Genomic DNA, 70,545 nt, shown 5'->3' with positions numbered 1-70,545 from the left:
GATATTACTAAGGTAGAGTTGGATTTCAAATGCTAAGTCTTCCTAATAGGATAAAACATTTTAAAATAATTACTTTTCAAAGTCATCTGGGAAAGGTATAGTTTCCAAAACAATTTGAAAAGGTAAACAAAAATCCAAAGCAATTTTGATTCTATAAAATGTTAATGAGCAGTGGCTGAACAAGGCTCTGGAGAGTTTGTGACCAGTGCCCGTCAATCGTTGTCCAGTGTGGTAGGGACTTATAGGGACATTTAGTCATGAGTAGCTGCTCAAGAAAAACTGGAATATATATACCAATCAGGTTTCATTTTTCTCTCATAGGCTTTGAGTTATACTCCTGTTGAAGTTAAAGAATCAGATGAAAAAACAAAGAGAGACATTAACAGGTAAAGAACACAGTTTTTTCAAAGAGAAAAGATTTTCCACAGCAAGATTGACATCTATGTTTGTAAACTGCTCCTCCCATCCCTTCCCCACCAGCCTAGTGCAAAATAAATTTGTTTTCACCCTTCCGTCCTGCAATATTGTTTGTGGAAATGGACTTGTGTGTGTGGCAGGTTTCTGAGTGTGGCCAGTCTTCAAGGACTTATTCATGAAGGCACCATGACTTCTTTGTGCATGGCCATGACAGAGGAGCAACATAAGTCTGTGGTCATCGATTGCAGCAGCTCCCAGCCTCAGTTCTGCAATGCAGGTGAGCTACAACCTCTGAAGCAGCCTTCCTACATCTCTTGCGAGTCCCCATCTTTGCACTGAGAGCATATGATACAACCTTATTCTTCCTGCCTTGCGCAGTTTTACATGGTTATCTCAAACAATGAGAAACCACTTGCTGAAAACAATATAATTCTAGAAACATGGAAATCATGCTATGCCTAGCAATTCCACGCCTAGTACATAAAGAAATTCAAGTATGTGTACACAAGGAGACGAATTTTAAAATGTCCATAAAGGCATTATTTGAAAAAAGGAAGGAATTGGAAGCAATTTAAGTGTTTATCAACAGGAAAACTGATAAACTGCTATATTCATGCAATGGAATATAACAGAGCAGTGAAAATGAATGAACTAGAGCTACTTGTGTCAATATAGCTTTCAAACATACTATTTAGTGAAATAACCATAAAAGAAAAAATACATAAAAGTTTTAACATATGCAGAATAATGTAGATAAGGCTGGCACACACAAAGGTATATGGGAAAAGTTTAAAGACGTCTGTGGGAATGATCATGCTTTCTGATGGGAAAGGAAGGGGGATGTGATTGGGAAGGGGCATACAGGGGGCTTCAGCCATTTTGGTATTCCTTAGCCATGTGGTGAGCACACCATTTTTTTTAGGCCATTATACAAGTCTTAAATAATTAATTATAGATGTTTTATATATAAATAAATGGGTCGGGCGTGGTGGCTCACAGCTGTAATCCCAGCACTTTGGGAGGCTGAGGCAGGTGGATCGGAGGTCAGGAGTTCGAGACCAGCCTGGCCAATATTGTGAAACCCTGTCTCTACTAAAAATACAAAAAAATTAGCCAGGCATGGTGGCAGGCACCTGTAATCCCAGCTACTCAGGAGGCTAAGGCAGGAGAATCACTTAAATCCAGGAGGTGGAGGTTGCAGTGAGCCAAGATCATGCCATTGCACTCCAGCCTGGGCAACAAGAGCGAAACTCTGTCTGAAATAAATAAATAAAGCTTTGTAAAATTTCATTTTATTTAGTCTCTCTGAAATGTTTTATAGGAAGTAACCGGTTTTGTGAGGATTGGATGCAAGCTTTTTTAAATGGTGCTGAAGGAGGTAACCCTTTTCTTTTCCGACAAGTACTGGAGAACTTTAAACTAAAGGTAATTAGTTGGCTGTGTGCCAAGTCGCACATGAAATTTTTGTCTGAATTTTAATTAGTACCAGTGACAGAGTAACAAACTTGCTTTATAGCTGTGATGCTTGTTAATTAGGATGTTCTCAAAACTGGAATTATCAGAAGACACTTACTTTAGTTTTTGGTAGCTTCTGTATACATATCATTTCTAATAAATTGGGTTGAATGCTTGCTTATATTTAAGGAACATCAGTCTTGGTCACAATTTGCGACTTATCTTAGTTGCAAAGCACAAAAAAAGTGGTTCAGTGCCTAAGTTTTCAAAATTCTGTTGGGGGCTGGGCGCGGTAGCTGACGCCTGTAATCCCAGCACTTTGGGAGACCACGGCAGGTGGACTGCTTGAGGCCAGGAGTTCAAGACCAGCCTGGTCAACATGGCAAAACCCTGTCTCTACTAAAATTACAAAAATTAGCTGGGCATTGTGGCACCTGCCTGTTATCCCAGCTATGTCAGGAGGCTGAGGCATGAAAATTGCTTGAACCCAGGAGGCAGAGGTTGCAATGAGCCCAGATTATGCCACTGCACTCTGGCCTGGGTGACAGAGTAAGACTTTGTCTAAAAAAAAAAAAAAAAAAAAAAAAAAAAAGAATTCTGATGGAGACTTGTTGTCACCTTATTTAGGAGTTTTGTTTGTTTTAAAGAGACAGAATATTACTTTCTCACTCAGGCTGGAGTGCAGTGGTGCAATAATGGCTCACTGCAGCCTTAACCTCCTGGGTTCAAGCAATCTTCCTGTCTCAGCCTCCTGAGTAGCTGAAACTACAGGTGTGCACCACCACACTCGGCTAATTATTTTTTTTTTTGTAGAGATGGGATCTCGCTGTGTTGCCCAGGCTAGTCTCAAACTACCGGCCCTTAAGCAATCCTTTTGCCTGGGGCTCCCAGAGTGTTGGGATTACAGCCATGAGCCACCATGCTAGGCAGGAGATTATTTTAAAGTATTTTTACTTCGTATAAGAGATTTTCGGCTGGGCGCGGTGGCTCAAGCCTGTAATCCCAGCACTTTGGGAGGCCGAGACGGGTGGATCACAAGGTCATGAGATCGAGACCATCCTGGCTAACTCGGTGAAACCCCGTCTCTACTATAAAATACAAAAAACTAGCCGGGCGAGGTGGCGGGCGCCTGTAGTCCCAGCTACTCGGGAGGCTGAGGCAGGAGAATGGCGTAAACCCGGGAGGCGGAGCTTGCAGTGAGCTGAGATCCGGCCACTGCACTCCAGCCTGGGTGACAGAGCGAGACTCCGTCTCAAAAAAAAAAAAAAAAAAAAGAGATTTTCAGCTGGGCGTAGTGGCTCACGCCTGTAATTCCAACACTTTGGGAGGCTGAGGCGGGTGGATCACTTGAGGTCAGAAGTTTGAGACCAGCCTGGCCAACATGGTGAAACCCTGTCTCTACTAAAAATACAAAATTAGCCGGGTGTGGTGGTGCACACCTGTAGTCCCAGCTACTTCAGAGGCTGAGGCAGGAAAATCACTTGAATCCAGGAGGCGGAGTACAAACTCCGAGATCGAGCCATTGTACTCCAGCCTGGGCAACAAGAGTGAAACAGGAAAAAAACAGAGAGATTTTCTTCTACCAAGGGCAAAGCATACTGCACTGTAAATTTTGGAAATATGTAATATGAAAAGCAAACAATTCAGGAAGATATGTTGAGTTCTCAGCTGGATAGGAGTTATTTTTTTTAGCTTCATTATTATTTCACTTAACACATTTTTAACTGGGTAATCTTTTTCTAGGCCATACAAGACACAAACAATTTGAAGAGATTTATCCAACAGGCAGAAATGAATCATTATGCTTTGTTTAAATGTTACATGTTCCTAAAGAACTGTGGTAGCGGAGATATACTTTTGAAGATTGTTAAAGTGGAACATGAAGAAATGCCTGAAGCCAAAAATGTGGTAGCTGTCCTTGAAGAATTCATGAAAGAAACTCTTGACCAAAGTTTTTGATCATATGTTTTCAGATAATTGTATGATCAAGTGATATATTTAAGTCTTAGTGTTTGAAATTGCAGTTATAATTGTTCATAGGATTGCTATTTAAGATGATTTGAAACTCAATCCAGATTTTCTTTTCGTATTTTACCAATTTAACTTAAACAAAAATCTGAGGAACATCTTCAAATGAGTCCTGGACAGATGCGTATGTGAGAGTTGTGGAATTTTCTTCACTGAGTCCTGGACAGACGCGTATGTGACAGTTGTGGAATTTTCTTCACTGAGTCCTGGATAGATACATATGTGAGAGTTGTGGAATTTTCTTCACTGAGTCCTAGATAGACGTGTATGTGAGAGTTGTGGAATTTTCTTCACTGAGTCCTAGATAGACGTGTATGTGAGAGTTGTGGAATTTTCTTCACTGAGTCCTGGACAGATGCGTATGTGAGAGTTGTGGAATTTTCTTCACTGAGTCCTAGATAGACGTGTATGTGAGAGTTGTGGAATTTTCTTCACTGAGCCGTAGGTAGATACATATGTGAGAGTTGTGGAATTTTAGTGTCTCACTGGCCCCATAAATTCCAGGCTTCAGGAAGCTGTTGCTTAAAAAATTTCAGAGATGATTTTGTTTGTGGCTTTTCTCAGGAAAAGCCTGAGTCTGCTGCAGTATTTAGCAACTTTTCTTAGAAAAACCATAATACTTCCTTTTCAATGGATTGTAGCTTTTTAAAAAAAAAATGTAATCCTAGTCTTAGAACAGATTAATACCACTACACCATTTCAGAGATAGATCTGTGCATCCTGTGGGTGCTTGATACATTTTTTTGTCTAGTTGATAATGGCATGGATGATAGTCAAGATTTTAAGTCAATATGCAAATCCTGAGTATGTAGAAAATTAAATGAGCTTTAAAAATCGATGCACTAGCTTCAAGATAAAACATTATCTTTGAGAGAAAGCTACTGCAGAAATCGCCCCCAGTCACCATTTCATTTATTTGTTCACAGGTATTTATGAAGAGCCTGTGTTTTCTTTTAGGTGAAAATGCTGGAGTTTTAAAACAGTGTTGAGAAAAGAAACAAAATACATACAGTTTACAAGCAAACTGTAACATAAGGAATGCAAACAGGTTCTTCATATTAGAGTGACTCATTGATTTTAGTTTTTTGTACATTTGTTACCAGCCTCAGATTGTTTTACTCTGAATCAATTGAAAGTGCCCTCAGCTAGCCATTTACAATTCCCATGGAAGCCTATGTAGCTACACACATACAATTGCAATTTGCTTGGCATAGCTCTTTAATAAATTCATTTGATAATGATTTTTGCTTAGAAGAACAGAAGAAGTCTTGTGTTCTCACTTCCCTGAGGATGCTCAGAGGAGCACAAACCCATAAAACTGAGGAATCCTTTCTTAAATGGATCTAAATTCACATTAAGTGCTGAGTTTTAACTTTCAAAATGACTGACAATGGCCTTCTGGTTTTTCCTCTACGTAAGCCTCGGGACATGACTCACCAAGCATTTCTTTTCCTTTAATGAGAAATACAATTCAGGATCTTCATAAATGCTTTCATATGGTTTTAAACTTTAATAACTTGGATTGTAGGTAGTATAGAAAGAAATCGAAGTAGCATTTTTCATAGTATTAAAATGAGAGTGGCTGGGCACGGTGGCTCACGCCTGTAATCCCAGCACTTTGAGAGGCCGAGGTGGGTGGATCACCTGAGGTCAGGAATTTGAGACCAGCCTGACCAATATGGTGAAACCCTGTCTCGACTAAAATTACAAAAACTAGCTGGGAATGGTGGCGTGTGCCTGTAGTCCCAGCTACTTGGGAGGCTGAGGCAGGAGAATCGCTTGAACCCAGGAGGCGGAGGTTGCAGTGAGCCAAGATCGCGCCACTACATTCCAACCTGGGCAACAGAGTGAGACTCTGTCTCAAAACAAAGTCAGGGTGATTAAGGAAAACCAGTAATTTTATGACACTATCGTTGAATCTGTCTGTCTTTTCCCAATGCAGTTGGTTCCCCATTTAGAAATCATTTTTTTAAGTAAGCCATATTAGCACATCAGTGTTTTAAGTCTGAAAAACATACTTCATTTTCAAATTCATGTCATTGAAGAGTCTGTTGTAAATGGCGTTTAAAAGCAAATGTGTTACCCGCTTCACATCATTTATGGATATAGGCAAGGTGTAATTATATATTCTCTCTGTGGTTGTATATATTTTTGTAATGTAGGCTCACTACATTACACAGCTCTATATGACAGTCTTATCTTTTTTTTCTTTTTTAAATGAAATGTGGTCTCACTATGTTGCTCAAGACTGGTCTTAAACTCTTGAACTCAAGCTTGGCCTCCCACCTTGGCCTCCCAAAGTGAGCCACCACACCCAGCCTCTGGTAGTCTTATTTTTAAAAAATAAGTCTGGGCCAGGCACGGTGGCTCATGCCTGTAATCCCAGCACTTTGGGAGGCCGAGGCGGGCGGATCATGAGGTCAGGAGATCGAGACCATCCTGGTGAACACAGTGAAACCCCGTCTTTACTAAAAATACAAAAAATTAGCCGGGCATGGTGGCGGGCACCTGTAGTCCCAGCTACTCAGGATGCTGAGGCAGGAGAATGGCGTGAACCCAGGAGGTGGAGCTTGCAGTGAGCTGAGATCGTACCACTGCACTCCAGCCTGGGCGACCGAGCAAGACTCCGTCTCAAAAAAAAAGTCTGACAAACTGTATATCACTACTCTAGACAAGGAAAATGGTGTCATGGAACTGAATATCTTGGTCATGAGAAGAAACCACAGAGCTCATGACTAGAAACATGTACTGTATTCAAATTTTAATAAGCTACTATCTTGGCTTTTAAAGTTTTTTTGTCTTTGTTTTTGTTTTATTTTTTGAGATGGAGTCTCACTCTGTCGCCCAGGCTGGAGTGCAGTGGCTCGATCTTGGCTCCCTGCAACCTCCGCCTCCCAGGATCAAGCGATTCTCCCGCCTCAGCCTCCCCAGTAGCTGGAACTACAGGCACCCACCACCACGCCCGGCTAATTTTTTGTATTTTTAGTAGAGACGGGGTTTCACCGTGTTAGCCAGGATGGTCTCAATCTCCCGACCTCGTGACATGCCTGCCTCAGCCTCCCAAAGTGGTGGGATTACAGGCGTGAGCCACTGTGCCCAGCCAGCTTTTAAAGTTTTAAAAAGGATTTGTTTAGACATGGAATATAGTTATGTATATTACTTGTGTGCTGTACACACAGAGGAAATGTATGTTTGTCATGTATGAAGACTGGCTTCAGTTTATCTGTAATTTGTAATTATAATAATAAAACTTAGCTTCTTATCAAGATAGTCGTTTTTGTTTAATGAGCTCAATCCTCAAGCCTAACATTTGTATTCCCAACAAGTTTGTGAGGAAATTATACTTGTTATACTAAGGAATTTGTTGAAGAAAATCAAATCACTTGCTGGGATACACACCTTTCTGCTGCTTGCAGGAGGCATCATGCACAGTCTAAGAGCAATTTCCCTCACAATGTTTTATTCATCGTCCAGTAGAGTTATACCCGTAGAACTCAATAAACCAAGTTACTTCCTTTCACTCTCATTCATTATTCACCATGACAGAATGCCTGTCCTCTACCAGAGGATCCCTTAGACCAGGTGCCAGGAAAGCCTGTGGGCTTCTTGGAAATCAGATGCAGTTACCAGGACCATACTTTCCTAACAGTGTGTCTTCTCAGTTAATGGAAACCCTGCTGGCTTCAATGAAGTCTTTCCACTTGGAGGTCTGAGAGGGCAGCCCAGTTCTCTTAATTGCTAAAGTTCCTAAATGTGGCTGGGTGTGGTGGCTCAGGCCTGTAATCCCAGCACTTTGAGAGGCCAAGGCAGGAGGACTGCATGAGCCTAGGAGTTCGAGACCAGCCTGGCAACAGAGTGAAACCCCATCTCTACAAAAAATAAAATTAGCAGGACCTGGTGGTATGTGCCTATAGTCCCAGCTACTCAGGTGGCTGAGGCTAGAAGATTGCTTGATCCCAGGAGCTCAAAGTAAGTGAGCTATGACTGTACCACTGCACTCCAACCTGGGCAACAGAGTAAAACCCTGTCTCAAATATAAAGAAATAGGCCAGGCATGGTGGCTCACGCCTGTAATCCCAGCACTTTGGGAGGCCGAGGCGAGCAGCTTACCTGTCAGGAGTTCCAGACCAGCCAGGGCAACATGAAGAAACCCCATCTCTACTAAAAATACAAAATTAGCCAGGTGTGGTGGCGCATGCCTGTAATCCCAGCTACTCAGGAGGCTGAGGCAGGAGAATCGCTTGAACCTGGGAGTTGGAGGTTGCGGTGAGCCAAGATCATGTCATTGCACTCCAGCCTGGGCAACAAGAGCAAAAATACATATATATGGAAGCAGTAATGAATCGAAAGCTGGGGTTTTTCTTGTAAACTACTATGAGGGCTGATAAAGTGAAGGTCCTATTACACGAACTCTGAGTGAATGTCCCGAGGTTCATTCCTGTTACCGGATGGCCCTAGGCCTAATGCAATGAGATGGATCTTTAAACAAAGACCCTGAGGCCTGCACATGCTTAGTGCCCTTACAGTCCTGTGCACATACTGAGGGCTGACAGCATGAACTTTGGTACCAGCAATCTTGGGTGTGAAGCCAGCTTGTGCCACATACTACCAGCAAGTAACTAAATTTCTCTAACCTTTTCCCTTGTGTATAAATAGGGGGATATTTATACCTAGTTCACATAAAGTAGCTGTGGAAATGCCTACCTCAGTGCCTAGCACATAGTAGGTACACAGTAAATTGTCTTCATTTTCTTTTTTTTTGAGATGGAGTTTCACTCTTGTTGCCCAGGCTGGAGTGCAATGGCACGAACCCGGCTCACCGCAACCTCGGCCTCCCAGGTTCAAGCGATTCTCCTGCCTCAGCCTCCCAAGTAGCTGGAATTACAGGCATGCTCCACCACGCCTGGCTAATTTTATATTTCTAGTAGAGACAGGATTTCTCCATGTTGGTCAGGCTAGTCTCGAACACCCAACCTCAGGTGATCCGCCTGCCTCAACCTCCCAAAGTGCTGGGATTACAGGCATGAGCGACTGCACCTGTCTTTTTTTTTTTTTTTTTTTTTTGAGATGGAGTTTCGCTCTTGTTGCCCAGGCTGGAGTGCAATGGTGCAATCTCGACTCACTGCAACCTCTGCCTCCTGGGTTCAAGTGATTCTCCTGCCTCAGCCTCCCGAGTAGCTAGGACTACAGGCATGCACCACCATGCTTGGCTAATTTTGTATTTTTAGTATAGGTGGGGTTTTGCCATGTTGGCCAGGCTGGTCTCAAACTCCTGACCTCAGGTGATCCACCTGCCTCGGCCCTCCAAAGTGCTGGGATTACAGGTGTGAGCCACTGTGCCTGGCCCTTCATTTCTTAATTACCTTATTATTGGGAAGTGCCTTATTAATGTATTGAAGAATGAGAATCTAGTATTAATAGAAGGGAAGAACCAGGAAAGTAAAAAAAGGAAAGGCGGCAAAGGCAGAGAATTCAACAGCTTCTGGCTCTCCGAAGAGCTTGCCTTTATTATTATTATTTATTTATTGAGACAGGGTCCACTCTGTCACCCAGACTGGAGTGCTGTGGCAGGATCTCGGCTCACTGCAACCTCTGCCTCCCAGGCTCAAGCAATTCTGCCTCAGCCTCCCGAGTAGCTGGGACTACAGGTGCGTATCACTACCACCCAGCTAATTTTTGTATTTTTAGTGGAGACAGGGTTTCACCATGTTGGCCAGGCTGGTCTGGAACTCCTCACCTCGTGATCTGACTGCCTCAGCCTCCCAAAGTGTTGGGATTACAGGCATGAGCCACTGCGTCTGGCAGTTTTTTTATATTATTAGTAGAGATGTGGTTTTGTCATGTTAGTCAGGCTGGTCTCGAACTTTTGGCTTCAAGTGATCTGCCTGCCTCGACCTCCCAAACTGCTGGGATTACAGGCATGAACTACCGTGCCTGGTGGGAGCTTGCCTTTAAATGGCTCAGGTACTTGTGCCTGAAGTTGACCTATAAGAGCATTGATGCTCAGAGAGGGTCCTGATTTCTCCTTCTAGGGAAGTTGGATCTCCACACTCTAAACAGAAGTGGGTTCTTTGGCCTTTAGCCTTAACGGCACTCTAATGTTTGTTCTTGGATAGATTCTGCAGTATTTAGATTTTCTTTTCTTTCTCTTTTTTCTTTTTCTTTTTTTTGAGACGGAGTCTAGTTCCGTCGCCCAGGCTGGAGTTTAGTGGCATGATCTCAGCTCACTGCAACCTCTGCCTCCAGGGTTCAAGCGATTCTCCTGCCTCAGTCTCCCGAGTAGCTGGGATTACAGGTGCCCGCCACAACATCCAGTTAATTTTTGCATTTTTGGTAGAGACGGGGTTTCACTGTGTTGGCCAGGCTGGTCTCGAACTCCTGACCTTCTGATCTGCCCACCTCAGCCTCCCAAAGTGCTGGGATTGCTGGGATTACAGGCATGAGCCACTGCGCCCAGCTGGTTTTTTTGTTTGTTTGTTTGTTTGTTTTTTTTTGAGACGGAGTCTCACTCTGTCACCAGGCTGGAGTGCAGTGGTGCGATCTTGGCTCACTGCAACCTCCGCCTCCCTGGTTCAAGCGATTCTCCTGCCTCAGCCTCCTGAGTAGCTGGGATTACAGGCTCGCGCCACCATGCCCAGCTAATTTTTTGTATTTTTTGTAGAGATGGGGTTTCATCATGTTGGCCAGGCTGGTCTTGAACTCCTGACCTCAGGTGATCCACATGCGTCAGCCTCCCAAAGTGCTGGGATTACAGGCGTGAGCCACCATGTCCGTCCTACATACACATTTTTATGGGAAGAGAAATCACAGCTTTCATCAACCACTCAAAAGAGTTCAGTGATTTGAGAAAAGTAAGAAGCACAGAGCTACAGACTGGTGCTAAGCACTGATGCCCCGATCTGTATGTTATAGAAATCCTAGATCCACCACCACTGCTGTTCACCCTCTCCCACCCATCCTGACCTAGACCCAGATGAAACAGGCCCTAATGCCAGCCCTTCAGGTCACTTCCTGAATAACCAATGGCTTGGAAAAAAAAAAATCTTTAATGGAATCTGTGCTCAAATAATATGTTACAACAAAAATATACAGAATGTACACAATACAAAAATACTTAGAAACAAACATTGCAGTTTGTGTTTTGTTTTTTCCACTTACTCAAGTCCTCGGAGGGGCAGTTCACTGTTGGGCACTGTTTTTAAGGCAGAGGAGAACCGTGCTTTCCAGCCAGCACGGGAAGCAATATGAATGATGCCAGGAAGGGCTTTCACGGCACCCAGGGAATCTGCATTACGTATTTGCAAATTAAATTGGACGCTGGGGGAAGATCCCGGCTTGGTGAGCAATGGCTCCTCCAATCCTCTGGGCAAGAATGGTGCTCATGGAAATCGAGAGTCCTATTAGCTGGCAAAACAGCCTCATTAGGGAGCTTTTCCTAATTAAAAAACGAATGATGAATGTGTCATTAAAGTGAAATTTCTCATTTGAAGGTCTGCTTTCCCTTCCCCAGTTTCTGTGATTCCTCTCCCGTTTAATGAAGGCCAGTGAGTCTACGGCTGCTGTTTGGGGATTCCCCAGATTTCAGTTTCCGTATCCTGTGGATAAAAGGCCAATCTACCTCCACTGGCCTGAAGATTTATACACCCTCTCTGGGCCAGCAGCCACCTTGGACAAGGAAGGAGGCAGGGAGGACACGGCCAGCCTTGGCCATGGCGAAGTGCTGCCGAGAGGGTGGTGGGACCTGCTGAGGAGAAAGTCAGATGCCACAAAGGGAATCCCTCTGACCAGACAGCTGCCTCCTGACCTGGGGAGAGGCCTGGGTCAGGTGAAGTGACCCTGTGACCCCACCCTGTGGCCCTGCTTGGAAGTCATGGTTGGGAGAGGTGGTGGAGGTGGGTGTGCTGACAGGGAACGGCTGGGGCTGGTGGTCTAAGGTGTAGACGAGGGTCCTTGGCAGCAGAGGACACACTTAACATGGTGGGAGACACGATTCTGCCTCCACTGTCCTTCTCAGTAACAAGCTTCCCTTGGAGTCCCCGAGGGAGCTGAGTGCTTCTATGAGGGATTTCTAGAGTCTTCTAGTTCAATGCCTTCTCACCCCTGAGAGAGGAAGCCTCCTCTCCAGGTCATACCAGACAGAGGTGGCACTCTGCTCATTCCACCCACACCACAGAAGCCCCAGGGGCCAGGACAGGGATCTGGATGGGATTCTCCATCCCTCCAGGAAAGGACCTCATCGCTCAGCTTAGTGTGGCTGCAGCCCAGGCAGAGGCAGCAATGTCCTGGCTCCTTTTGCATCCTCCCCGTCTTCCCTGAGCCCAGCTCCACAGCCTCAGAGCCTCCTCCTCTGATGCGCTGACTCTTCCATCTACATCTTTCTATCACTAGGGCAGAGAACGGCGGGCAGGGCACACACAAGACGCCCCAGGCTGACACAACACCGCCAAAGACGTGGGCCCACAGTGGCACAGGCTGCAGCCCTCAGCACGGCACTGATGCGGGGGAGCAGGACCTACGTAGCTACATATAAGGCCAGGGCAATCTATTTAGCATTGGGCCAAGATGGGGTAGGGCTGGACCTCGCCTGCCAGTGAGTGAGTGAGCCCATTTACATGTAGTTACCGGGCTGGGAAGCCACTGTGGCCCAAGACCCCAAATGCCTGGCTTGACTGACCCTGGAGCCCGCTACACTCAAGGGCCAGGATGGGCATGAGGCTGGAGAAAGACCATTCCCACACTCCTGCCCGTGTTTCTGGACACGCCCAGCCCCCTGCCTCCTCCCAGGCCTGGCATTCTTTGTTCTTTTGGGCTGTCAGTGGTTGCGAATTCCAAGAGCACGATAAAGGCAGTGTCATCTTTTGTCAAAGGTCAACGTCATACCCTCCATTTGGGGCCTGCACCAGCTCCTATTAGGAGAGTCATTCCCTCCATCTTGTTTTCTCACCTGTGAAATGGGGTGGGGTGGATTTGATAACCACCATATTCTCTCCCGCATCCAAGCCTCCGAGGTTACCGGCTGCCCTCCCTCTCAGGCTCATCCATGCACCCAAAAATTCTCCTGAGGTAAAGTTTTCCAACTAAATTGGAATTCCTCTTCCTGTAGCCTCCTGTCCCCCTAATTCAAATGGACACATGGTCTCAACATTCCCACCCCAGCCTCTCTTGCATCCCCAAAGCTCTTTCTCTCCTAAGGGAGACAGGATGGAACATTTTTGGATATGAGGGCCATCTCAGAGGAAAACAAGAGCTGAACCTGGCAAACCTCAGCATCCAGGGATCCCTGGAGGGCCTGAGCTCTCCCTCCAGCAGGGCCATTCTGCCACCAGTCAGTGATGCTCAGGAGCAGGTGTGGAAGGGACAGGAGATGGGAAGGAAGGTGGTAGGCTTTGTCAAAGCAAGGATACTCAGCAACCACAGCACACCATGGTCTCCCACCTCTCACGGACACTCACATGGGTCCCCTGCATCCACCGTGCCTTCTCTGCAGGCGCTGACTTGCCTCAATTACCTTTCCCATCACACACACACACACACACACACACACACACACCACACACATACACACACGCAAGAATGTATCAAAACACTGTCTCCATAACCAGAGAGGCACAAAGTAGTGTCAGGGCAGCAAAAGGAAAGAAAACGACCCTAAAAGACGGCTGGACATGGAGGCTGGGGCACTGGTGTGAGATGCCAACATCCTGGAAGAAAGGGAGGGAGAAGTCTGAAGTTGGTCCTGGGTCTGTCTTCTCCAGGGTGGAACTTGGAATGAAGTTTATTCCCCCTACTTGGGTCCCTCTCACTGGGTACCCCCAGCGCAAAAGGGGGCCTAGAGCCTACAGCGTCCCTGGCTCTACCCAACCCAGGCACAACAGATCATGCCCCAGTGCCCACCAACCAGCCCAAGAAGGCACCCTGGTTTCAGCCAGGTCACAGCTGACATGTCCAGTAGGCCCTCTTTTTACTGGAGCTCCAGACCCAGCAGGTGTCGAGGAGACACCACACGGCCTGCAGTTATCTCTGAGCTAGAGAGGGGCCATGCCTAGCTGCAACAACCCTCAGGCCTTCCCATGTCTCTTAGGGTCTCTGAGGGTAGAGGATGAGGAAGAAGCTGCTGCTCAATCCACAGCAGCGAGGGGGCACCCCTGGCCCCATGGAACAAGCCCAGCCCAGGTGAGGGAGGGCCACTCACACAGCCCACCCCAGACCTTCACCCTGGCCCGATGTCATCAGAGCAGCCTAGAAAAATGACAGCAGCCACATTAACTCCTCCGCCAGGTGCCTTTCAGAAAAGGGTCTCCACTGTCTGTCCAAGTCTAAACACAAACATTACAGCAGCCCGGAGTCTTCTGTCCTCGCCTGCCTGGCCTAGCTGAGCTGGTGATGAGAAAAAACCTCACAGGCGCTCCCTGTGGGTGCTGCTTTTCCCTCCCCTCCCCCACCTCGGGCCTCCAGCCCTCAGGGAGGAGGCGGCAGCTTCAAGTCCAGCAGGGTGTAGGCAAAGATGTTCCAGAAGACGGCAAACAGCACGAAGACGGTGTACATGGCCACAAAAATCCACCACAGCGACTGGTCCTGGAGCCTCTGCTCGTAGTTCCTCAGGACCACCACGCCCAGGGTGATGCCCACGGCCACGCCACCCAAGTGCGCCATGAAGCTTGGGTGAGGGCACGGGGGATAGGCCGACGGGTGGAAGCGGAGCCACACAGCCCGCCCAAACTCCATGCTCACTGCAAGGGGAGGAAGCAGAGAGACGCCACAGGAGGGCCCTGAGCAGGGGCTGAGGGCCTTCACTTCATCACCCACCCATGCATTCATTCCCTATTAGGCCAAGCACTGTTCTCTGCACTGGGGACACAGTAGTGAAGGAGGCAGGCAAATCTGTTCTCCCAGAGCTTATAGGGTCTAGTGATAAACCAGTAAGCAATTACATACATAAGATAATTTCAAGAAGAGAGACACCTATGGAGGGAAACAGGTGATGTAAAAGCAATGCCTGGTTTTAGGAGGGAAATTCTTTAGCTTGGGGAGTCATGCAAGACCTCTCTAAAGAGGTGACATTTGGCCGGGCGTGGTGGCTCACACCTGTAATCCCAGCACTTTGGGAGACCAAGGCAGGTGGATCACCTGAGGTCAGGAGTTCAAGACCAGCCTTGCCAACATGGTGAAACCCCGTCTCTACTAAAAATACAAAAATTAGCTGGGCGTGGTGGTGGGCTCCCGTAACCCCAGCTACTCGGGAGGCTGAGGCAGAACTGCTTGAACCCAGGAGGTGGAGGTTGCAGTGAGCTGAGATTGCACCACTGCACTCCAGCCTGGGCGACAGAGTAAGACTCTTGTCTCAAAAAACAAACGAGAAAAGAAAACCCAGACCCCAACAAATTGATGAATTGATCCCTTAACAGATTCTTTTTGTTGTTCTTGTTGACACAGGTCTCACTCTAGGCTGGAGTACAGCGGCACCATCACAGCTCACTGCAGCCTCAACCTCCTGGGCGCAGGTGATCCTCCCATCTCAGCCTCCCAAGTAGCTGGGACTACAGGCACCCACCACCACATCTGGGTAATTTAAAAAACCCTTTTTTTTGGCCGGGCGCAGTGGCTCACGCCTGTAATCCCAGCACTTTGGGAGGCCGAGTCGGGCGGATCACGAGGTCAGGAGATCGAGACCATCCTGGCTAACACGGTGAAACCCCGTCTCTACAAAAAATACAAAAAACTAGCCGGGCGTGTGGTGGGCACCTGTAATCCCAGCTGCTCGGGAGGCTGAGGCAGGAGAATGGCATGAATTCAGGAGGCGGAGCTTGCAGTGAGCTGAGATCGCGCCACTGCACTCCAGCCTGGGCGACAGAGCAAGACTCCGTCTCAAAAAACAAAAACAAAAACAAAAAAAACCTTTTCTTTGTAGAGATGATGTCTTACTATGTTGCCCAGGCCTGAACTCCTGGGCTCAAGTGAGTCTCCTGCCTCAGCCTCCCACAGTGCCAGGATTACAGGCATGAGCCACCACACCCAGACCCTTAACAGATTCTAAGATGCCTTCATCCTGATCTCCAATCCACGCTTCTCGTGTGAACTTTCTGGGTTAGCCAGTCAAGTGGGGATGAGCCTCTTGAAAGGACGGGTGCTAGGAAACTGCCATCCCATTATCCACTACCAAAGAACATTGAGGGTAGGTATTCTTATTCCCATTTTACAGATGAGAAAACCAAGGCAAATTTGACATTGAAATAAAGCCCTTTGAGGGGGAATTTTGTACCTGTTTAGCTACCAGTTAATCAGCCAGGGCACTTCTCTCCACCCTAACCACTGCAGGAGTACCAGAATCTCCAGGGACCTTCATTTCCCTTGGGGTTGCCCAGCCTTCTGGGCTGAGCCCTGCAACTCCAAGGATGGCCGATAGATGGCAGAAAAGGCGCATCCAGGGATGGACCCTCGGCCCTCCCCTCCCCAACTCCTGTCCTGGGACAGCCTTCCAGCCTTGGCTCCCCAGGTCCAGGGTTTGATAAAGGAGGTTTGAAAGATGATGGTCTCCAACTCCGAAATAGCATTTTAGTTTTTATGATGCTTACAGTTGGATTTTTTTTTTTTTAAAAAAAACAAGACTCATGCTTCTCTTTCCTTCCTCAAAAACAAACTCAGAGCCCAAGCTGACGCAGAAGCTATCCCACACCCACTGCCACCCCACTGCACCCTATGCCCTGACTCAAGGAGTCCTCAGGTTTTAAGGCTGGAAGGTCCTTCCTGGGATGAGAGATCCTCCAGCCCCATCCAGGAAACTGAGATCCAGAGAGACCAACAGAGGCTCAGGGGCAGACCCAATTTCCTGAAAGCCATGGGGTAAGAAGCAAGGAAGGTGGACATGAATTGAAGTGGAGCCCTCCCAGGCCTGACCCTCCGTCCCAGGTTTGCTCGGACTCAGTCTCCCTCTTACCTACACAGCAAGTGGCTGACCCAGAGAAAGCCCAGGTGCTCACTGTTTAGCTTGGCTAACATGTGGGGCATTTGAAATGGCACAGGCTGGCCTTGAATTCTGGCTCTATCATTTCTTAGCTGGGTGATCTTGGCCAAGGAACCTAACTCTCTGATCCTGGAGTTTCTACCTATAAATTAAGCTAATAATAATGCCCTTTTTAGGCGGGTTTGGAGGACTGGATGAGAAAATGCGTTCACTCCCTCTTCTGCCCTCATTGCTTTGCTCTTTTTTTTTTTTTTTTTTTTTTTTTGAGACAAAGTCTCGGTCTGTCGCCAAGGCTGGAGTACAGTAGTACGATCTCGGTTCACTGCAACCTCCGCCTCCCAGGTTCAAGGGATTCTCCTGCCTCAGCCTCCTGAGCAGCTGGGATTACAGGCGCACGCCACCACACCCGGCTAATTTTTGTATTTTTAGTAGAGACAGGGTTTCATCATGTTGGTCAGGCTGGTCTCGAACTCCTGACCTCAGGTGATCTACTCGCTTCGGCCTCCCAAAGTGCTGGGATTACAAGTGTGAGCCACTGTGCCCGGCCTTTTCTTTTCTTTTTTTTTTTTTTAAGGCAGGGTCTCACTCTGTCACACAGGCTGAAGTGCAGTGGCATGATCATAGCTCACTGCTACCTCAGGCTCCTGGGCTAGGACTATAGGCACAAGCCACCATGCCTGGCTAATTTTTAATTTTTTTTTTTTTGTAGAGACAGGGTCTTGCTCTGTTGCCCAGGCTGGTCTTAAACTCCTAGGCTCAAGAGATTTTCCTGCCTCAATCTAAGTAACTAGGACTACAGGTGCAAGCCACCATGCCAGGCTAATTTTTTTGTATTGTTTTTGTAGAGACAGGGTCTTGCTATATTGCCAAGGCTGGTCTTGAACTCCTGGGCTCAAGCGATCCTCCCACCTTGACCTCCCAAAGTGCTGGGATTTCAGGTGTCAGCCACACTGCCCAGTCCCTTCTTCCATTGCTTCTGTTCAGACTCATTTCTTTCGATCTCAGAAAGAGTCCTTTGGCTTCTGGTCTTATCCCGCTTGTCCCCACAATCTGTTCTCCACACTGCAGCCTGACTGGTTTTCTAAAACTCTGATTATCCATCAATAACTCTCTTGTTGAAAGCCCTCCAGTGGGATCCCAGGGAATGCAAGGTGAAGTACATTTTCTTTTCTTAGCATTTAAAGCCCTTAATGGTCTGACTCCTACTATTTCACTAACTTTATCGCTGATCAAAATCACACACAGTCCCAAAACTAATTCTTTGGTTTTGCTAACCAACTCGCTGGCCATGACCCTTCGCCCATCTATGTGTTAGTTCAGGCTGCAGCTTTGCCTGAAATGTCCTCTTGCACCGTGTTTACTTGGTGGACACCTGCTTGCCGTTAACACTCAGGATGACTTCTGCAGGTAGAACTGAGCTCTCCCAACTAGGGCCCTGAAGATATCTTGTTCCTAGGGGGTTCTTGGACTAGTCACAGTTTGTGAACCTGCTAAAACTGCAGCTTTTGATATACGTGTGTATGCACATGAGTGCACATGTATGTATTTTTCTGGTGACAGGGCCTAGGGCTTTCAACAAGGGATCTCAAAGGATCAGTTTCATGACCAAAATGTTAGGAAGTTATTTGTCTTGATCTGGGTGCTGGTCCTTAAGCACTTTTCTGTTTGCATATTATATGTCAATAAAAAGATGAAAAAATAGGCTGGGGCCAGGTGTGGTGGCTCACGCCTATAATCCCAGCACTTTGGGAGGCCAAGGCAGGCAGATCACCTGAGGTCAGGAGTTTGAGACCAGCCTGGCCAACATGGTGAAACCCCTTTTTTACAAAAAATACAAAAAAGTAGCTGGGCATAGTGGCACATGCCTGCAATCCCAGCTACTTGGGGGGCTGAGACAAGAGAATCGCTTGAACCTGGGAGGTGGAGGTTGCAGTGAGCTGAGATCATGTCACTGCACTCTAGCCTGGGCGACAGAGGGAGGCTCTGTCTCCAAAAAAATAAAGGCCGGGCATGGTGACTCACACTTGTAATCCCAGCAACCTGAGAGGCCAAGGCGGGAGGATTGCTTGAGTCCAAGAGTTCAACACCAGCCTGGGCAACATGGCAAGACCCCCATCTCTGCAAAAATTTTCACACATGTGTAGTCCCAGCTATTTGGGAGGCTGAAGAGGGAGGATCATTGGAGCCCAGGCAGGAGTCTAATGCTGCAGTGAGATATGACTGTGCCGCTGCACTACTGCCTGGATGACAGAGGGAGACATCCTGTCTCAAAGAACAGACGAAAATTTAATTTTTAAAAATAGGTAAATAAATAAAAGATGAATGGTTACGAAGCAGCACAGCAGGACAGACAGCTCTCACAATAGCCCTACTCTTTCACACATCATTGACATGTCCCACTTTTTTTTTCTTGACCACAAGCCCGTGAAGGGCAGGGACTGTGCCATCTTTGAACCCCAGGGCCTGGAGCCAGGCTTTCATCCCCTAGCTGTCCCATCGGTACTTACTACAGATAAGGGCCACAGCCATCCGCAGCAGCTTGAACTGGCACTTCATTCCTGACCAGTTCTAGGGAAAAAGGAGAGAGTTCAGTCAGTTCCAGATTAGACCACTCTTCTGCCAGTGTGTCTTGCTTAAGAAAACCTGACATTAAAATAAGGATCTCCATGAAGTACTGAAAGAGAGAGAGGGCTGTGGCTTAGTAGCAGAACACACCACATGGCTTTGAGATTTAGGCAACAGCAAGTTTACTCCTGTCATAAAAGCTCTTGAGCTGGACTAACAGAGGAAGGGACTCCAGATCTAGGAAGAGGAGAGGCCCTGTCTCCTCAACATGGACAGGGAACATCTCAGAGCTGCATTCATTGCTGGGCTCCATGGTTGCAAAAGATGCAGGACAGCCAACCAAGCAAAGTCAAAGCAGAAACACCAGGATGATAAAAGAGCTCAACATCCTGCAGATGAGGAATGAATGGGGAAGCCAGGATCTTTTAGCTCAAACAAGAGGAGACTCAGGGGTCAAGTTCATTGTTGTCAAATATCGAATGAGTCAACACAAGGAAAGGGCACATTCGATTCAGTGTAACCTGCAAGCAGAAGATGCAATGGATGAAAACTTCAGAGAGAGACTTTTTAGCTCAGAGTAAGTTTCCATTTCTAGTAAGCAGAGCTCTCCAGAGATAGAATGGTCCATCTTGCAGGGGTCATGAGTTTCCCACCATCGGGGATTTCATGTCACTCGGAAAGGATGCTCCAGAGGCGAATCAGGTGCTGGAGAGGGGGTGGCCTAGGTGGCCTTCAAACAACTCCCTCTCTCCCCTGAGAATCTCGGAAAACTTGGAACCTCCAAAGCAGATAAACAGTACAATTATTCACTTTACAAAAGGACTTTTCACTTTACAAAAGACTTCACCACAGGGTTCCTTTGAGAACCCTGCTGTGCATTCAAAGCACTATTCCATTTATACAGAGGTGCACGTGCACAGAAATAAGCCCGGAATCTTCCTGGAACACATAAGCCCCAGGGAAGGAGGGCACAACCAGGGGACTTTGGTTCCCTCCCACCACCCAATCTGCCTTTGCTGCCTGGCCCAGGCCCAGCTCGGGGACATGTCTGGCGCTTCTGTGAGGTTGCAGGAACATCCGTGTAACTTTACAGAGGCCCTGAACACTGGCACGGACAACAACATCTATGAAAGCTTCAGTCAAGCAAGCAGGACACACAGCAGATGCCAAAGAGGGGGAAATCCTCATAGCCTTCAGTTCTCGCTCACCTCCTCCCTTCTCCCCATCCTTCCTCACTGACCGGCAACCCCTTCTTCACAGAAAGTGAAGTGTGGGCCACCCGCGGTCCCGCTTTAGGTGGAAAGCCTATCTTCGCTTGCCGACATATTCTGTGCTAGGAAGCAGATGGCAGGATATCGTTGTCATCTGCTGGTGTCTGCCCACAGAGGAGCCTTGCCAGGAGACAAGGAACAAAACAGGAGTCGGTGCCCTCCCCTGGATCTAGCGACCCAATCTGAGCTGGCTCAGTTAGTGGATGGTGGGCACCGCAGCCTCCCTCCAAGCTGAAACCCTAGGATGGGAGGAAACTTGGGACTCATCTAATGGGACATCTCTTCCCAAAGGTGGACACCCACTGCCAAGCAGCCAACAAGATGGCCCTCCAGCCCACGTGAGGGGGCGCTCCCTGCCTCCTTGGGAGCCCTGGGAAGGGCTCTCACCCCTAACAGTTCTGCCTGCTATTGTTTGCCAGGCTTTCCTTCCCTATAATGTCCCCTCCATGGGTTTCAATTCTCCCTTAAAAGTGATACCCGGCTGGGCGCGGTGGCTCATGCCTGTAATCCCAGCACTTTGGGAGGCCGAGGCAGGTGGATCACTTGAGCCAGACTCTGTCTCAAAAAAAGTAATAATAATAATAATAAGTGATACCCATGTACATAGCAGCATTATTCACCATAGGCAAGACGTGGAAGCCACCCCAGTGTCCATGGATGGATGGATGGATAAATGAAATATACATACATATGTCTATATATTTGGTTTCTTTCCACCTCCTCCCTTCCCCCACTCTTCCTCACTGACCAGCAACCCCATCTTCACAGAGGGTGAGGTGAGCCACCTGCCTTCCCTTTTTACGTGGAAAGTCTAATCTTCACTTGTTGACATGTTCTAAGCTATGAAGCAGATGGCAGGATAACATTGTCACCTGCTGATATATACATACAATGGAATACAATTCAGCCTTCAAAAGGCGGTGGCTCACTCTCAGCACTTTGAGAGGCCGAGACAGGCAGATTACGAGGTCAGGCGATCGAGACCATCCTGGCTAACACGGTGAAATCCCTTCTCTACTAAAAATACAAAAAATTAGCTGGGCGTGGTGGTGGGCGCCTGTAGTCCCAGCTACTTAGGAGTCTGAGACAGGAGAATGGCGTGAACCCAGGAGGCGCAGCTTGCAGTGAGCCGAGATCGCACCACTGCACTCCAGCCTGGGGTGACAGAGCTAGACTCCATCTCAAAAAAAAAAAGGGGGGGGGGGAGGGAATTCTGACCCATGTTACAGCACGAATAAACCTGGAGGACCTCATGCTAAGTGAAATAAGGCAGTCACAGAAAGCTAAATACTGTATGATTCCACTTAAGTATAGAGTAATTAAATTTCACGGAGACAGAAAGTAGAATGGTGGTTTCCAGGGGCTGGAGGGAGGAGGGGGTGGGGAGTCATTGTTTAGTGGGTACAGGTTTCAGTTTTGCAAGATGAAGAGTTCTGGAGACAGATGGCGATGATTGTACAACAATGTGAATGTATGAATGTACTTAATGCCACTGAACTGTACATTTAAAATGTAACTGTATACTTTAAGATGGTACATTTTATGGTATGTACATTTATCACAATTAAAAGCAAAAGTACAGAAGACTTTTTCTTTTTAAGAGACAGGGCTTCACTCTGTCAACCAGGCTGGAATGCAGCAATGCAACCATAGCTCACTGCAGCCTCAAACTCCTGGGCTCAAGTAATCCTCCCACCCCAGCTTCCCAGGTAGCCAGGATTATGGGCATGTGCCACCATATCTAGCTAAATTTTTTATTTTTTGTAGATATGGAACTTCACTATGTTGTCAGGTTGGTCTCGAACTCCTGGCCTCAAGTGGTCCTCCAGCCTCGGTCTCCCAAAGTGCTGGGATTATAGGCCAGGTGCTCACGTCTGTAATCCCAGCACTTTGGGAGGCCAAGGCAGGAGGACTGCTTGAGCCTGAGAGTTTGAGACCAGCATGGGCAACATGGCGAAACTCTGCCTCTATAAAAAATTAGCTGGGTGCTCTTTTACCAAGGACCCGCCAACATGGGCCGCGTTCGCACCAAAACTGTGAAGAAGGCGGCCCGGGTCATCATAGAGAAGTACTACACGCGCCTGGGCAACGACTTCCACACGAACAAGCGCATGTGCGAGCAGATCGCCATTATCCCCAGCAAGAAGCTCCGCAACAAGATAGCAGGCTATGTCACGCATCTGATGAAGCGGATTCAGAGAGGCCCTGTAAGAGGTGTCTCCATCAAACTGCAGGAGGAGGAGAGAGAAAGGAGAGACAATTACGTTCCTGAGGTCTCAGCCCTGGATCAGGGGATAATTGAAGTAGATCCTGACACTAAGGAAATGCTGAAGCTTTTGGACTTCGGCAGTCTGTCCAACCTGCAGGTCACTCAGCCCTACAGTTGGGATGAATTTCAAAACGCCTTGGGGACCTGTTTGAATTTTTTCTGCAGTGCTATATTATTTTCAATAAATCTGGGACAACAACAAAAATTAGCTGGGCATGGTGGTGTGCACCTGTAGTGCCAGCTACTCAGGAGGCTGAGGTGGGATGATTGCTTGAGCCCAGGAGGTGGAGGATGCAGTGAGCTGAAATTGCACCAGCGCACTCCAGCCTGGGCAACAGAGTGAGACCCTTTCTCAAAAACAACAGGTCAGGTGTGGTGGCTCAGGCCTGTAATCCCAGCACTTTGGCAAGCTGAGGGAGGCGGATCACTTGAGGTCAGGAGCTCAAGACCAGCCTGGCAAACATAGTGAAACCCCATCTCTACTAAACACACAAAAAAATTACCTGGGTGTGGTGGTACATGCCTGTAACCCCAGCTACTCTGGAGGCACAAGAATTGCTTGAACCTGGGAGGTGGAGGCTGCAGTGAGCTGAGACTGCGCCACTGCACTCCAGCCTGGGTGAAGGGTGAGATTCTGTCTCAAAACAACAACAAAACACAAAGCGCTGGGATTACAGGCATGAGCCATTGTGCTCAGCCCCCTTTGAGTAAATATCTTATTATTTTTCTTTTTTTTTTTTTTCTTTTGAGACAGAGTCTCACTCTATTGCCCAGGCTGGAGTGAAGTGGCATGATCACGGCTCACTGCAGCCTTGACTTCCCAGGCTTAAGTGATCCTCCCACTTCAGCCTCCCAACTAGCTGGGACCATAGGCACACTCTACCACACCCGGCTAATTTTTAAATTTTTTTTTGTAGAGACGGGGTCTCCCTATGTTGCCCAGGCTGGTCCAGAACTCCTGGGCTCAAACAATTCACCTGCCTCAGCCTCCCAAAGTGCTAGGATTGTAGGCGTGAGCCACTGAGCCTGGCCTGAGTGAACATCTTATCTGAAGACAGTGTCTTTTTCACTGTGTCCTGAGTGATAATATCAGGCAAAGTAAGTTAGAACGTGTGGATGGCTCTCTCCTTTATCTGAGGTCTCCTGCCTCCATGCCCCTCCTGGGCCCTATCTGGGATAGATGTTAAACGCACCATCCTTATGCTTGGCCTGGTTGGTCATTGGTGGGGTGGCTCAGAATTCCTTTTTCTCTATTGTTTTCATTTGTGAATTTGAGGTAACAACAGCACCTTACCTCAGTTACCCACCTCATCGGGTGGTTGTGAGAATGAAATAAATTAATATATGTAAAGTACTAAGACCACTGCCTGGCACACAGTAGGCATCATCTAAATGTGTGGCAGTATCTTGACCTGAGACAAAGACGGGGAGTTTGCCCTGCAGAGCGGCTTGAAAAATTCTGAATCTGAATGACTCCAGTTTTGCCACAGCACCTCCCAGGCACGCTTTATGGGTTTACAACACCTGCCCGGCCCCTGAAAGCCCTGGAGCTTGCCAAACTGATCCAGTCCATCCCTCTGCCGCACACTTTAGGGAAGAAGAAACTGAGGATTCAGGCGGGCTGGTTTATTGACCAGGTGTTTCTTGCTCACCCAACCAGTTAAGAGTGCAGAGGCTGAAAGCCAGGCCGGGAGCTTCCATTCCAACACAGCTTTCTACATCTATCCCTGGTAGAAACGGTTTCTTGTGAAATGACTTCAAGAAAACCCAACACAGGGAATGTGAGAGCATGACACAGATAAATTAGGGAGTGATTCTTTGTCCTACAAAAGGATTTTTCCTTAATAAAGTAAACTTTTTTTTTTTTGGAGATGGAGCCTCACTCTGTCACCCAGGCTGGAGCGCAGTGGTGCAATTTTGGCTTAGTGCAAGCTCTGCCTCCCAGGTTCACGCCATTCTCCTGCCTCAGCCTCCTGAGTAGCTGGGACCACGGGTGCCCACCACCAAGCCCAGCTAATTTTTTGTATTTTCTTTTTTTCTTTTAGACGGAGTCTCACTCTGTCGCCCAGGCTGGAGTGCAGCGGCGCAATCTTGGCTCACTGCAACCTCCGCCACCCAAGTTCAAGCGATTCTTCTGTCTCAGCCTCTTGAGTAGCTGGGACTACAGGCACCCACCACCACGCCCAGCTAATTTTTGTATTTTTAGTTGAGATGTGGTTTCACCATATTGGCCAGGCTGGTCTCAAACTCCTGACCTTGTGATCCGCCTGCCTCAGCCTCCCAAAGTGCTGGTATTACAGGCGTGAGCCACTGCACCCAAACATTTTTTTTGTATTTTGTAGTAGATATGGGGTTTCACCATATTAGCCAAGATGGTCTCGAACTCCTGACCTCGTGATCTGCCCGCCTCGGCCTCACAAAGTGCTGGGATTATAAGCATGAGCCACTGCGCCGGGCCAATAAAGTAAAGCTTATAACAAATCTTTAGTGTCTTTTAGGCAACCATCTTCACTTGTGCTTTGACAATATGGTTCAGTTTGTGAAAATTCAGATCTCAAATATTTTGGGAAAACATCAATCATACAGAGCAAAGTGTAAGTAAATATCTTGTAGATTAAAAAATGGAATTCTGGCCAGCAGGAGGCAATTAATAAAGTATTCAATTAGGTGTGTCTGTATCTTTCTAGTGTTTAAAATAAGAAGTCTTGGTGGGGCATGGTGGCTCACGCTTGTAATCCCAGCATTGTGGGAGGCAGAGGCAGGTGGATCGCTTGAGTTCAGGAGTTTACGATCAGCCTGGGCAACATGGTGAAACTGTCTCTACAAAAAAATTTAAAAAAAAATTAGCTAGGCATGGTGGCACGAGCCCGTGGTCCCAGGTACTTGGGGGCTGAGGCAGGAGGATCACTTGAACCCGGGAGGTGGTGGTTGCAGTGAGCTGAGATCGTGCCACTGTACTCCAGCCTGGGCGACAGAGCGAAATCCTGTCTCAAAAAAAAAAAAGAAGTCTTGATTATAGGGCTTTTCACATTCCAGATCTTTTGTTGAAATATTTTGTCCATTTTCTCATCTCCCAAACAATCGTTTTGTGAAGATGGGATTACAGATGAGACAACTGAGGCTCCAAGAAGTTGAGTAATAGACTCATAGCTATTAAGATGGTGACACTGGTACTCAAATGTGGATTTTCTCTCAAATCTATGCTTTTTCTTTTAGTTCTGATGAGGTACTTTACTGTGTATAACACACACACACACACACACACACACACTTCAAATCTTCCTTTTGAAGCTGAAAACAATAGTATATCTATTAGGTAGAACCACATGAAATTGCCACTATTCAAATGCTGATGGCCCATAGAAAGGGCAATTTTTTTTTTTTTTTTTTTTTTTTTTTTTTTTGAGACAGGGTCTCCCTCTGTTGCACAGGCTGGAGTGCAATGGTGTGACCTCAGCTCACTGCAACCTCTGCCTCCTGGGTTCAAGTGATTCTACTGCCTCAGCCTCCTGAGTAGCAGGGATTACAGGCGTGCACCACCATGCCCAGCTAATTTTGGTGTTTTTAGTAGAGACGGGGTTTCACCATGTTGGTCAGGCTGGTCTCGAACTCCTGACCTTGTGATCCATCCACCTTGGCCTCCCAAAGTGCTGGGATTACAGGCTTGTGCCACCGCACCCGGCCAGAAGGGGCAACTTCATACGGGTCGACCCAACGCATCTCTGAACTGCTTGGCACTGAACTAGTTAGAGTAAAGGTAGCCTCTTGACCAAGAGAAATCAACCTTGTTAATGAGACAATGAGTTTTCTTTCATCGTCAATAACCACCACATAACTTTCTTTCTTTCTTTCGAGACAGGGTTTCACTCTGTTGCCCTGGCTGGAATGCAGAGACGCAATCTCAGCTCACGGCCCTCTGCCTCTCTGGCTCAGGTGATCTCAGCCAGCCTCCAGAGTAGCTGGAACCACAGGTGCATGACACCACACCAGGATGATTTTTTGTAGTTTTGGTAGAGATGGGTAGAGATGTTGCCCAGGTTGGTCTTGAACTCCTGGGCTCAAGCGATCTGCCTGTGTTGACCTCCCAAAGTGCTGGGATTACAGGTGTGAGCCAGTGCGCCCAGCCCATACAACTTCCTAGAGAAGGGCTCCCCATGTGTCATGCTTTGGGGACTGCACAGCTCCCAGTTGGCTAGGGAAAGCCATTTGCTTCTGGAAGGCATTGGGCTCAGATGGGGCTGCCGGTCTCCACAGCCGCAGGCCACGGGCTACTTGCCAGACAGAAGCGTCAACTGGAACAAAACTGCTCTCACACCTCTCTCGACCCCCATGCCCTACTCCATGGTCCATGGGTGGTCTGACTTCACCATGGGAACTTCTGGGCCATCAGGGCTGTTTCCCATGAGGTGGGGAAGAGGGTGGGAACAGGGCATCGTTATGAACTCCAGCCTGTGTCTTCCTCCCTGTGTTCTCTTTCAGTTGAGCTTGTTCATCACCCCTACACACATACAAGTCTTGGGCGGAATGGGAGGGAGGAGGTTAGCATTTCCTTCCCCTACTGAAAGGAATTGGGGCAGGGGGAGGGGGGAGTGGAGGAGGCAGAATTCAGAGGAAAAGCTGTGTCTGGGGAAAGATGTGGCACTGATACAGAATGACCCATTTAAAAGGGCCATGGGAGGCAGCCCATACGCTCGGGTTTTCAACAAACTGAGCTGTGTGCATGTGCAAACACACCTGCACACACACTGAGAGGCTCACCGTTCCACGTTTCCCAACACCCGCAGCCTCTCTCTGAGCACTCACCTGAAGGTGCCAAATTCAGGCCAGTAGCAAGTGTAGGCAGGTACTCAGTGTCTCTCTCTCCCCCTCTCTTCCTTTCTTTTCCCCTCCCTCTTGTGCTCTCTCTTCTCTTGCTCAATGTACAATGGGCATTTTGATGAGAACAAAAGGGACAGGGTTGGGAGCAGGGTGGGTGACAGTGAGATTGATAAGGAAGAAAAACATGGGATAATTCAGGAACTCCAAGCCCTGTGCACTGCGATCACTGAGCATTCAAACATCTGCCACGTGGGCGAAGACACTGATGGAGGAGTGGGTGAGAACAGGAGGACCCCAAAGAAAAGCTATGCCTTTTCTGGACATTGTTCCTTCCTTCCTTCATTCACTAAAATGTAGCGGGCACCATCTACCATGCTCCCAGCTGTAAGCCAGGTACTGGGGAAACAGACAACCAAGACCTGGAGGCTCCCAGGCCAGCAGAGGGGTTGGCAGGGTTAGCCACTGACTCCTCCATCAGCCTTCAGACTTCAGACTGCCTCCAAAAAAAGGACTTTGACATCCTCTAAGACTATCAGATCCCAATTTTTGGCCTTCAAGGCTTTGTCTAGTCTGAGCCCATTCTGGCCTCTTCTGTCAGGAGAAGGAAATTAATTTTACATTTATATAGGTGGTTATTTGAACTTTATCTCATTTACTGTATATCATTCCATTTCTTTTCTTCCTTTTTTTTTAAAATTGAGATAGGGTCTCACTCTGTTGCCCAGGCTGGTATGCAGTGGTGCAATCTCTGCTCACTGTAACCTCCACTTCCCAGGCTCAACCGATTCCCCAGCCACAGCCTCTGGAGTAGCTGGAACTATAGGCATGCACCATCGCGCCTGGCTAATTTTTGTATTTTTTATAGAGATGGAGTTTCACCATGTTGCCTGGGCTGGTCTTAAACTCCTGAGCTCAATGCAATCTGCCCACCTCAGCCTCTCAAACTGCTGGGATTACAGTCCTGAGCCACTGTGCCCAGCTCCCATTCCATTTCACAGATGTAGAAAGTGAGGTGCAAAGTCGTTAAGTAATTTGCCCAGAGTGTAGCAGGGATTTAGACCTAGGCTGACTGGCTCCACAGCCCATGTCCTTCACTATCACACTGTACTACCTTCCAGGAAAAGGCAGAGGATGAGAAATGGAGTGCTGCCCTCCTCCCATGACAGGCTGGGATAGGGGAACAACTCTTTTTTTTTTTTTTTTGAGATGGAGTCTCACTCTGTCGCCAGGCTGGAGTGCGTTGGCGCGATCTCGGCTCACTGCAACCTCTGCCTCCCAGGTTCAAACAATTCTCTTGCCTGGGCCTCCCAAGTAACTGGGACTACAGGAGCATGCCACCACGCCAAGCTAATTTTTGTATTTTTTTAGTAGAGACGGGGTTTCACCATGTTGGCCAGGATGGTCTCCATCTCTTGACCTTGTGATCCGCCTGCCTCGGCCGTCCAAAATGCTGGGATTATAGGCGTGAGCCACCGCGCCTGGCCAGGAAACAACTCTTGAATGGTTGTCAGGAGATATGGGTTCAAGCCCTCATTTTGCCACAAACTTAACTGTGACTTTGGACAAGTCACTTAACCTTTTGAATTTTGATAAGATAATCTCTAAGGCCCTTTTAACAATCTATGATAAATAAGCAAACAATGGCCATATACGCTAGTGGCCAAATGTTAACTCTTTAACGTCAGTGAATGGGAAAGAGGCAGAAGAAGGAGATGGGCACGGTCCTAGGCCAAGCCATGACTGGAGAAAACAGGAATCACATTCAGAAGGCACCCATTTGAAATGGGCCTGCAGAGGCTGAGGAGCGTGTGAGAACTCTGCTCCAGGTCAGGCCTGCCTGGCTGTTGGTGAGCCAGCTCCAGTGGATTAATACTCAGGCCCAGTGATGGCAGAGGACAGGGCCAGAAAGACACGCTGAGAATGGGAGGTGCTCACCATGACGATGTTGGCCAGATGGGCAGAGACGAGAGCATACACCCCTCCAGAAGAGCCCACAACTGGAGCGGTCATGTCAGCCACAGATACCGCCAAGGACCCTAGTACAGAAAGACAACGAGAATTCTCAGGAATGCGGGACTCGGCTCACCCACCCCAGCCTCAGGCCTTGGATTCTGCAGGCTCCATGCTAAGACTCCAGAGCAAGAGGCTCCACCTCTTCCTCCTCTGAGTCCATGTTGCCTGGGAGATTCCCCCCCCCCGCCCCCTCCCCTCCCCTCTCTCCCTCTTCCCCTCCCTCGCTCCTTTCCTTTCTTTTTCTTTCTTTTTTTTTGGAGACAGGGTCTAACTCTGTCACTCAGGCTGGAGTGCAGTGGCACAGTAAGCTCACTTCAGTCTTGACCTCCGGGCTCAAGTGATCCTTCTGCCTCAGCTTCCCAAGTAGCTGGAACTACAGTCGTGCGCCACAATGCCCAGCTAATTTTTGTATTTTCCTTTGTAGAGACAGAGTCTCACTATGTTGCCCAGTCTGGTCTCAAATTTCTGGACTCAAGCAATCCTCTTGCCTCAGCCTCCCAAAGTTCTGGGGTTACAGGTGTGAGCCACAGAGCCCTGCCTCCAATGCATTTCTTAGAGGATTAATTTCTGGCTGAAAGAACCATTTGATTCTTTGACTCAAAAGAGGGAAGTGTCCAGCCCAAAGTAAAATTCAGACTTCTACCTGGATTATCTGCCTCTCAACCCAACCTCTGCCTGACATGGTGTTATGTCAGGGTTCTGGAACCATAACAAAAATAGTAGCAGTAGTTATTGCAGAAACAGCTGCCACCTAGGTGACATGGATACCAGGCAAACATTTTACAGACTTTCTTCCCTTCAACCCTCAAGACAGCCCTCTGAGGCAGGTGCCAGTAGCCTCATTCCCAAGATGAGGAGACTGAGCCCAGAGTCTCCTGGTAGGAAGTGCTAGAACCAGGATTTGTCTGGGTCTGCCTGATGCAAAACCCACCTGTGTTCTTGACCAAAGCCCGCACTCTTGGCCTCTCTAGCAGCCACGCCCCAAACTGGCCCAGAGGTTAACCTCCACGCTCTTCCATCTCTCCCTCTGTTCAACAGCATCTAGAAAACTGCTTACTTAGGGTTACTTCCACCCTTCCTCCAGCCCAGCTAAATCACAAAAGGCCAACAGCATCTCTCAAGTGGGGCTCCTTTGGAAGAAACATGTCCTTGAAAAGTCACAGGGAAGAGAAAGAGATGATGTCATACCCTCTGGGGGAAAGGAAGGGTATGCGAGGCTTGGTCTGGGGGATGACAAACTTTTGTCCTGGGGAGGGAAGCTGAGCAAAGAGAAGAGGGGAAATTTATTGTTCTGGTCTCATTTAAGTGTGATCAATGCTTTGGCTTCCAGGGAAGGACATGGGAGACTAAAAATAACTAGGAGGTAGAGCCCAGGGCTCAGAGGATGAGAGGTGGCTGGCCTGGGTGAGTGTGCAGAAATTACCACTGGAAAATGCCTGCGGGCTCAAGAGCCAATTAGCTGCTGGAGAAAGGAGGGACAGGCAGAAAGCCAAATTCTGCAGGCTCTATGGGGTGCAAGATCCACGGACTTAGGAGGAGGCTTGGCCCAGCCCAGCAACCAGAGCACCCAAGGACCTGGCAGCAGAGCCCCCTGATAAACTCTTCCACCTCCCCTGCCCCCACCTCCATCAAGGCCTCCCCTACTCACTGAGGTCTTCAAGAAAGAGATTCCCTACAACCAATTCTTGGTCTCAAGGGGGATGTAATCTCTAAAAAAAAAAAAAACCCGTCATGAACTGAGGACTCCCAAGTCCTCCTCCCCTCCTAGGGCAACTATAAATCTTTCATGCCTTCCCTCTGGCTTTAATTAGGTATTGATCTATTGTCAGATAACTTTCTTTTTCTTTTGCTTTTTTTACTGCTTAGCCACAGGGTCAGCCATATATAACACGAAAGAAAAATCCCAGGGTGGCAAACAAACAGGCAGCAGGATCTGCATGACAAAGGTTTCCCACGCTCTCCTGGTGGGGCTGTCTGCGAAGCCTGCATTGCGGGGCTGCAATGAGGGCTGGCTGCCCAGGCTGCTCCTCATTAATTACCTTTTGGACAGAGGAAGCCCCAGCCTCCCTAGGCTGGCCTCTCTTTGCAGAGCAGGTCTGTACAAACCCGCCCAGAGTCCACTCCCTCGCCCCTGCCCCAGCGCGGTCCACCAAGGCAGAGCCGCCTCAGGGCAGCCCCAGGCAGGGAAGGGCCCCTGCCAGGGTCAAGCTGACACACCCTGACCTTTCCCTCACCCCATCCACACTCAGAGTCCTGACCCTAGGGTCAAGGGTCAGCTTCGGATTGTGGCAGGAGTATGGAAGGGGCCTGGCCAGCTAGCTGTGTGACCTTGGGCACAGTCCCTGAATTCTTTGGGCTTCAGTTTTCTTTCATATCTATAGAGTGAGGTCTAAGGCTTTCCGACTTTTGAGCAGCAAAATTCTCTTCAAAGCAAACCTTTCAGGGATGCCCTAAGCCATGGAGCAGAACACAGGCAGCAGCTCTGGCTATGCGGGGACGCGGCCTAGGGAACAGTTTGCCAGTGCTGGAGGGGACCTCCCTGGTTCCTTCCAGATCAGAAATTCAGTGACCTGAGTTTTGGCCTAAGATCCAGGGGCCGAGGCTTGGGTTCCGGTTCTGGAACCTCGAAGGTAACGGCCTGAATCCACCTGCCCCCTAGTGGTGATATAAAGACTTCTGGGCCAGTGTGGTGGCTCATCCTTGTAATCCCAGCACTTTGGGAGGCTGAGGCAGGCAGATCACCTGAGATCACAAGTTCAAGACCAACCTGGCCAACATGGTGAAACCCCATTTCTACTAAAAAAAAAAAAAATGCAAAAATTAGCTGGACATGGTGGCACACACATATAGCCTCAGCTACTCGGAATGCTGAGGCATGAGAATCACTTGAACCTGGGAGGTAGAGGTTGCAGTGAGCTGAAATCACACCACTACACTCCAGCCTGGATGACAGAGCAAGACTTCGTCTCAAAAAAACCTCAAAAAACAAAAAAAGCAAAGACTTTCAGTGACTGCAGGTGAGGCCTGGACTAGAGCAACTGGGAGAGACCAAAGACAAACATGGGGCTGTGTACACATAAACACAGTAATAAAGGCCCTCCCTGGGCAGGAAGTGTGGGTCAGGGAGGAATCCCTTCACAAGCTCTGAACGATCCTAACAGGTACAGGCAGATAAGACCAGTATGAATTCCACAGAGGTCATGGGGGCAGAGGACCAGGAGAGAATGAACTGGAGTGACACGCCACACCTCTGCACAGAGGCAACCCATGGGCCTTAGTTCAGGATTACAAATTCTGTATCCCGCACCCCAAAATTCCAAGTTCATGCCAGCACACAGATAAACTGGCAACTTTGCCATAGTGTACAGCTGTGATAATTTTAGCCCAGAAAAACTTAAAGCAGGTGTTCTTCAACATCTTCTTTGGCCTTAAGAAAAATCCCAAAATTGGCGGAACATTTATCTTTAAGTAATATAACTTTATTTACATATCTTTCCTTTTTTTTTTTTTGAGATGGAGTTTCACTCTTGTTGCCCAGGCTGGGGTGCAATGATGCGATCTTGGCTCACTGCAACCACCGCCTCCCAGGTTCAAGCAATTTTCCTTCCTCAGTCTCCTGAGAAGCTGGGATTACGGATGCCGCCATCATGCCCGGCTAATTTTTGTATTTTTAGTAGAAACAGGGTTTCACCATGTTGGCCAGGATGGTCTCGAACTCCTGATCTCACGTGATCCGCCTGCCGCGGCCTCCCAGAGTGCTAGGATTACAGGTGTGAGCCACCAGGCCTGGCCACTTTCCTTTATTCTACAAATATTTATTGCCTAACATGTGCCAAGCCCTGTGCTAGGCTCTGGGGATGCACATGTGGTTAGTAATCTATACAATCTGTAATATAAGATTGGTGATGCATTTAAGATATTGATTTTTTTTTTTTTTTGGTAGAGATGGGGTCTCATCATGTTGCCCAGGCTGGTCTTGAACTCCTGGCCTCAAGCAATACCCTCACCTCCGCCTCCCAAAGTGTTGGGATTACAGGAGTGAGCCACTTTGCCTGGCCCAAGATACAGGTTTTTAAAATACCTACATTGTGTGCCATATAATTGCTAGCCATAAGTAATTTGCACATTGGCCTCAAGCATTGGTTAGAAGCACAGGGCTTGGGAAGGGCTCCTCCCTAGTTGTAGTACTTCTCAGGTAAGCAAATCTACAAGTCATTTCACCTCTCTGGGCTGCCTGTGAAATGGGAGTGACAGTACCCACCGGCTGTGATGAGAATAGCATCCATGAACATCCGCGAACCCCTCATCATATGCCTGGAGCACGTATATGCTCCGTAGAGGTTAGCTATCCTCGTTACAAAGTGTGGGTTGGAAACACTTTCACTGGGCAGGAATTAGAGAGTAAGGCTGCCGGACATCTATTAAGGTCTCCTTTGGTTTTTTTCTTTCTTTCTTTTTTGAGACAGGGTCTTGCTCTGTCACCCAGGCTGGAGTGCAGTGGTGTTATCACAGCTCACTGCAGCCTTGAACTCCTGGGCTCAAGCAATCCTCCTGCATCAGCATCCCAAGTAGCTGGGACTACAGGCCTACACCACCATGCCCAGCTAATATTTTTAAAAGCTTTTTGTAGAGACAGGGTCTCCCTATGTTGCCCAGGCTGACCTCGAACTCTTGGACTCAAGTGATCCTCCTGCCTTGACCTCCCAAAGTGTTGGGATTACAGGTGTGAGTCACTGCACCTGGTCTGCCTTGGTTTCTGACAATAAATTAACTGCAAAAAGGACAGGGCCCATCTTTTGGTTCTCGTCACACTATTGTAGTGGTTGAGATCACAGCCTGGGGGGTCAAACAGCCTGGGTGTGTGCCCAGCTCCACCACTGTCTAACTGTGTCTTCTTGGGCGAGTCACTTAGCCCTCTAAGCCTTGGTTTCCTATCCGTACTGGGGGAGAGCAATAGTGTCCACCTTGTAGCGTTGTCGTGTGGATGAATTACGGCCTGCATATGGTAGGCACTGATAACTGCCACCCGTCCAATCCAGGGCTGGCTAGCTGTAAACCAGCTCCCCTCTCAGAGGAGAGCTTGGGAGGACAGGAAAGGGTAGACAGCAGAGGCAGATCAATCAACTCAATCATAGAGATCAGTGACATGTGTGGTGACCAGAGTGCCCTCTGGTCTTAATCAATGACTCAGACAGAACAGTGCATGCCATGTGCTCAATGATACAGCCCTACATGCTCACATTCAGGTGATGAGCTCTGCTTCTGTCTGAATCTTCCCACTCTGCACTGGTGTCACTGGGGAGGTGACACCTACAATGTCCCCCCACTGCATGTCACCTGGTTTGGGTGAGGTCTGAGTCCGTTTGAATCTTGTTTTTGTCTTCTAGGTTATTGGCATTCCCATCTAATTGAATACTAAGGCTGCAAATGTTATTAATGTCTTCCCTGTTCCTTGCTATTTGACATCTGGGTCTCTGGGTATTGAGGTACGGAAAATGGGGCTATAAATCCTCAGATGTCAGGATTAGGGGGTGTGTGGGTGGCTGAACAAGTCTGGCACTTAGAGATGCTCATTAGCCCTTTGTTCAAGGACGCGGTGAGCCTTGGATTCTGGGAGGGGCTTGCAGGGGTGCTGTCCAAGGTGCCAGTGATTTTAACCTCAGTGCATACAGGAGCGAAGGAGATGGTGCAGGGTGAATCTTCCGGGTCAAGGGTTCATGCACTAGCAGACCAGCCTCCTGTAGGTGGGGTGGGACCCTTCCTCTTTGATTTCTGAAACCACTTCAGTTACTCCCAGGGTCCCTGCCTGCCTCTTGTTTACAAGGCTGACACTGCCCGGCTCTCCTGATGACAACTTTAATACCACTCAGAAAGGATTAAGATCTTACTTAAACATACACACAAAGCTCCCTTGGGCACAGCTGTCAAGCTGAAGAGCTGAAGCGGCAAACCTTGTTAAAAAAAAAAAAAAAAAAAGAAAAAAAAAACAGCTGGCAATAAAGTTGGAGACATCACGAGGGAGATCCTCATGTTCAGAGGCCTGGCTGGCAGACTCTTCCTGCAGAAAGCCACGCTCTGCCCAGCTCACTTCACCCACCTCACCTCCCACTGGGGAGGGGCAAGCCACGCTCTCCCCAGCTCACTTCACCCACCTCACCTCCCACTGGGGAGGGGCAGAAGGTGGAAGGCTCACTGGAAGTCACTCTGGCCACTATCCATGAAGGATGATCACCTGCCACATGTGTGCCCAGTCAGCTGGAGGCCCAGACGCCTTCAGATGGAGCCAGGGCTCACTGCCTCTTAGGCCAGACTCCCTGTCAGCAGTGGGTCAGGCAAGGGAACTGCGGTTGGTCTGGGTAGCAGCCAGCTCTCCTTTTGGGGACAGGTGCTATGCGGCCAGGACGGTACCTGGCTCCACTCACCCCTTTGATTCCCCCTTGGGGATCTCACTGTGCCCTTGCAGTTATCAGAGCACTGTTGTTCCATCTGTTGCCTCACTCACTCCACCCTCCGAGCAACCCTATAGGCAGATCTCATTAGTTCCCTCTTAAAGCTTAACATGGCCAAAAGAGGTTAGGAAATTTCCCCAAGCTCAGAAGCTACCACATGGTGGTGTGAGACTGAGAGTCGGTTGGCCAGCCTGTCCCAAATCCAGTGCTCTCCTCCCCCGTCCTGCCACACACCTCCCTCTCTGGGCAGCAGTCCCCTCTCCAGCCTCCTGGGGAGGTGCGTGTGCCTGGAGGACAGCCCGGTAAGTCAGGAGCCTTGGAGATGAGGATCTTCTGTGTGTCCTGGACCCACCCCACAGGGTCTCCCACCCCACCCTGGGGCAATGTGCCTTTGTGGACACAGGGCCTACCTGCCTACCTGCCACAACGCCGGCCACGTAGACAAGCCCAATTCGGGTGGCTCCATGCACCATCTCCAGGGGCACCCCCACCAGCAGCTGCAGCACCACATTGAGTCCCAGGTGTTCTATCCTGTGACAGAGAGACTACACTCACTCATTCATTCATTCATTCATTCAACAAACACCTGCATCCCCCAAGATGCCAGGGATCCAGGAGTGAACAACACCATCTCTGCCTTTGAGGAGCTCATGGTCTAGGGGAAGGAATGACAATTCAGACCATCTTGGAAAGAGTGTTCCTTCCAGATGGGACAGGAACACATGTGCAAGGCCTGGGCGATGACTGGCAGCATTTCAGTTGGCACAGTGAGACAGACTAACCACAGTCAAGATCCAGCAACTAGGCTGGGCGCAGTGGCCCACGCCTGTAAGCCCAACACTTTGAGAGGCCAAGGTGGGAGGACCACTTGAACATAGGAGTTCAAGATCAGCCTGGGCAACATAGTGAGACCCCGTCTCTTAAATTTAAAAAAAAAAAAAAAAAAGGCCGGGCGCAGTGGCTCACACCTGTAATCCCAGCACTTTGGGAGGCCGAGGTGGGCAGATCACAAGGTCAGGAGATCAAGACCATCCTGACTAACATGGTGAAACCCCCCTCTACTAAAAATACAAAAACAAAATTAGCCAGTGTGGTGGTGGGTGCCTGTAGTCCCAGCTACTTAGGAGGCTGAGGCAGGAGATTGGCGTGAACCTGGGAGGCAGAGGTTGCAGTGAGCTGAGATCGCACCACTGCACTCCAGCCTGGGCAGCACAGCGAGACTCTGTCTCAAAAAAAAAAAAAAAAAGATCCAGCAACTCCATCAGTTAACCTGTGAAAAAACAAGGCTCAGAGATAATGACCAGTCACAGTTAGTGGCCATGCTGAGACAACAGCTCAGGTCTCTAATCTGCCTGACCTGCTTCATTCACTGGGTCATGTGGTCGTTCCGGCTCTATTTGTTGTTTGTTTGTTCTTGTTTTGTTTTGTTTTGTTTTTTGAGATGGAGTCTTACTCCGTCAACCAAGCTGGAATGCAGTGGCATGATCTTGGCTCACTGCAACCTCTGCCTCCTGGGTTCAAGCAATTCTCCTGTCTCAGCATCCCGAGTAGTTGGGATTACAAGCATGTGCCACCACACCGACTAATTTTTGTATTTTTAGTAGAGATAGGGTTTCACCATGTTGGGCAGGCTGGTCTTGAACTCCTGAACTCAAGTGATCCACCCCTTGGCCTCCCAAAGTGTTGGGATTACAGGCATGAGTCACTGTGCCCGGCCATGTTCTGGCTCTATTTGTAAGAGCTACGGATGTTTAAAGAAAAATATGTTCTCAAAACAAGTGCAGGCATTAAAGATACATCTTATAACTTAATAATTCAAAGTTTTCCCTTAAAGTCAATTAAAGGGAGGTTTCTCTTTCCTGGTATAAGAAGAGACCTAGGCCGGGCACGGTGGCTCAAGCCTGTAATCCCAGCACTTTGGGAGGCCGAGGTGGGTGGATCATGACGTCAGGAGTTCAAGACCAGCCTGGCCAATATGATGAAACCCCGTCTCTACTAAAAATACAAAAATTAGCTGGGGGTGGTGGCAGGCGCCTGTAATCCCAGCTACTTGGGGGGCTGAGGCAGGAGAATTGCTTGAACCTGGGAGGCGGAGGCTGCAGTCAGCCGAGATCATGCCACTGCACTCCAGCCTAGGTGACAGAGTGAGACTCCATCTCAGGAAAAAAAAAAAAAAAAAAAAAAAAAGAGAGAACTATTCTGCTCCAAAATCCTCAGGACTGGGAGATGGGACCCCAGGTTTTCTGACCCTGTGAACGCCTGCCTCCCTATACTACCTGTGACTAGATCTTGCTGCTAAAATTGTGGGGTGTCTAGCTGTGTGCATATTACCAGAAAAGATTGTAACATGACTATCACTAAATCAATCGGGTGCTTCCAACTTTATACAGCACTTTAACACCCACTGTCTCATTTAAATTGAGCAGACATCCCCCGGGAAGCTCCCAGGGGATGCTGTATGTCAGGGAGTAACAGCCTTTAACAGGGAGCCTGGGCCCTGCCTGGGTCTCCGCCTTGCTGCTGGCCACAGGGCCCTGCCTGGAGGCCCAGCTGTGCTGCAGAGGAACTGTGGGCAACACATGGGCACCTGCTTACTCAGGAGTGCACCTGCGAGGTAGTTCAGGCAGGTTAGGCTGTGTCCTAAATTCCTACTATGCTAGAATCTTCTACCCACCACTGACTGCTACCTAAAGGATTCTAGGGAGATTAGAGGTGTCAGGAGAAGTCACTGGAAAGAGAACTGAGTGACAACATCAGATTCCCAGGCGGAGGGGCCTTACAGGCTTTTCTAGAACCATGCCCTGTTTTACAGTCTCAGAACCTAAGACTAGCAGAGGCCAGGGGAGGAACTCAGGGCTCCTGCCTCCTAATCTGAGCTCTTCTTTACCACACTGGCTTCTGGATTCCCAGGCCTACAGTGTGTCTCTGAGTAACAGGTCACTTTTTTTTAGGTGACTTTTTTTTTTTTTTTTTTTTTTTGAAACAGGGTCTCACTCTGTTTCCCAGGTTGGAGTACAGCGATGCAATCTTGGCTCACTGTAGCCTTGACCTCCTGGGCTCAAGCGATCCTCCCACCTCAGCCTCCAGAGTGGCTGAGACTACTGGCAAGCACCACCTGGCCTGGCTAAGTTTTTTATTTTTCGTAGAAATAAGGTCTCACTATGTTGCCCACGTAGATCTCAAACTCCTGGCCTCAAGTGATCCTGCCACTTTGGCCTCCCAAAATGCTGGGATTACAGGTGTGAGCCAATCAATACACCTGGCCAACAGGTCACTTTGCTGCGATCTCCCTAGATGCTGGCCAGCTGTCCCTATCTCCTATCTACTGCTATCTCTGTTACACCAGGCAAGAGCCCCTTGTTCAAAATCCATAGACCTGGAGAATCCTCCCAGGACTCTTCCTGGCAGGCGTTGACCCATCAAAGGAACTACTGGAGAAAGGCCCATGGCCAGCCCTCTAGGCCTCAGCTGCGGGCATCCAAGCCCTGTCCACTGTGAGCACACTGTTTTTGGCTCCAGGAGGCAGAGGACGGAGCAAGGAGGCTTTGGCTATTCTCCTTCCTCAGCCTGAGGCCCCAAGAGAAGTCAGGGGGCAGTCCTGCAAAGAAGGCAGACAGTCCCAACCCACGTGCGGCCACTGGCTTGGGATGCCTGGGCAGGGAAATCCCCGTGTCTATTGTCACCCCTGGCTTATGAGTGGATGTGAGTGAAGCATGACAGCCATCCTGCTGCTCCTTATCCCTGTGAGATCGAAGCCTGGGGCAAGCCAGACAAGGTGAGCAGCCTATACCAATGGTAATCTTCGCCCGAGCAGAGGCGTTCATTCAGGTCTCTTCACCAGAAAGCACCCTCCCCTGCAGGTGCAGCCAATTCGCGATTAGCTCTTGCACCTGCTTTAGAGGCTCTGGGGAAGGGAGGCTCATGGGTCAACCCTCTTGGTCATTGCGGGTCTTTCTGCTGAGCAATGGGAATGATGGCGTCATTGGGGCCAGAGTCACCCCCTTCCCAGTTCCCACTCCAGGGCCAGGCACCCCCAGGGCTTTCTCCAGGCTAACTGTGAGCTCCTTCACTTCTCTGGAGAGGCTGCAGAAGAGAAGACACCACAAAGGCTTGGTGTCTGGGGTCTCTCCTCTCCCATCAAAGGGCTTCTACCATATGAAAGCCTCCGGACTGCTGCTCAAGGGACATGGACCTGGGTGGTCACCTAGCCAGCTGGTAGGTTTTTATCATGAAGTGGGAGGCACCAGTGAAAACTGATTGTGCTCCAGCCCCAAAATAGGCTACAGGGCTCTATAAATAGAAACCATAATTATCGCCAGAGTTCCTCAAGAAGACCCTCTATCTAAATGGAGACCAGACTGGGAGGAACTCACACACAGTGAGGGCACTCACACAGTTATGGACAATAAATCTGGTGGCTTGACATCCCTTTTTGCTCTAGTGGCCAAAGCAAAAGCTCTAGGAAGCCACTAGGAAGCACTAGAATAAATTTTCAAGCCACCTCTAGCAAGTACATGGAATCAAATGCTGTGTATGTGTGTGCTGTTCTCACTGCTGGCTTTTAGCATTTTCCTTCTTATATATTTTTCCCTTTCCCATTCACTCTCAATAATTTACATAATTTTGGTATTAAATGAGTTTCAAGCAGCCATCTCAAATCCTGTGTCCAAGTAGATAAAAATAAACTAAAAACTATATTTCAATCCAGGCTATCTTGGCCACTTGTTTTTCTGTAGGGTCTTTTGACAGAGCAAAAGAAGACAGGTACTCACCCTGCATGCATGAAGATGTATGTCAGGTAGCGCCAAGCCTGTGCTCGCAGCTGTGGGTGGTAAACCAGGGAGTTCTTCAAGTAACGTGGATGAGTTACCTGCAGTACAAATTGACCTAGCGACACCCCATTGTAGAGGAAAAAGGCAACCTGGACAGAACAGAGAGAGTCTGTTACTAGGTGCACACTGCCCAGGAAACTTCCTGTTGTGCTAACTAGCACTGGGAGTCCCTACGGGAAGTTATCACCTTTCCTTCTCAGAGAAAGAGGGATACCCCACAGTCAGTACCCAACTGAGCAATTTTTTTTTTTTTTTTTAGATGGAGTTTCGCTCTTGTCGCCCAGGCTGGAGTGCAATGGCACAATCTCGGCTCACAGCAACCTCCGCCTCCTGGATTCAAGCAATTCTCCTGCCTCAGCCTCCTGAGTAGCTGGGATTACAGGCATGTGCCACCACGCCCACTTAATTTTGTATTTTTTAGTACAGATGGGGTTTCTCCATATTGGTCAAGTTGGTCTTGAACTCCTAACCTCAGGTGATCCGCCCACCTTGGCCTTCCAAAGTGCTGGGATTACAGGCGTAAGCCACCATGCCCGGTCTAAACTGAGCTTTTAACCACCCTTCACCCACTTCTGTTTGCTTATTTTGTGTCAAATGGAAACAAAATGGTCCTGGGGTCTCTTTGTCCACACTTCCTCCATGCTAAGTAGAAAGGATTTGGAGGATTTTGAACTTTAATTCCAGTAATAACTCACATACCCACTTGGGAGATGACAAATTCCACACAGGTTGATTTCTTTAAAAGCTATAGTGAAATAAACATGAAATTTACCATCTTAATCAGTTTTTTTGGGTTTTTTTTGAGACAGGGTCTTGCTCTGTCGCCCAGGCTGGAGTGCAATTATGCAATCTTGGCTCACCGCAACCTCCGCCTCCCGGATTCAAGCGATTATCCAATCTCAGCCTCCCAAGTATCTGGGACTGCAGGTGTGCACCACCATGCCCAGCTGATTTTTGTATTTTAGTAGAGATAGGGTTTCACCATGTTGGCCAGGCCAGTTTAGAACTCCTAACATCATGTGACCTGCCCACCTTGGCCTCCCAAAGTGCTGGGATTACAGGCATGAGCCACTGAGCCCGGCCTTAATCAGTTCAGTGGCATTAAATGACATTCATGTTGCTGTGCTACCATCACTGCTATCCATCCACAGAACTCTTCATTTGCAAAACTGAAACTCTGTACCCACTGAACAATGACATCCCACCCCCTCCTCCCCTCCAGCCCCTGGCAACCACTATTCTACTTTCTGTCTCCATGAATTTGACTACTCTAGGTACCTCATATAAGTGGAATCATACAGTATTTGTCTTTTTGTGTCTGGCTTATTTCACTTGGTATAATATTTTCAAGGTTCATCCATGTTGTAGCATGTGTCAGAATGATCCCCCCCTCTTTTTTTTTGAGACAGGATCTCGCTCTGTTGCCCTGGCTAGAGCGCACTGGCGCAATCTCAGCTTGCAACTTCTACCTCCCAGGCTGGTCTTGAACTCCTGGGTTCAAGCGATCCTCCTGCCTTCTCAAGTGCTGAGATTACAGGCATAAGCCACTGCACCCAGCCTTCCCTTCCTTTTTTTTGAGATGGAGTCTCGCTCTGTCCCCCAGGCTGGAGTGCAGTGGCATGATCTCAGCTCACTGCAACTTCTGCCTCCCGGGTTCAAGCAATTCTCCTGCCTCAGCCTCCCAAGTAGCTGGGATTAGACGTTCGCCACCATACCCAGCTAAGTTTGTATTTTTAGTAGAGATAGGGTTTCACCATGTTAACCAGGCTGGTCTCGAACTCCAGACCTCAGGTGATGCACCTTCCTCGGCCTCCCACAGTGCTGGGATTACAGGCGTGAGCCACCGGGCCCAGCCTCCACTGTGAACATAGACCACATTTTGTTTATCCATTCGTCTACTGACGGACACTTGGGTTGCTTCTACCTTTTGACTATTGTGAATAATGCTACTATGAATATGGGTGTATCAATATCTCTTCCAGTCCCTTTCAATTCTTTTGAGATATAGTCAGAAGTGGAATTGCTGGATCATATGGTAATTCTATGTTTAATTTTTTGAGGCAACGCCAGACTGTTTTCCATAGCAGCTGCACCACTTTACCTTCCCACCAACAGTGCACAAGGGCTCCAGTTTCTCCACATTCTCACCAACATTCCACAGAAGTTGATTTTGCACACGTGACTGAAGCATACTTGTTTAATCTCTAAAAGGGTATTTATCTTAACTCTTTTTTTTTTTTTCTGGGACTCCTGCTAAAATGTATCATTTACGTCCCTGTGTTCTTAATCAGGGCATATGCATAACTGTTTAAGAATATCTCAGGTACGAGCTGGGCGCGGTGGCTCACACCTGTAATCCCAGCACTTTGGGAGGCTGAGGCGGGCAGATCACGAGGTCAGGAGTTTGAGACCAGACTGACCAATGTGGTGAAACCCTGTCTCTACTAAAAATACGAAAATTAACCAGGCTTGGCGGCAGGCGCCTGTAACCCCAGCTACTCAGGAGGCTGAGGCAGGAGAATTGCTTGAATCCAGGAGGCGGAGGTTGCAGTGAGCCAAGATTGCGCCACTGGATGACAGAGTGAGACTCCGTCTAAAAAAAAAAGAAAGAATATCTCAGGTATTGATCTGGGCTGTAAGAGTGATATTTTCTCCAGCAACCCCAGGAAGATGGCATTTTTTGTTTGCTTTTGTTTTTGTTTTGAGATAGAGCCTTGTTCTGTCACCCAGGCTGGAGTGCAGTGGTGCAGTCTCACTGTAACCTCTGCCTCCTGAGTTCAAGCAAGTCTCATGCCTCAGCCTCCCGAGTAGCTGGGATTACAGGCACCCACCACGACACATAACTAATTTTTGTAGTTTTAGTAGAGATAGGGTTTCACCATGTTGCCCAGGCTGGTCTTGAAATCCTGACCTCAATGATTCACCCACCTCAGCCTCCCAAAGTGCTGGAATTACAGGTGTGAGCCACCACGCTCAGCCAGGATAGTGTTTTTGCTCGTATACCCAAGGCTCTATTTTTTTGAGACAGAGTCTCACTCTGTTGCCCAGGCTGGAGTGCAGTGGCACTATCTTGGCTCACTGCAACCTCTGCCTCCTGAGTTCAAGCAATTCTCCTGCCTCAGTCTCCCCAGTAGCTGGGATTACAGGTACCCACCACCACACCTGGCTAATTTTTGTATTTTTAGTAGAGACAGGGTTTCACCATGTTGGCCAGGCTGGTCTTGAACTCCTAACCTCAAGTGATCCGCCCACCTCAGCCTTTGAAAGTGCTGGGATTATAGGTGTGAGCCACTGCGTCCGGCTAAGCCCCCCAAATTCTTGTATGCCTTTTCCTTTTTTTTTTTTTTTTTTTTCTTGAGACAGGATCTCGCTCTGTCACTCAGGCTGGAGTGCTGTGGTATGGACACAGCTCACTGCAGCCTCGACCTCCTGGGCTGAAGCGATCCTCTTGCCTCAGCCTCCCATGTAGCTAGGACCACAGGCATGCACCACCACACCTGGCTAATGTTTTGATTTTTTGTAGAGACAGAGTCTCACTTTGTTGTCCAGACTTGTCTTGAACTCCTGGGCTCAAGAGATCCTCCCACCTTGACCTCCCAAAGTGCTGGCATTACAGATGTGAGCTACCGCACTCAGCTAATTATTGTATTGCTTTAAGATTCAGGTCTGCTTTAAACTTTTCTTTTGTCACTTCCTTCACTGCCAGGCTGTCGGCTACTATTTCTTTTCTTTTCTTTTTTTTTTTTTGACATTTATAGAAAGTTGGTTTTAATTTTTTTTATTATTATACTTTAAGTTCTAGGCTACATGTGCATAACGTGCAGGTTTGTTACATATGTATACTTGTGCCATGTTGGTGTGCTGCACCCATCAACTCGTCAGCACCCAAATTGCTTGCTGCTAGTGGACCCCTTTGTTTCTTCGCACCATGTCCCTCCTATTTTCTATTCATTATGGAATCCGAAAGCCAGGTTACTTCTTTTGTATAGAAGGCAAAAGCCTTGGGCGTTATAGCACAAGGGCTTTGAGATCGTTATTTCAGCTATTTGAGCACTTCCCAGTTTCTTCTAGATTGGCGGTTTGGGTTTACATAGCTGAGGTTCATACGAAACAATCTAGACACAAAATCACTCCTCTTGATCAACCTGGGCAAACTGAATTCTCTGGTCCTCAGTTTCTTTATCTGGAAATGGGTACCAATACCCAGACTTCCAGAGTGGCCATGAGGTTTAAAAGTGATAAACTATACACAAAGAGCCAGCCCCTTGCCCGGCACACACTTAGAGAAGGAAGCTATAATTAGTGTCGAGTTAAAACCTTCTGCGCTCAGCCTGGGAATGGCTTAGTCCCCTGGTAGCTGTATTCTCCTGGGCTCTCTGAGGAGCTGTTCTGTCCACCTAACACCATGAGGGTGGCCTGGCAGCTAATCCTGCTTCCAAGGCATCTTGTTATTATTGGGCCTCAAATAGAAGTTAATAAATAGACCAACACAGTAAGCACTTGAAGAACAAGTCCAAGAATATCTCAGAAAAATCGCAACTTCAACATGTACTTGGATGAAGCCATAACAACAAACAGGGGAACGCTGGCCTGCAGACCAGATATTCTGACTTAGAAAAAAAGAAGAAGGATGCCGTGAAGCTTAACGATCCTGCCGTTTGATTAGGCAGGAACTTTACAAGAACATATGCAGAGGCGGTAATTAGGCCCGTGGCTTTGGAAGAGAAACAGCGGAGATCATCAAATCCCAGAGTGAAGCCAAGCATCCGTTCAGGAGCTGGAGCTGGGGTGGGCTACACAGGTTCTTGAGCGGAGAAGCCAAAAGAATTGAGTTTTATCACACATGGGCACCAACACAGCGAGGGGTACCTTTGGATTCTGTTGCATAAGCAATAGAATTTAGCATAACAATAGGCACAGAGGATTAGGATTCCCTCAGGGGAGAATGTTCTTTAAAAATGTTAAGCCCACATTTACCTGTTCACACTCCCTCCCAGATGTGTTTGTATGATGCTTTTGTGTTCAGAAAGCACCACAGCCATTCTCTCACTATAATAAAGGTGTCCTGGGAGAGGGAGTGCAGGTCTGGTTATTTCTGATTTTCAGGCGGGAAAATGGAGCAAATGACTGGTCCACATTACCCACCTGGGGAGGAACTAAATAAACTGGCTTTAATGAGTTAGCCTGGCTAGATCTCCCAAGTCAATGAACTTATGACATCGTTTTTGTTGCTGTTGTTTTGGGGTGGGTGGGGGGCAGTGGTCTTATGGGGATTTGGCTGCAGTCAGTATTGTTGGAAGTAATAATCTTTAGAATATCTTTGCACTGACTTGCAATACAACTATTATTTGATCCTCAATCATCGCCCTCCAATGGAAAAGAAATGTCCCTCTTCCCTCATGATCTGTGTCATCCTCTTGGCTCCTCTCCCCATACCCGCCACTCCCCAAGGCAGAGCGACCCCCTCCCCACCCTTGTTCTTGCCTCCAGCAGCGTGACTGTGATCATGAACCAGGGTGGGGGGCAGCAGGTGTAGCTGTCATAGTACCACTTGCGGTCAATTTCCCGGGGCAGGGTCTCATAGGCCACGTGGCGGATGAGTCGTTGAGACAGGCTCAGCCCCTTCTCCTCCAGCAGAGCCTTGCTGCTTAGCCTGCGGTTGCCCTGCAGGATGGCTTGGCGGAAGCTGTTGGAACGCTTGTTGCTCATCTGTGCAGGAAATGGAATTGGGAGAGGGTCAGAGCTGGGGTCCAGCGGAGCCCCCCACCCACTTCCCAGCCAGCATGTTCCTTGCACCAGGCCTGATCCCGCATTTCTCTTTCTCCTCTAATAGATAATAAGAAGCAACATTCACCAAGGTCTTGTTAGGTGTTGGGGTTATTCTCAGCCCTTCATGTCTTTTGGCTCATTTGATGATCACCAGTCTTCCCGTTAGATAAGGACTAGTAACATCCCCATTCTACTGGATTAGGAAACTGAGACACAGAGAGCTTTAGGAATCCATCAAGTTCACACCCAGTAAGCCTCCAGAGCCTGTATTTGTGTTCACTATACCTTCCGTCATCCACTCATTCATCATCCGTCCATCACAATTTACTGAGCAACTCCTAAGTGTCAGGCTTATTACCAGGCACAGGGAGGGATACGGTGGTGCTTAGGACAGATTAGTAACCAGCAATCACAGTTCAGATGGCTGCTGTGGGAGCACACAAGAGGGAGCCCAATCCATTCCTAAGGGAGGTCAGAGGTCAATCAAAAGATGAGCAGGAGGCAGCACCCTCAGACACACTAGCTTGGGAAGAGGCAGGCAGCCCTTGGTTTGCAGAGAGGCTCCCAGAGCCAAAACCCAAGCTGTGCCTGGGGAAGGTCACCACTCCTGAGGGCCTTCACAAGACCTGCAATGCCTAGCAAGCCCAAGGACTGGCTGCAGAGCTCCACCTGGAGACCTGCTCTATCCTCAGCGGCCTGAAGCTTCCCTGACACATACTGGGTAGAGCTCTGGCAGCCTCACCCAGTGGTCAGCCTGACTCCGAGACCAGAGGTGGCCTTGCTGACTCCTGGCCTCCCGAGGCCTCCATTACCTCCCACCTGCCTTCCATGGCCAACTCTAGACCCTTCTCATGGGGAGAAATCCTAGAGGTATGGCTCTCCCAACCCCACACCTCAGCTGTCCCCATGTTTACTGGTGTGGGGATTATCAATGTATTCCTGGGACTCTGGGCCCAGCAGTAGACATCAGGCTAAACCCGAAGGCAGGAGCCCAGTGGGCTGGTGAGGTGAACCAGGCCAGACCATAGCACAGGGGTTGTAGGCCTTGTCAGAGGGCAGGTGGCTGGGGAGGATCTAGGTTCAGACCACGCCAGGCAGTGTGGACTTCCATCTGTAGGGTCCCTCTACCTCACATTCCTGAGCTCTGCTGTGTCTCACAGTTAAAATCTAGCTTAAAGTTTGCCCCCTCCAGCAGGTTGTCCCAGATGAACCTTTTCTAACCATTCTCTGTCCCCATCCTCTCCACGCATACAAAGCTTAGATCTAGTTCTTCTCAATGGCCCAGAAGCTCTGTAAATGTAGGCCAGGGTTAGGGTCCTCGTGCACACTGTGAGTCCAAGACAGGATCATGTTGTCAGATTATTTTGTGGCCACTCTTACCTGTCTCTCTCCCAGTCCCTGAGGATGCAACTGCACAGGGGCATATGCACAGCGCACACACACACACACACACACTCACACACACATACTCTCTCACACACACACGGCCCCGGGGCCCTGAAGACCCATGGTGAGAGCTGGCTTAGCAGGATTACACACTCACCATCCACCTGTGTCCCTCACGTGCCCAGTGCTGTGCTGGGCACAGTTGTGACCATGGGCTCAGGCCTCATGGAGCTTACAAGGGGAGACAGAAGTGTAAAAACAGCAAAAGAGGGTGCCATCGTAGTTATTTGGCGCCCCGTATTATTTTGACATTACAAATACGGGTACTGAAACTACTCACTGGAGAGGGTGAGTAGTTTCCCCAGGTACTCATACTTAATAAACCACAGAGTCAGGACTCAAATCCAGATCTGCCTGACTCCACAGTCCACGCTAGCCCATACGGACCTGTTGTGCCAATTAGATAAAGCAGCCTCTTCTTCTGGATGGGTGCACCCATGCCAAGCCTTGGGGAGCAAAGTCCAGGCCAGATTTCAGTCTCCATCATCTCTCAGCTAGGCACCCTTGTACAGTATACAACCTGCACACTCACACATGACTACCCAGGCTGCTCGGCTGTAATGCAGTGTGGCGGTCTGTACTATGAGAGAGGCCTGGGCAAGGCACTGTGGGGGCTCTGAAAAAGGTTGACTCACTCTGCCTGGATTGGGCAGGTAAAGGCTCACAAAGGATGCAGAGGAGTTTACCCGGTGGAAGAACATTAAGAGACATCAAAAACATTCAAATACTTTTATTTGATCCTTGCAGCAACCCTAAAGAGGGGATCCTTTGGCTTCATTTTACAAATGGGAAAAGCCAGGCTCAGAGGCTCTTTCCCAGTGAGTGGCAAAGGCAGAGCTAGACCAGCACCTGGGTTTGCCAGACTCCAGGTCCTCAGCTCTCTGCTCTACTCAGAGCTTCCCCTCTGGTGAGTCCCTTCTTTGTCTGCTCTCCAGGGCAGCCCTGCTCATACGGATCCAGTGCAGAATTTGAACAGAGAAATCCCAGAAATCCCAGCAGTAACAAGTAACTGGCTGTCCTGAGCTGACACAGAGGCTCCATTGACCCCTGGCTGGAGAGAAGCCACTCCTGGCCCCGCGTGCCCGACTCTGCCCTATGACCAAGCAGGGTACCTTGCAACAAACACACAGGTGCTAGGGCTGGGGCTGTGGATGAGCCTGGGCAGGCTCAAACCTTTGGCCTGGTCTTTGGCTGCACTGCCGGGTTCCAAGTCACAGGACTCACCCCCACTGCCTATCCTGTGAATCCTGACTGCCCCCTCCCCTGCTCAGCTCAGCTCCATCCCTTGCCCTCCACAAGGTCTGCTATCTGGGTCCACTCTGAACAGCAGTCGATTCCTCCACTCCTAAATGCCCCACAGCAGCTCCCTGCAATCACGCCAACCCTTGGACCAAGGCTGGCCCTCAGCCAAGAGGTTGTTGAAACATCTCCTCTTCCTGGGCATCCACATCAGAGCACTCATGTGGCACAACGACAGGCTCCAGTGGTGGCAGCTCCCCCATCACTGGTGCCCTTGAATTCTAGGAGCCTGGGGCGCTTCACACAAGTTATTTCACTCTCACTCCCTCCATGGGTGACACGAAGAGAGGTGACCAGCTCCATCTCACCAGTAGGGAAACCCAGCAAAAACTGTGGGTCTTATTTTCAACCTGCTTGTTCATGCCACTTTTTTACTGATGTCACCTGCATCCCATGGTGGGTAAAATACTGCCTGCTTAACCCCACTGAACCCCAGTCCACAGCAGCCCCTGAAACAGCACAGCATTAACCCTCAGTGAGGGGAAGTCTCTGCTCTGAGATACGGGCCGCTGGGCAGGATTCATGGGCCTCTCTTCTCCAGCCTCTCTGGCAGCCCAGGGCATCTGCTGAGCAGATCTGCTGAGCTCTGGCTCTACCACGTGCTGCACTGACGCTCCTGGCCCCCACTCCCCAGCCCCTTCTCCTGCCACTAATACCCTACCTACTCCCAGTCCTTCATTTTGGTGGAACTGACCCCACTCGCAGCTCCAGGGGTGGGGGCTATGATTGGTTTAACTCAATCTACCCATCCTACTGACCCAATCTAGGCCAATAAGAGGGAGAATATACCAGGCCTTGTGCAAGAGCTACCCCAAGAAAGATCTCTCTCTCTCTCCTCTCTCTCTCTCCTCTCTCTCCCCTCCCCTCCTCTTCTCTCTTTCTCTGTCTCTCTCTCTCTCCTCCGCTCCCTCCCTCCCTCCTTTTCTCCCTCCCTCCCTCCCCTCTTCTGCAAGGTGCAGCCTGAGGGTAGGAGGGCTGGAACAGCTGCTGCCACAATGGGAGGGTCTGAAATTGCCTTGAGGATGGGCTGACAAGGCAGAGGGCAGAGCCTAGAGACAGAGAGAAGATGAGTCCTTGGTGGCACACTTTTACCTGCAGAAGCCTGGACTTTTTCAATGCTGCAGACCAGCAGATCCTTTGAATTGCCTAAATCCTTTAAATGTGTGGAAGCCACAACCCTCAAACAGGTCCCTCCCAGCACCCAGGGCCCCAAAGCACTCACTAGGCTGATAAAATCATGGTAGCAGATCTGCCCATCCGCGTGGCTGTCGGCAAGGGCCAGGAGTACCTCCCTTTTGTGAGGGTCCAGCTTGGAGCTGTGGCTCTCCAGAAGACTCCGGAACTTGCCTGTGCTGATATAGCCTGTGTTCCCAGGGTCAAACTGAGGGAAAAGCAGACAGCAGCGGGGTCAGCAGGGCACCACCTCCTCTTCACACTGATGTGGGTGCCCCGATCTCCACTGCTATTCACTGGCTTTAGTCCCCAGCCCCTGGCAAAGAGTCTCAGTCAGTGTCTGGGAGGTTTCCAAGGACCTCCCTGGGAAACATCTAAATAGGAATGACAATCACTTGAAGTCCTAGAGGACCTGCAGACCTTCAGGATCACCCAATCCAGCCATCTCATGTGGATAAGGAAACTGAGGCTCAAAGAGGTTAAACTGCCTCCTCTCACCATGGAGAGGGAAGCACAAATGAAAAGGCAATGGGTGGAGGAAGATGAGAAACTTCTGGGGCCTGGAACAGGGGAGAGGACAGCAGGAGAAGGACGTTTCAGCTGTGACTGGCAAAGGGAAAGGGGACTGGGCCAGAGGGACTCCAGGGGGGATGCCAGAGGGCCCTGGGGAGCAAGAAGCACCGCCTTGCAAGTCCTTCCGCCCCTGGCCACCCTCCCACAGCCCCTCCCACACACCCAGGCAGGGAGGATTGGCGGGGCTCCCCAGAGACACTCTGCTCTGTGGTTTTTGTTTTGGGGGGTGTTTGTGCGTGCACATGAGTGTGCATCTGTGTGTTTTACACCATGCTCTTTCATCGTTTGCAGCTTTGCACATGAATCTGCCTGGGATTCCCTTTCTTCCTTCGTCTCCCTGGAAGACTCCGACTCACCCTTCCTGACTACTCAGATGTGCCCTTCTCTTGGAAGGCTCCCCTCAGGCATGGCCTCTTCTTACTGCGCCCTCCACTCTGTCCAGACCTCTGGGCCTCCAGCCCACACCGGTGTCTGTCTGCTTTTGCCTCCTCCTTGGACTGCGCACCTCGCAGATGGGTATCACAACTTATTCCCAAGGCTTAGCACAGAGCCTGGCATTATCAGCACTCAATCAAGATTTGTTGGATGAATAAATAGTGGGTGTTCAGATGACCAGACAGGCACTGATTTTCCATGAAAAGCCTCATCGGTTCAGTTAGAAAAGGCAGGATCAGGCCGGGCGCGGTGGTTCACACCTGTAATCCCAGCACCTCGGGAGGCCGAGGCGGGCGGATCACGAGGTCAGGAGATTGAGACCATCCTGGCTAACACGGTGAAATCCCATCTCTACTAAAAATACAAAAAATTAGCTGGGCCTGGTGGCAGGTGCCTGTAGCCCCAGCTACTTGGGAGGCTGAGGCAGGAGAATGGCATGAACCCGGGAGGCGGAGCTTGTAGTGAGCTGAGATCCGGCCACTGCACTCCAGCCTGGGCGACAGAGCAAGACTCCATCTCAAAAAAAAAAAAAAAAAAGAAGAAGAAGAAAAGACAGGATCTTAGTCACCTCTCCCAGAGAAGACCTTATCATTTCTGTCCCTTCCCTCACGGAACCCACCCAATGCCCATGGCAACACTTTTGACACCAAGCATCTCCTGGGTGCCAGTTTTCCTGTTCACAAGGTGCATCCTGGAGATGCAGCTGTGAGTTGTTTAAAAGGCAAACAGACATTGAGGGTGTATGTGTGTGCATGACGAGGGAGTCCGGAATACCAAACCCACGTTTTCGCGTTTTCTAGATGGTCAATAAAGGCTATTTCAGGAAAGTGGATTCCGCGTGCAGCACTTCTGAGACGATCAAAGAGCAACAGTCTGGAATCCCAGTCATGGGCTATTTCAATTCTCCACTGAATTCAACAAGAAAGGACATCTCCAATGAGGTCTATTGTTTTTTGTTTTGTTTTAGACAGGATCTCGCTTTGTCACCCAGGCTGGGGTGAAGTGGTGCCATCCTAGCTCACCGAAGCCTCAACCTCCTGGGCTCAAGCAATCCTCCCACCTGAGCCTCTCAAGTAGCTGAGACCACAGTTGTGTGCCACCACAACCAGCTAATATTTAAATTTTTTGTAGTGATGGGCTCTCACTATGTTGCTCAGGCTGGTCTCGAACTCCTGGGCTTAAGCGATTCTCCTGCCTCAGCCTCCCAAAGTACTGGGATTACAGGCATGAGCTACCACGCCTGGTCCTGAGGCATATTTTAAAATCTGTATCTCCCACCTTCAAGCCAAAATGCCAAGTTTCACGAATGACATCTGTTTGGTTCACAACATCAAGTATTTCAGGAAACTCATCTACTCGTTGCTTAGTAAAGATCTTGAAGAATAAAAACACCTAATATTTGCTGACTTTTCATGGAGCCAAGTACTGTTCTAAGCACCTTATGCATATAATGTCTTTGACCCCTACACAACCTTATGTAACAGATCCTATCCATGTCCCCGTATTACAGATGAGGAAATAGAGGCACAGAAAAGTTATCACGGAGACATGAAGTGATTTGCCCAGCAAGCGGCAGAGCCTGGATTCCACCTCCAGCCAGCCAAGCACGATTCCTCTAAGCCATGGCCAGGTGCCTCTGACCTCCAGCTCCAGAGACTGCTCTGATGCCCAGGAACAAAATTTAAGTACCAAAGAGGTGAGTGCGGGGCCCAGGAGAGGAAGGGGCTCCAGGAGGCTCACAGCCCTACCGCAGGCAGAGATATTTTTTGAGATGGAGTCTTGCTTTGTCACCTAGACTGGAATGCAGTGGCACAATCTCGGCTCGTTGCAACCTCCGCCTTCCAGGTTCAAGCAATTCTCTGCCTCAGCCTCCTGAGTAGCTGGGACTATAGGCACCCGCCACCACGCCCGGCTAATTTTTGTATTTTTAGTAGAGACACGGTTTCACCGTCTTGGCCAGGCTAGTCTTGAACTCCTGACCTCGTGATCCACCCACCTCAGCCTCCCAGTGTGCTGGGATTACAGGCGTGAGCCACCGCGCCCAGCCCCATAGACAGAGATTTTTAAATCAGGAAACAGCCCCAGACAACAACAGCTCCAACCTCCTTCGTTGCTCAGCTAAGAAAATGGAGCCTGGAGAGGGAATGTGGCAACCGCAGCCAGGGAGGGTCTGTTTCCTTGGTGCCTGGGACCCCTCCCATCTCTACAAGCCACCTGTGCCAATCCCTGCTCCATCACAGGGTTTCACTAGCCTGGCCCTCCTGTGCTGGGTGGGCAGATGGGGGGGTTGCGGGCCGAGAAGGAGCAGGTGGAGTCCTGGGAAGCCCCCCAGTGGGGGGTGCAAGGGGGCCACTGGTCTTCAGCACAGCTTGTGCAGTCTCTCCTGCCTCGGCCTGGGGGAGGGAGCCCAGCGGCTTTGCGTGCCCTGGGAGCAGGCACCAATCCCCTTCTAGGGGCTGCCTCCCAGGCTGGGGAGGGCCGTGGGGTGGGGGTGCGGTGGGGGTGCTGGGATCAGGCTCCAGACAAAGAACCACCTGCTCTCTCCCTCAACCTCCCCCTCCAGGGCTCCCTGCTGTTGTCCTAGTGACATGGCTGCCCTGTGGCTCCTCAAGCCCCCACCGCCAACCAGGGCCTGCCTGCCCTGCCCCGAGCATAGTAACAGGCTCCAGACAGCAGAGAACAAGCTGGAATCAGGCCGAGCCTCGGTTCTCTGCCAAAACTCTACCTTTCATGGCAGGGCCAGACAGGCCAGACAATGGGGGGGTCACCGCTACCCTAATAATGAGGCCTTGGGGATGCCCAGAAGACAGCTGGGGGAGGGGGAGGGAGAGGCAGCAATGGGGCCGGCTGCCTGGGCTCTGTGAATGCACAGGACACCTTTCGACCCCCACCCCCAGCCCCAGGAAGATGAGAGCAAGGGCAGGTGCTGACAATGCGTGTGGGGCGTGGGGGAGACAGAAAGGGAGGCAAAGGGACAAAGAGACAGAGAGAGAGAGCCAGGGAGAGCATGAGTACCCAGAAAGCAGGAGAGAGGTGCATTCCATTGCCCCAGAAGGAAGCTGGGAGCTTCTAACAGAGGCTGCACCCCTCACTCAGGGGTAGCAAGGAACAAGGCAAACCTCATGCTTGTGTCTGCCACTAACCCGGGTTTGTGTAATTTACAGTAAACTCCCGAGCCACAACTACCTTATCTACAAAGTGGGCTACCTTCCTCTCGCAGGGCAGCAGCTCAACAGGACCTGGGCTTGAAGGCCAGACCAGCTTCCCTTGCGGCAAAGCTGGGAGCATCCTGCTGTGATGGAGGTGTGGCCAGCCCTCTCTGGGCACATATCCTACCCTTCACCTCCTTCACAGCCTGCTTAAGGGGGATGGGATCATTAGGCAGATCCAAACTGTGGTTTGGAGCTTTCGGGAAAACAAGCCCTTTTAATGCAGTTTCCTTGTTAATACCGTGGCGCTGGTCCTGAAGCTCCCCTCCCCCAGGCGCCGTGCCCCGGCTTCACCCACTTTGGTAGTGAGGTGCTTCTGATGGGGTCTGGGCTGGGTGGGATTGAGGTGGCCTGACCAGGGCTGCTCTGGGGCTGGTCGGGGCAGCCATTAGAATGTGGGCTGCGAAAGGGCCACAGGGGCCCAGCAGAGAGCCAGGAGCCTGGGAGCGTCCTTCCAGCTGCCTCCTGAATAGGGGTCAGCGCCGTGGAGGGAGGGGCAGCCAAGTCCACATTCAGCCTGAGCGGAGGATACAGACGCACTGAGGAGCTGGCCCGCCCACCTGCCTCAGCCTTTAATCACACCAGCCCCCAGCGTCCGACCCTAATCCTCCAGGTCACAGCTCGCCCCAGCCTGAGGCCTCCCACACGGTCTGCCATCCCCTATCCTCGATGCTGGACTCCTTCCTGGGGCGCTCAGTCCACCTAGGTGGGGAAGCTGACCCACCAGATTCTCTCTTTGTATTGTTCATCTGGGGCTCCTTCCCTACTCTGGGGCAAGGGGAGGAAGAGAGTTCCAGAAGGCTCCACTCGCAGCTGTTGTGCCACCTTGGGTAGTTCATTCAACCACCCTGCCTCAGTTTCTCCATCAATCAAGCAGAAACTCTTCTCAGGGAGATGTAAGGGCCAGCCACCCCATGCACAGAAGCGTGCCATATGAAAATGGGGGGTAGAAAATGAGAAATCCACAACCCATGCAGCCCACAAGGGCAGCCAATCTTCTATTCGGAGTCTTTGCACAGTCAAGGGGCTACGGGACATTCGGGATTGGAGCAGGCAATTCCACACGGGAGTGAGGAAGGGCTGGGGTCATTTGGGTCTGTGCTGTTGGAGGGGCCTGGCAACACTGGGGAGAGGGACAGCAGGTCAGGGAATCAGAAATCACGGTACAGGAAAGCAGGAGGGAAACTCAGTGGTTTTCAAACTGCGCTGCAGAGTTCTAGGGGCTATGGGGCCTCCAAAGCCCAGAGGTGCTGGGGAGGGGACTGAGGAGCAGCCCCCAGCTCTCCTCAGGCAGGGCAGCTCCATTCGGAGCTAGTTTATGTGCTGACCTTCTGCATACTATCCCAGTGAACAGCAACACGATAAGGGCTGATATATGTGGAAAGTTTGCTGTGTATCAGGCACCTCTTGACTGAAACCTCAGGCCACCACACATCCTGGTTTTTCTGTGACAGTCCTGGCATATACCTGTTGTCCAAGCATAATAATAATTATTGTTCTTGTTTAAGAAACAACAGGATCTTGCTCTGTTGCCCAGGCTGGGGTGCAGTGGTGTGACTGTAGCTCACCGCAACCTTGAATTCTTGGGCTCAAGCAATCTTCCTGCATTGGCTTCCTGAGTAGCTGGGACCACAGGTATGTGCTATCATACCTGGCTAATTTCTAATTTTTTTTTTTTACTTTTTGTAGAGACAGGGTCTTGCTATGTTGCCCAAGCTGGTCTTGAACTCCTGGCCTCAAGCAATTCTCCCACTTTGGCCTCCTAAAGTGCTGGGATTATCGGCATGAGCCACCATGCCGGCCTTGAGTGTGATTTACAGTGGCTCCTTCACTCTCAAATGTCCTAACTTGGTCACTTTGAGAGTGGTCCCCCCTATACAAACCCCACAGCAACCCTAAGAGGTAGATGCTACTGTGAGCTCCATTTTACAGGAGAGGAAACCAAGGAACCAAGAGCTGGGGTGCCCAAGTGTGAATGGCTGGTCATCGGTGCAGACGGATTCATATCCAGGCAGAGGGGTGAGAGCCTGCACTCTCCCCCATCACTAGAGTGCTGTGGCTAAAGAGAGTTTGAGAGACCCTCATCCGATCCTCTTATGTGTCCACCTAACACATATTCACTAAGGATGAACTGTGGCCCAGGCATCACACTCGTTTTATGGGGAAACGGGTGCAGAGGGCAAAAGGAACAAAATAAACTAGTCCAGGTCAGAGAGTGAGTTCGTGGTGAAGATAGAAAGAGTTCAGGATTCCTCCACTGTGCTGGTTGGTCCCATCTTGCCCTCCCTTGTTTTTCTCTGTCTTGTTCAGTTGAATGAAACATAGCCCGAGTTTATTTTTTTTTATTTTTTTTGAGATGGAGTCTCACTCTGTCACCAGGCTGAAGTGCAGTGGTATGATCACCAAGATCTTGGCTCACTGCAATCTCCATCTCCCAGGTTCAAGCAATCTTCCTGCCTCAGCCTCCTGAATAGCTGGGACTACACCACCCACCACCACACCTGGCTAATTTTTGGTATTTTTAGTAGAGAAGGGGTTTCACCATGTTGGCCAGGCTGGTCTCCAGCTCCTGACCTCGTGACCTGCCTGCCTCAGCCTCCCGAAGTGCTGGGATTACAGGGGTGAGCCACCGCGCCCGGCTGATGTTTAAGCGTTTCCCCATGTGTGTCCTGTGCAATACCAGGTACCTGATGGTACCTGAAATAAGGGTTCTGTGCTCCTACAAGTAGAAAACCCTCTTGGAGGGTCATAATGCACCATATCGCGGACTCTGCAAGGTCTTAGGCTGGAGAAACCTGTCTGATTTTGTTCAGCCCAGCATTCTTCAAACTTATTTGACCTTTGATCGTAGTATTTTTTCACAGTAACACTCGATGGAACACTCTTTGGGAACAAGGCATGAGTCCACAGCAGTCATGTTTCCCTTTGGTGAACCCAGCCCCTTTGCCGCTGGTTCAGAACCAGAGCCTTTCACTTCCGCCCCATGAGTAGCACAGGCTCTCCGGGCAGCTGACGCTTTGCTGGAGTCTTCCAGCAATGCTAGAAGTCTGTGGGCTCCAGGCCCAGCCTGAGGGTTGACTGGGGACACCAGGCCCCGGGAGAGGCTGAGGAGTCTGTGACTGGCCTAATGGGGCTGCTGAGCTGAGCTCTCAGGGAGCAAACCCTGCTGGAGCTGGGATTTGCCTGCTCAGCACCCAGGACAGCAGCACTGCTTCTCCCCTCCCAGGGGCCGGCCCATGAGACAGGCCAAGGCTTCAGAATCTGCCCAGCAGCAGGAAAGCACGAGAGAAAGAAGGGCATACCTCTATCTTCTTGTGTCTATGATGTATGTGTGATTTTCATCAGCTGCATTTCCAGGACAAATACATGTCTCCTCCAGCCCTAGCACCGTACTCCAGCCTCCAAGCTTGAATTCTCTCTCCCAGGAGGACCCTCTCCCTGTCCATGATCTAGACAGGCCCTGGACCTCAGGGAGGGATGTGAGTACTCTCAAGGACCTCAAAGGCAGTACCCGGGGCCAAGGAACCAGCTGCCACTGGGGTAAAGACCTCTTGGGCCAGGAAGGTAGAGACCTGGGATCTAGAGCGGGTTCCCACCCGGATCCCCATTGTCTTCTCCCGTGCACACATACCAAGGCAGAATGAGCCCTGGGAAATGAGCACAGGCACGTGTGCTAGGGCTGGAGTCCGGTGCTAGGGCTGGAGTACGGTGCAGGCAGCTGTCTCTCCCCTCTGGTGGGTGGTGGTGAAGGTTACCATGGCTCATCTGCTGGCCCCCTGCCTCATTACCCGGCTTCTGAGCAGAGCAGAATTAACGAGGCTGCCCAGGGGTTTATGGTTCAGTAGAGCTCTCCCCACCCAACGGCCACAGCCCACCAGGGAACTCTGCCCCATTCATGGATATTTACAGCCCCATAAATTAGGTCCAGGCTGCAGCTGCTGAGGTCAGCAGGGAGGTTAGGGGAGTAGGAGCTTTCTCTTCCAGTTCTGCTTCCTTGCAAATGAGGATGCTAATTTGCCCATAGAGAAAACCACCTCACACTTTCCCCTGACCTTTTCCCCTGACTCTTTAAAATACTGACTTTCACAATTTGTTTTTGTTTTCGTTCTCATGCCAACCCTAGAGTAAGTCTGGTTCGTCCCATTTAACAGATACAGAAACTGAGGTACTCAGAGACATGCCCACTGCCTGAGGCAGTCTGGAAGGGGTGGACCCGGGCAGTCCGGCCTGCTTCAAGCTGGGGCCGGGAGTGGGTTTTCAGAGACCTCAAGCCTCTGTGGGAAGGAGAGAGACCAGCTCTTAAAACCAGGTTCTGATACCTCTTGTCCTCCAGCCTCCCCAGATGGAGGCATGAGGGGCCCTTGTGACCCCTACTCCCCTGGGATCTGGCCAGGCCAGGCTCCTGACGGCTGGAGAAGCCTCCAGGATTCCCAGTCGTATTATTTCTGCTCCCTCAGCTGCCACCATAGAGGGGTGGGGGAGGCAGCGCAGCCCTCTAATGGGGCTTCTCCCAAAAGCCCCAAGCGGCCCCCTGAGCATCCCCCTTGCCCTAAGTCAAACAGCCGAACCCTAGGATGGGGGTAGGCAGGCTGACTAGGGAGAGGCAGGGATCCTGGCCTGAACTCAGGCTGAGCCCTTGACAATCGGCATGCTTCCGGAAAACCACCCAGCTCTCCCAACACCTGGGCAGTGAGGGCAAGAAATGACCACACACCTTCCCTGGAAGGCATGCAGCCGGGGATGGGTGGGGGGGGGGGCAGCATGGGGTGGGGGCCTGCCTCCTCCACTGGGCCTATTCCGTCCCGCCCCTGGGGGACTCCTGCAGGCCCCTTTTCCTTCTGACCTCCTCACAAGGACTCTCAGGCACACAGACAGCTCCCTCCCCATTCCAGATCGGCCCCTGCCTTTGCCAGGCCACTGAGGGGGCTGCTGGGGGCTGTGACTCAGAGGCCCTTGGGTACCCGGGAGGAGCAGATGTAACATCCACGCTGACTCATCCGGCCCAGCCTGACGTGCCGCCTGGGGACTGAAGCCGAGTCATGGCCATGAAGCCCAGGAGTCTCAAGGGAGCTGCAGGCAGGGAGTGGAGAGTGAATGTCAGCAGGGAGAGGTCTGACATCACTCCATCCCTCCCCTTCAGCCTAAACCTCTGGCTGCTGCTGCTTCCCCTGGCAGCCACCAAAGGGTCCCGCTGGTCCCCCAGAGGAGAGAGAGCTGACAGATCCAGGGAGAGAGTGGAGCAAGATGCAGAGGGGGTGCATGGCAGGCAGGATAAAGGGCTGGAAGGATAAAGGGTGCTCAGCTGTTCCTGTATCTCCTGGCCCGTTTCAGGAGCCACCCAGAAGCCTTGTGGGGACACACACGCGCAAACACACACGAACACACGCGCACGCTTACACACATATGCGACTGCAGAAGAAGGTCCACACTGCTGTCTTTGGGCAAACTCCACCCCCTCAAACCTCACTTTCCTCTTTTTTATTTTAAATAGAGAACGGGTTTTGTTATGTTGACCAGGCTGGTCTTGAACTCCTGGCCTCAAGTAATCCATCCTCCCATCTCAACCTCCCAAAGTGGTGGAATTACAGGTGTGAGCTACTGCACCAAGCCAGTTTCCTCTTTTGAGGTGCAGCACCACACACCTCACAGGGCTGCTGAGAGATCAAAATGAGACAACAAATTTATATGCACGCAGTTAGACATCCAATGTTTGCTCCCTCAAAGAATATTTACTGACTCAAATATACTGATTTCAACCTGTACCTTGCTTCACAAAAGCCTGGGGAATGGTGATGGGGGCTACCTCTAGTTGTTCACAGCTTAAGACACACATGGACTCGTTTCTTTAGCACAAGACAATGGCCCCAATGTCATGACAGCCCACTAAGTAAAGCTCCAGCAGGAACTGCCAGATCAGAACACCAGACAGAGGAGTGCCAGCCCTGTCTACCTGGTGGCCAGACGCCTCATCTCACCCTTCACCCTCTGCCATGCACAACACTCCCCAGGCCGCTTTTGTCCAAAACCTTCTCTCCTTTCTCTCTGGAAAGTTCAGGGGAATGTGATTTTTCAACTTCTTCCCTAAAGCAGGCAGCCTGATATGGTGGAAGGAACCCCAACTGGGGCTCTGAACACTCTGATTCAAGACCGAGGTCTGGCCGGGCGCGGTGGCTCGCGCCTGTAATCCCAGCACTTTGGGAGGCTGAGGCAGGCAGATCGCTTGAGGTCGGGAGTTCAAGACCAGCTTGGCCAACATGGTGAAACCCCGTCTCTATTAAAAATACAAAAATTAGCCAGACGTGATTGCACATGCCTGTAATCCCAGCTACTTGGGAGACTGAGGCAGGAGAGTGACTCGAACCCGGGAGACAGAGGTTGCAGTGAGCCAAGATGGCACCGCTGCACTCCAGCCTGGACAACAGAGTGAGACGCTGCCTCAAAAAAACAAAACAAACAAACAAAAACAAAAAAACCTACTCTATTATATGTCTTTTAAAAATTTCTTTAAATGTAACACCCAATAGTATTTATGAGGTGCTCACTACATACTGCGCCAGGCACTACACACACAGCATCCTGTCTTCACAACAACGTGGAGGGGAAGGTATTTGTCTGGCACTTTACGGATGAGAAAACTGAAGCCTGAAGAGGTCACCTGGCTTGCCCATTGCCACACACCTAGTAGGAGCAGAACTGGGACTTGACCTAGATGTGTGTCCTCTCCACCTGCTTTGCTTACTCAAGGCACCAACTAAGTGAATGGCCTGGTGGCAGGAACACAGTTCAGATAGAAAGCAGGGTGGGGATCTAGTCTCAGCTCTGGCTCTATTGCACCAAGTGACCTCAGTAGGCCACTGACTTCTGTCTCCTCATTTGCAAAATGAGCAGACGGGCCGGCACGGTGGCTCACGCCTGTAATCCCAGCACTTTGGGAGGCCAAGGCGGGTGAATTACCTGAGGTCAGGAGTTTGAGACCAGCCTGGCCAACATGGTGAAACCTCGTCTCTACTAAAAATACCAAAAAATTAGCCAGGTGTGGTGACGGGCACGTGTAATCCCAGCTACTCGGGAGGTTGAGGTAGGAGAATCGCTTGAACCCGGGAGGTGGAAGTTGCGGTAAACCGAGATCGCGGTACTACACTCTAGCCTGGGCAACAAGAGTGAAACTATGTCTCAAAACAAATAAACAAACAAACAAACAAGAACAAAATGAGCAGACTGGACAAGATGACTCCATCAACCTTCTAATAACTTATATTCCTTGAGGTGGCAGCAGCCATACGGTGGCAGAGGGGCTGCCATGAGTGTCGTAGCCACACAGTCAGGGCCTGCTCCTAGAGACGATATTTTAACCCAAGACAATGCATGCAGAGGTGTAGCTCAACCTGTCATTCGCTCAAACGTGTGTATCTATTATGTGTCAGGAAGGCAGCCAGGCCACGTTCAATCTCGGATCCCTCGGCCCTGTTGCCCAAAGCAATCAAATGCATTTCTGTGAGTGGTCAGGAATAAAAGGGTTAATGTCAGTATAGCTGATGGGGTCACTGGGGCAGGAGCAAGGTAGAGAAGCAGGCTCTGTGGTGGAGAGGAGTCCACAGCCTCAAGGGTCGAGAGGCCACCTGATAAGGAGTTGGGGGTGCAGAGCCCAAGGGCTCCAGTTTAGCCTGTGCCTTTGTTCCTCTCTGGGAACCCTGCTGTGTTGGCTAATTGTGAGTTCTGGGGGTGGCCAACACCCTGTCTCTGGGGCAGGCGTTTTCTCTGTAGCTCCTTGCTAATCCCTTCAGGGGTCTTATCAGAACACCCTTAAGCCAGCTTGAAGCAGGGACTACAAATGAAGTTAGGCCAAGGAAATAGCCCCAGGCTGGAGGGCAGGGGGCTGGGAAGGGGAGACACTGGAAGACAGAAAGCAGAAAAATCCTCTGGGCTCAGAAGTGTCTGTTGAGGAGCTGCCTTCCCCACAGGGGCCCGGATCTCAGAAGTGGTCCTTGTGCTTCTCCAATCTAATTCTGATTCTCAATGAAGATACATTTGTTGAATGTCCACTGTGAATCAGATATTGCAAAGGGAATTTCCACTTCCATTTGATTCTCATAGTCACCCGGGAGTTAAACATTACTGTCCCCATTTTACAGAGGAGGAAACTGAGGCTCAGAGAGCTAATGTAATTACCTCCAATCACAAAGTGAGTAAGACTTGAACCCAGGTCTATCTGAGTCCAAATCCAAGTTTCTGCCTCCAGCAACCCACCGAAGCGGTGGCCCCAGGCCTTCTGTTCATCGTAGCACATGTTTATGTTTATAATTTTGGCGAGAGAGTACTTGTCTGCTTTCCTTCTGGGAGATTAGCAAAATTGGGGTCTCTTTTGGGGGTCTAGGAAATACAGGCTCCCGGTGAGAAGGAAAAAAGGAAGACAGTCAAGTTACTTTCAATTTTGCCTTTTCCCTTTTGTTCTTTGGAGCTTGAAAGCAATTGTGCTTTGTTGACTTAACAGAACTCTGCTCCAAACCCTTTTGTTCATTAAACATTCAGAGATTTTGGAGGCATTTTTACGGGTAAACCTGGAAATGACTTTTCCAACCCAAGAAGCCCTTTGTGTGTTAACTGGGCTCCAGTCCCATATCTGTCACTGCCTCGCTATTTGGCCTTTGACTAAATATTTGACCTCGGATCAAAGCTCCCTGGGATTCAGGAAGGGACTGAGAATAAGACTATCAAAGCATAACCCGAAAAAGGGAAGCTTTTCAGAAACATATGGAACAGATATAAAGCGATAACTAAAGGGGACATTACCTGTGCAAAATTATAAATACCAGTGGCATAAATCAGAAATAAAAAATAAACCCAACCACACACAAAAATTTACCAAATAACATTTCTCAAACAATATAATAAAGAAGGCTTACTTAATAAGTGATGCTAGCATAGCTGCATAGGAATCAGATGCAGGTGGAGTACAGGGTTATATGATGTTTTAAATCACAGAAAAAGCAGTAGGAAATAGAAGGGCATATTTATGAGATCTGAGGAGGGATGAAAACTATCTCAGGTCTGAAGCAACAGAAGGAATCATGAAGGAAAAGCTCAACAGATTCCACAGAAAATAAGACTTTTTTCTTTCACACAATTTTTTTTTTTAACTTTTAAAAAACAGGGATGGGGTCTCGCTCTGTTGCCCAGGCTGGTCTTTAACTCCTGGGCTCAAGCAATCTGCCCACCTTGGCTTCCCAAAGTGTTGGGATTACAGGTGTGAGCACCCAGTCAGAAAAATAAAACATGTTTACTATGATATTATACTGTAACAACAGACTAATATTTATGGTAAATTTTAAACCTACTTAAATATTTAGGAAAACCATCAAGATCTCCAAAATATGAAAAGACGACTCCCTCAAGAAGAAGTCTGAACAGGACATGAACACATGGAACATACCGAGTTGAACTGATGACCTTCAGGTCTCCCGCCTGCTGTTAACTTCTGGGACCCATGGGGAAGAAACGGGGGAGTGAGGGTGCATGGCATGGATTGACTCTGCTATACTCCTGCTTGAGCGGGCCAAATGCCAGAATGCCAGGGAGGGGTCACCTGCTTTCATCACCTCCAATTCCCACAACAGGTATCCTGGCCATTTAGTTTAAGGGTGACCATATAGGACCAACAAGACCAACGCCATGGCTTCTAGCCCTTGGGGTCCAGTTGGTGTCATGCTAGATCAAGGCTACTCCACATGCTGAAGAACCAGACAGTACAGAGGGACTGGTTTAATCCATCCCTAACACCTGGAACACAGATCCTAACAGATCCCAGTTTTAAACTGGGTGACCACTGGTGTCTGCTTGACCCAAGAAGGGAGGGAGGAGATGCTTGACTGGTTCTAGCCTCCCATGCCACTGATCTCTGGAAGGTGAACTCCAGAGCTACTTGTGCTTACAGGGACTCTGATGGGCATCATGTCCCATCCTTGACTGCAGTTTGACCTATCAGGGTTGCTTGCTTTTTTTTTTTTGAGAAAGGGTCTCACTTTTTGGGAGGCCATCCTCCTGTCTCAGCCTCCCAAAATACCGGGATTACCGGTATTAGCCGCTGTGCCTGGCCTAATTTCTTTCCTAGAATTAATTCTGGGCAGGCCTCCCAGAAGCAGGGGTATGCTCTTTGTGACACCCAGGACCTACCTTCAGTTGGAAAAAATTGGATTTCATAGACCACTAGCTACTATCAGGTGCTACACATTCCCTTGAGTTCCAAATTCTTCCTACTAAAAGCTCTCTTCCTTTCACCCAAATGGTTTGTTTTAAAATGTACACATACACACAAGGACTGGCAAAGGAAATAAATCAAATGAGAAAGACAGACACAGACAGAGAAAAAAAAGAACGATACACTTTGTTCTAGGTTCTGATTCTAAATCTGGCAGGAGGTGTGAAGGGCTGGCAGCTTGGTGGTAGTGGTGGCAGTGGCGCAGCGGGCTCCCTCCTGCCTTGGGGCATCAGGCCAGCAGCTGCTGTACTCTTAGGAGCCAGAGGGAGAGATGTTCTACCCGTCAGGACAGGAGCCAGTGCATGCTCTGAACTTCAAACCACAGCCAGGCCTCGTGGTTAATGTGGACGATAACCCCAAATCCTCACCCCAGGCCTTTCACACTGCAATTCAGTGTCATCACGCCCACTCCAGCATCTGCAACCAGCTGGCTCCTCTAACTGAACTTGTCTCAAACCAAAGTTGTCATTTTTGCCAACGTCTCTCCGCACTCCAACTTGTTTTTTGTTTTTGTTTTGAGACAGGTCCTACCCTGTCACTCAGGCTGGAGTGCAGTAGCAAGATCGTGGCCCACTGCAGCCTCAACTTCCTGGGCTCAAGCAATCCCCCTGCCTCAGTCTCCCATGTAGCTGGACCCACAGGAGTGTGCTACCATGCCTGGCTAATTTTTTAATTTTTTGTAGAGATGACGTCTTACTTTGTTGGCCAGGCTGGTCTTGAACTACTGGATTCAAGTGATCCTCCTGCATTAGCCTCTCAAAGTGTTGGGATTACAGGTGTGAAGCACCACACCCCGCCCCACTCCAACTTTTTCTTTCCCTCCTAGGTTCAGAATCTCAAAGTTAGATATGTGGTTCCCCTCATCTATGGTCTACTAAGATCTTCCAATTCTTCCATCTCCATGTCCCTCTTCCTATCCATCCTCATTGTCACCTTCTTGCCTCCATTCAGTGCTGCAGCTACTGCCTAGCTTCCCTGGTCCCTGCAGGCCATTCACCCTTTGTCCCCTAAGACACTGGAGCTTTCCCATGCCTGGCTTGGATCACGTAACAACCCTGCTAAAAAAACTTTCTAAGGCTTCCCCTGCCTACGACAAAGTCCTGGTTCAAGCTAATTTTTCAGCTTTATCTTCTTCTCCAACCAACACATTCCCTCTGGCCCACTCACACCAATTTCTTAAAGTTGCACAAACTTCATGGCACAATCATTCTCACCCCAGGACCACAGCACTCAACTATCCTCCAACATGGGGCAAGGAGGGAGAAGGAAGCACATAACAGCACCCACCACGAATGCTAAGCAAAGAGGAGAACCATTTCCTTGCTGAAGGTTAAATGTCCACCTCCAGGTTCAAAAGCCAATACTTGGCACCCCCAACCCCACTCCCTACACCTAGACTCCAGGCATTGCACAAAGAATCACATACAATTTCCCCTCTGTAACCTCCCAGCACTCCCTCATCCCTAAGACAGAATTAAAATCACTGAATCAGCCTTCAAAAGAGTCCGTACTGTAAGTCAGCCCCCCAAGGATGGCAGAGATTTGACCTCAGTGGTGGCCATGGACCCTCCATAGTGGAGGTAGAAAGGGAGAGGGATTGTCAGTCCGAGCCCTTCCCCCACCTCTCCAGCCCCCTACTGCAATCCCCTGGCATACGGAGGATTTCCCAGGCATTCAATATATAACGTCCAATTAATATATGGTGTAAACCCGGCTCTGGTGCAGCAGAGTAGGGAGGAGGCGGGAGGGAGATCCTCTCAGGGGAGTCCATCTCTTCCTCCTGATACCTGGAGAGCAGCGTCGTTCCGTCCCAGAGATGCACGAAGCCACACCCCCACCCCACGTCACCATCTCAGAAGCGCGGAGCTAGGGAAGCCCACGCAAGCAGGGAGACTGAGACCGATTTCAGGGAGGGCTGGAAGGAAGTGGGGGGTTAACTGCTCACATACCTGATCAAACAGGACTTTCCAGTGCTGGCAGAGAGGGAGGCCATGCAGGAGAGAAGGAATAGGAGAGAAAGAAAGACACACTTATCACCAAGGTCTCTGTAGTCCTCGGATGTTTCTGACATAGCCTCCCAGCGGCTGCCCAAGAGTCATGGCCAGGCTCAGGGACTGGCCACAGGAGAGCAGGGGAAGTCTGGGAGGAGCTCCCCAATGAGTCCACACTGAGCAGAGGGAGGAAGCTCACAGTAAGGGATGGGGTGGGGGCGGGGGCGGCAAGGTGGGTGTTGCTGGTTCTGGAACTGGCAGAACAAGTGATTCTCAACAATTACTAAATAAAGGCGTCCAACTATGTCCAAGAGCCTCTAATAATTTCTGCTGCCTAAAGCTTATGTCCACAGCTACTCCAGGCCTGGGAGAGCATGGCCAGGTGCAATTCCATCAGACCCTGCCGCAATGGGTCTCACCTGCTGGGGGCTAGAGACCCTCGCCCCACAGAAGAACTCACCTCTGCATAAACACTAACATTTTGCCTGCAGTTTTTTTTGTTTTGTTTTTTGTTTTTATTGGGGGGGGGGAGCGGGCGGGTGGGGGGTGAATGCCGAATGCGGTGAAGCCCACCCATTCTCTTCCAAGGCTGAGTCTAAGAGGTGACTACATCAGATTCTGCCAGGGATTTAGGGCCAGAAGGAAGTGATAGATTTAACTGCAGACGCCAAAGACAGAAGATGGTAAATTATCCCCCAACCCCATTCAGACTTTCCCGCTTTGGTTGTGTAGGTTGGGAGCCTGGTTTCACTTTCATCTCCCCACCCTGAGGAGGGGGGTGGGCAGGGCAGGGTGTCTGCCCGGTTTTTCACCCCTATTTGTAGGTTAGCCCCGGGAGGTTAACCCAATAAACTCCAGTTCCCAGGGCTTCCCAGGGCCGGCCCGCAGGACCGGAGGGATGGAGACCAGAGCAGGAGAGGGCGGGGAAGCCCTGGGGCAGCCCCTCCCTCTTCTCGCCCAGGGGACCGTCCCCTGGCACAGCCACGGTCTTGGACTCACGGGCCTCCTTCTAGGAGCAAAGCCGCTCCCAGCACTTTCCCTCCCTGCTCCGGCCGGGGTCAGAGGAGGGGGCCGGCTTGAATTTCAATCAGAGTCGCGACAAGGCGGGTGCCGGGGGCGGGGGGGGGAGCTAATCCCGGAGCGGAGGAAAGGGTCGCCAGACCCGCCTGCACGGCCAGGGACCGGGACTCTGCGGCGTCGGTTCCTTCCTCAGCTCCCGGAGCCCGCAGGTCGCGGGCGTGAGGGGAGGGGGAGTCACTGCCGTGACGCGGCCGCCTCTGCGGGAAAACGCCGTGTCCCCGGCACTGCACCAGCGGCGGGGAGGGGGCTCCGGCGGCGACAGGTCCGCGGCGCAGCTGCGGGGCTGTGTCCCGCAGGGAAGCCGCGGGAACCAGAGCGAGGGAAGCGGTGCGCGCGCGTTTCGGGGAAACCAGTCCCTCCGCCCCCTCCTGCCCGCGGGGACCCGGCCAATCCGGGGCGCTCCCGCGTCACCTTGAAACCTCCAAGTTGCCCGGCGTGGGGCGAGACAGGGGCGGCTTTTCCCCCAGGCGCCCCCAGAAAGTTTGCCGGGCGGGGAGGGGGCACTCACGTCCTCCGGCGCCGCGGGCAGCTGCTCCTCGGCCTCGGGTTCCAGCTCCTCGATGCGCTCCGCCTCGGCGCAGGCGGCCACCGCGGGGCCCGGACTGGGGTGCTCGCCCATGGCCGAGACGGGGTCCGGGGGCGGCTGCGGCTGCGGGGCTCGTCCCGGGGCGCCGGGCTAACTTTGCGCCGCGGCGGCCGCGCCGCTCCGGGGGCTCAGTGCGCACCGCGCCGCCTCCGCGCCCGCCCCGCAGCCCGCGCCCGCCCCCATGGCCCCGGTCCCCGCGCCGCCACCGCCTCCTCGCGACCCCGGGACGCCCGGCCCCTCCGCCGCCAAACTTCTCTGCGCTCGCTGCCCCGCTGGCCTCCGCCTCCGCCCCGGCCCCCGCGCCCGGCTCAGAGGCGAGGGCGCCCTTGGGCCGGCCCCGGCCCCGCCGCTCCCCGCGCTCCCTTCCCGCTTCTCGCGGCCCCCGCTCTGCGCCCGAGTCTCCTCCTCCCCGCGGAGTCCTCGGGGGCGGTGCGCGGGCGGGGGCGGGGCTGCTCGCGGGGAACGCCGGCCCCCGCCCCGCACCCCACCCCGGGCGCCGCCACCCGGGCCCAGTCGGTCAGAGCGGCGCGGCCCGGGAGGGGGAGGGCTGTGGCGGGGCTGGCGAGAAAGTGGCTGCGCTTCCCGGGGCGGGGATGGGGACTGCGCCGTCCCCGGCCCCGTCACCACCGGCCTGCACTCCGGGCCTGGGCTTGGCTCTTCCATCGGCTTAACCATCACTTGGAGGTGGCAGATATGTGATGGAGACACTCTGTTGGCGACGTCAGGGTTAACTACGAGTGAATTGGGGGCGCGATGTTGTAAGGACGGGATCCCTTCTCCCCCGCCCCATTATCCTTACGTCCTATTCACTGCGGTCTCAGATTCTGGGAGGTCTCGAGAGGCCCAGAAATGGGAGAAGTCAGATTGCGGGGTCCTGGTCCCCAAAGCCTANTTTCTTTCTTTCTTTCTTTCTTTCTTTCTTTCTTTCTTTCTTTCTTTCTTTTTTTTTTTTTGAGACAGAGTTTCGCTCTTGTTGCCCAGGCAGTGGAGTATAATGGCGCAATCTTGGCTCACCGCAACCTCCGCCTCCTGGGTTCAAGTGATTCTCCTGTCTCAGCCTCCTGAGTAGCTGGGATTACAGGACTGCATCACCATGCCCGGCTAATTTTGTATTTTTAATAGAGACAGGGTTTCTCCATGTTGGTCAGGCTGGTCTTGAACTTCTGACTTCAGGGGATCCGCCCGCCTCGGCCTCCCGAAGTGCTGGGATTACAGGCGTGAGCCACCGCTCCCAGCAGGATCTGATTTCTTAGTGCCTGAGAGCAGGACAAGGGGCCAGCAGACCTAGGCTCTGTCACTGTTTAGCCTTGTAGCCCTGGGGAAGGCAGTTTCCTAATCTCAGTTTTGTCTTTTGTGAAACCAGTGGGAGGGACTAAGAGATTTCTGCCACAGAATCCATCTCTAAATTCCGTAATCCCTGATTTTCCCTTCTAAAACACTGCTGAAAACGTGTTTACAGACTGAGTCTCTAGACATGGAGATTAGTGAGACATAGTTCTCTGCCCTCAGTGAGCTCCAAGTCAGGTGGAAAAGGCATGCTAAAAACAACTGTAAGTGCAATGTGAGAGGTACTAAGTCGAGGTGGGTGCAAAGGATGTGGTGGCATTAAGGGGTCCAAGTAGGTGATGCTGGAGCTGGATCTTAAAAGATT

The 70,545-nt window shown here is 50.2% G+C and overlaps 2 protein-coding genes across 6 annotated transcripts in view; one reads left to right on the top strand and one right to left on the bottom strand.

Moving 5' to 3' along the window:
* Positions 1-4,000, top strand: part of C16H17orf75 (chromosome 16 C17orf75 homolog) — an 11,376-nt gene extending 7,376 nt beyond the window's left edge. For both annotated transcript variants that reach the window (XM_025361355.1, XM_025361356.1), the window contains exons 7-10: positions 322-386; positions 558-694; positions 1,739-1,842; positions 3,616-4,000. In XM_025361355.1, coding sequence (XP_025217140.1) covers positions 322-386; positions 558-694; positions 1,739-1,842; positions 3,616-3,831 — 522 coding nt within the window. In that variant the 3' untranslated portion in view covers positions 3,832-4,000. The remainder of the gene's footprint in view (positions 1-321; positions 387-557; positions 695-1,738; positions 1,843-3,615) is intronic.
* Positions 4,001-10,925: 6,925 nt separating this feature from the next.
* Positions 10,926-68,935, bottom strand: RHBDL3 (rhomboid like 3). 4 transcript variants are annotated; one of them, XM_025361351.1, is made up of 9 exons: positions 68,817-68,935; positions 67,187-67,210; positions 50,815-50,973; positions 46,563-46,787; positions 41,019-41,167; positions 36,665-36,777; positions 29,720-29,820; positions 19,369-19,429; positions 10,926-14,630 (listed from the first exon to the last, which is right to left on the bottom strand). In XM_025361351.1, exons 1-9 carry the CDS (start codon positions 68,925-68,927, stop codon positions 14,359-14,361), a joined length of 1,215 nt encoding a protein of 404 aa, XP_025217136.1. In that variant the 5' UTR covers positions 68,928-68,935; the 3' UTR covers positions 10,926-14,358. The 4 variants fall into 4 exon arrangements, with proteins under 4 accessions (XP_025217136.1, XP_025217137.1, XP_025217138.1 ...); XM_025361352.1 differs by lacking the exon at positions 67,187-67,210; XM_025361353.1 differs by lacking the exons at positions 50,815-50,973; positions 67,187-67,210.
* Positions 68,936-70,545: the final 1,610 nt, after the last annotated feature.

This window comes from Theropithecus gelada, chromosome 16 (genome assembly GCF_003255815.1).
Source record: "Theropithecus gelada isolate Dixy chromosome 16, Tgel_1.0, whole genome shotgun sequence".
Lineage (NCBI taxonomy): Eukaryota > Metazoa > Chordata > Mammalia > Primates > Cercopithecidae > Theropithecus > Theropithecus gelada.
The sequence above is the reverse complement of the archived record's forward strand: the minus strand, read 5'-3'. Positions and strand labels throughout refer to the sequence as shown.

Coding starts and splice junctions, on each gene's coding strand:
- RHBDL3 (XM_025361351.1), bottom strand. CDS start 68,927: ATGGGCGAGCACCCCAGTCCGGGCCCCGCGGTGGCCGCCTGCGCCGAG. Junction 67,211..68,816: donor TGCCCGCGGCGCCGGAGGAC/GTGAGTGCCCCC, acceptor CCTCTCTGCCAG/CACTGGAAAGTCCTGTTTGA. Junction 19,430..29,719: donor ATCTGGCCAACATCGTCATG/GTGAGCACCTCC, acceptor CTTTTTCCCTAG/AACTGGTCAGGAATGAAGTG.